The 72,089-nt window shown below is 37.0% G+C and overlaps 1 protein-coding gene across 1 annotated transcript; it reads left to right on the top strand.

Moving 5' to 3' along the window:
- The first annotated feature begins 46,653 nt into the window (after positions 1-46,653).
- Positions 46,654-53,783, top strand: LOC114291671 (delta-latroinsectotoxin-Lt1a protein). The gene is made up of 3 exons (XM_028235537.2): positions 46,654-47,368; positions 52,653-52,838; positions 53,255-53,783. The coding sequence occupies exons 1-3, from the start codon at positions 46,784-46,786 to the stop codon at positions 53,543-53,545; spliced, it is 1,062 nt and encodes a 353-aa protein (XP_028091338.2). The 5' UTR covers positions 46,654-46,783; the 3' UTR covers positions 53,546-53,783.
- Positions 53,784-72,089: the final 18,306 nt, after the last annotated feature.

Raw genomic sequence — 72,089 nt, 5'->3', positions numbered from 1 at the left:
GATAAAGCAAAATACAGAATAAAGCAGAAATGGCAGAGCCGTGTGTTGTGCAGTGTATTGTACAGAGTATACAGTGTGCGCAGTATACAGTCAAAGTAAAGCAGAGTATATGTGTGCCGCGTGTGCAGTATATAGTCAGTGAGAGGCGGACTGTGGTGTATGTAGTGTACAGAATACAAAAAACGTGAAGCAGAAATGTAAAAGGGAAAGAAGATGTACCTCCCAAGCTTGCCAGTAGCCGCCGAGAAGCTGTCCGCTGAGGCGGGAAGAAGAGCTCATATAACCATACAATGTGGCCAAGCCTGCGCCACCCCAGTCATAACAGCGGATCCGCCTAACATCCACCAGTGCGCTCAACAGACACAGAGGCACGGTGTTCACCTGGTCGGCGAAAAAGGGTGGTCTCGAGCAGGAACATGATGAAGCCCCGCGCATACCGATCCACCTCCTCTGGGGTCATCTGCGCCTCCTCCGCCAAGGCTGGCTGAATCCGAAAATGGCTCTCGAACCAAGAGTACCTGACAAACCTTGCTCGAGCGAGAGGAGGCTGAGTGCCAAGCAGGTACAGCTGGGCGGCGTCCCACTCACCCATATCGGTGTCGAAGGGGATCGGATCACTCCCTACCCCGATGCCGGTGAGCATCGAGAAATCGTAAGGGGTCATCGTCATGTCCCCCGCAGCGGAGAAGTGGAAGGAGTTGGTGGTATCCCACTACCTCTCTACTAAAGCGGCAAGCAAGGGCCTGCAGGTCGTAAGCCGGGAGAGCCCCCTGCAGAAGATGTCGAAACCGGCCTCGTCGACGATATGACGAACCGCGTCTGGCAGCTCTATATACCAGTCCCGAGCAACGACGTTCCCATACCCACGGATGGTATGGGAATCCCCCTGTAATGAAAAACAACAATTGCGAGGCAATATTCAAAACGCAGTTTTAAGAAGCATACAGGTATACAGCATGTGTGCATGTTTTCAAATTCGAACAGACATCGGTTGCCGGTGTACTTACAGTAAACTACGACGTGTGATGTGTCAGCGTGTTGAGCGGTTCAGGGCAAATATAGCATGTGTGCATGTTTTCAGACTCAAGCAGATACCGGGTACCAGTGTGTATGCAGTGAAATACAGTGTGACCGGGTGTTTGGGTGATTCAGGGTTAGTGCAGTGTGTGTGCACGTGTATGTTTCAAACAGATATCGGTTCTAAGTTTGTTTGCAATCAACTACAGTGTACAGTGTATCGGTGCATCCGGGCTAAGCAGTTAGAGAACAGGATCAACTAATGGCAGTTATGTTCTACATTGCGGGAAATAATAAAACAGAAGAAAGAATGTTACCTCGGAAGCGCCGAAGGACAGATGGGAGGTAGGCTCACGTAGGAGAAGCTCGGGTGCCACGCTCCTCTCGAAGCTCCGGAACTGGCGTAGTCTATCGGGGAGCATCACATGAACCGCAGGCCTGTAGGTCTCCGGATCGAACGGCCGGATATGAAGTGGCAAGGGGTCGGCCTCGGGGTCCATCTCGAGCTCTGGAAGGGTCCCGCCCTGTGGAAGATCGTCCGCCATCTCAAAGAGAATGTGAAAATGACCGGAAGACGAAAAAACCGGGCGAGAATGTGAAGAGTCAACAAAAAGTCAACCTCGAGGAGGGCCGGAAAAGGTCGAAAAAGCCGAGGTGCGAAAAAGGCACAGATATCGAGAAAAACTCGAGGGAAACAAGCCCCGAGTGGCAAAAATCGAAAAAACAACACCGAAATAAAATTTCAATCGGTCCAAAACGTTCGAAACGCAAGGGTGAATGCGAATCGAACGACGAAACGGAGCCAAAAACCAAGGAAAACGAGGAAATAAGGCTCGGAAAATATCTTAGAGAGAGAGAGGAGGAGATTTCGAGCAAGGGGAAGTGAAGAAAATAGGGCTAGAAGCCCTATTTTAAAAGACCCGTAGCGAAATGACTGAACTGCCCCAATACAGGGACTTTTTGCCGGTCGGCCACACTCTTTGTCGGTCGGCAAAACATTGTGCCGATGGAAATTGTATGATGGCCGATGGATGGCCGGTGATGCATTTTGATGGCCGGTGGACATTCGGTAATCTCCTACAGTAGTTTTGGAGCCTCCTACACCTTTGTTTGAGTTATGTGTGGGGTCCAGGGCCTTTAGTGTTTGAAACAGTGCAAAACAGTGCATTTTCGACGCTCAACCGGCCTCCGTTTTGACCTCGGATCGGGTCTTCTGTGCGTGGCACTCGAATTCATGCAAGGTGTATCCTTTCCGTATCCTTTTGGTTTTTACAAAACTCAAAAGTTGCCCCATGTGCATCACATGTCAATAGCACTGTCTTGTGCACTCGCGTTGTCGTACGCATCGCGCTATTTTGCGCATCTTATTGCATTTTGCATGCATTCAATCACACTACTTGCGTAGACCGCATGTTTTGCTTGCGTAGATCGCATATTCATAATCAATTTCATTACTTGCGTAGACCGCATGTTTTACTTGCGTAGACCGCATATTCATAATCAATTTCATTACTTGCGTAGACCGCATGTTTTTCTTGCGTAGACCGCATGTTTGTAATCAATTTCATTACTTGCGTAGACCGCATGTTTTGCTTGCGTAGACCGCATGTTTATAATTAATTACGTTACTTGCATAGACCGCATGTTTGTAATCAATTTCATTATCTTGCGTAGACCGCATGTTTTGTTTGCGTAGACCGCATGTTTTACTTGCGTAGACCGCATGTTTTGCTTACGTAGACCACATGTTCTGCTTGCGTGGACCGCATTCTTATGTTCAAATTCATTACTTGCGTAGACCGCATGTTCTACTTGCGTAGACCGCATGTTTGAAACCAATCTCATTGCTTGCGTAGACCGCATGCTTATGATCAATTTCGTTTCCTGCGTAGACCGCGTGCTCCACTTACGTGTCTGTACCTTCATAGCATTGTTATGCTTCCCACTTGCTTTGCGTTGTCACGCATTTCTAAGTACATTAATATGCATGTTGTTAATACCATCGTACTTGTTAAGTTGTTTTCTTTGCAGGCACGATATTGTATGTACGGTTCATTTAAGGCTAGTGCAACCTGACGAACCGGACAGGTATGGTATACTCCGAATGAGGCATATCGAGAATTTTTACAGTCTAGGAGACCCAAAATCCTCTGAAGGTGCAAGTCTTTCGTTGTTTGTCGTGCCCGAATGACTTTTCATAAGTTGCATTATATATGTATTTCAAGCGACTCACGTCATCGCATATTCAAGTTCACGTGCATCTTAAAAGCCGCGCGTTGTTGCGCACTTCGAAATCATGCATCATGCATTTGCATTTCAAAAACAAAAACAAAACAAAAAATATAGTTGCATTGTCATGCATCATTGTAATATAGTGTAGCTTGCATGCATTCATTGCATCACCTCCATCTAGGGCTTGCGCCTTTCCATGATTGAGCTTGGTCTGGAATGTGCCCATACTTTTCACGTCAAAACATAGTTCAGTAGACCGTTCTATGTTAGACACGGCTTGTATGTGTACATGCCTTTCCTAGGCAAAATTTGGTTTGGCCCGCATGCCTTATCCATTGCCATTTTCCCCAGCATTTTCATTGTATATATTACATTATAGTGTAATTGTTGCATCCAGCATTAGGATCGTAGTCCTTTCCCCAGCGGGTCGTTTCCCCATGCAAACTCTCTTGTATGCCTTAAGCTTTGGCCCTTCTAGCATGCCATCCTTGCTTTGTTTCAGTGGTTTGAAACCACTTGACATGTTATTTCAGACCTCATGATGTGCCCATGTGCTTGCATTTGATCCCCCTTCAATCCGTTTAAAGGTTGTTGCCTTATGCCCCTTGTTTAAGCCTTGGAGTATGCTTGCTTTATTCACCCAAAAAAAAAAAAAAAAGAGTATGCTTGCATTTTTAGACCACTTAGATGCCATCTAAGTACATCATTGGCTTTGTTTAGGTCTGCATTATACCTACTTTAAGTCCCTTTGGCCTTGTGAGGCTTGGTTGACCTAGCCTTGGTTTACCTCCCCTTTGGCTTGCCTTAAGTCTTGGACCATTGTTGCATGTTTTGATTGCTTTGTTTAGTTGGTTTGGCACCATCTTTAACATGATTTTCAGAGCTTGGTATGTATGCCATATGTCCATGTTTATCTTCTTTTAAGTGTGCTTAAAAGTTGTCTCTTCGATGCTTAAGTGTTGGTCCATTTGCATGCATGTTTGTATGTGTATTTGCCCCTCATTCTATAGCATTTTGGCCACTGTTTTAGGTTAGTTTGAGGGCTGCCTAAATTAGTCTAAGTCCATTCTTGCATGTTGTGACATGCTTACCTTGTGTGTTGATTGCATGCTTGGCCTATCACGCGTTGTGGCATGTCTAAGTGACTTTGCATTTGGCATGCATTTCTCTTAGTTGGAATTACCTAACATGTTGCATGCTTTGCATACTTGCATGCTTGAGTAACTAGCATAGTTGTCACATGCCTTGTATGCTTGTTTGCATTACCATGTTGCATGCCTAGTTAACATGCTTAGGTTGCATTGCATGCATGCTTTGCCTCTTGATTATCCATGATTGAGGTTGAGCTCCTCACTTGTTTGTTGGTTTGCATTGCATTTGAAATCAACAAGCATAAATTGGTCTCTTGGGCCATCACGCATTGAAATGCGCGATTGATGGTCCGAGAACCAAGGACCATGCCCCTTTTAGTCATAAACATGATAAGGGACATGGTTGGTGCATACATTGCTTGAATTGCATTGCCATGCAAAGCCCTGTCCTCTGCTGCTGTCAAACAGATTCTGCAGGAACTTTTTGCCGATCGACTGCACAGAGTGCCGACCAGTAATCCATCTGTGGCCGATGGATTCATTTTTGGCCGATCGACACCAAATCACAGCCGATGATGATTCCCTCCAGCCGGTGGTGTCTCCCAATGTCCAGGGAAGCAATTCTGAGAATTTGGCAGTCTTCAGAGAAGCAGAGCAGGGAAAACAGAGGCAGCTTGCGCATGGCAGTGGACTTCCGAGCAAGACCCGAGCATGCGTGCATTGAGCCCTCTTCCCGAGGCCCTTCTTCTTGCTTTCTTAAATTAATTAATTTGTTTAATTAATTTAGTTGGCCTGTAATAATTAATTAGCTAGGATAGTTAATTCATTATTCGAATTGTATTATTCTTTTGGTCCCTCCGAGCAAGGGCGAATTTGTAATAAGTGTGGGTGAGTGTGTGCATGTCTTCCAACCCCCACTTCTTTCTCCCTTTTACTTACCTGCTTTGATGGTTAGTAATAGGTCATGTTTAATTTAGCATACCTTATGCTATGCATGCGTGCATCATTCATCAGTATTGCACGCACCAGGCTCGGCGCATTATACTAACTGCATTAGTATTTCAAATCTAACTTGAATACATGCTACTTGTGCATTTTCACATGTCATTCATAGAATAGCCGAGCCTACTCTAGTGACACTTCGTATGCGTTGCATTAGACATTTAAACATGGACTTGGATCATTCATTGATTGCTAACGAGTTCTTTGTTTTGGCACGGAGTATGATGTAAGTATTTATGCTTTAGCATCCTTGCATGCGTGTGAGTGTTGCCATGATAGCATGATTACCATGAGGCTAGCTGCTTATGTGACATAACTGCTTGAATGCCTGTGGGCGAAGGTTGGATTGTCTGAGTTGGAATAGCTCATTGAAATCCGTGTTTTAGCCTACTTGCGAGTAGCAAATTCCAAAACATTTTTTTTAAAACAAGCGGATATGCAATGCTTATTCCCAAATTAGGCAATCTAGTCTATACTTTTGTGCTGTGCGCATAACATAGTAATTCTAGGCTAATAATCGGGGTAAGAACACATAACGTTTTCAAAAACGGATATCACGGTTAGTATAGGCCGATCTTCGGATCGGGCGAGAGGGGGTGCTCATAGCTGACCTTCCCCAATCGTACCCTAGCTCCCGAGCTGAGGCAACTTTGGTGATGACGGACACGTGGCCTTTGGCACCGAGTCAGGGTTTCCTAAATTCCCCCTTAAAAAATATTTAGGTGGCAACTCTGTATCTGGCAAAGCAGTCCATGTTTGGCACTTCTTTTCAAAAATCTGTTTCTCAAAACGATTTGCCGGATTTGGACTCTTTGGTTCAGATTAAGAACCGTGACACAAATCGAGTCCGAACTATAGCGGGGTCCCTCGCGGACGTGCTACAGCTACTTACACTGGTCGGCCGACTAGTGCAACTGGTCGGCCAGGGAGGCAAGTGGTCGACCATGGTGGAAAGGTGGTCTGCACACTGAAAGAAAGCCAATGGTGTGGTGGCCGACCACTATTGGTGGTCCAAAGACCAAGAAAACCAGTTGGCTAACCAGAAAACTGGCTGGCAGGCAGGAAAAGTGGTCTCCAAGGGGAAGAATTGGTCTCTCACCCTTATTCCACCCTCCAAGCAAGGAAAACAAGGTTTGTACCAAAAACAAACCAAAAAGGATGCAAGACGAAAGTCCGGGAGGCAAGGCGCGCAGCTGGGAGTCCCGAAAACCAGTCTATGAGCACCAAAAACGGTCTACAAGGGAAAAGTGGTCTATGACCAAAAGTGGTCTCCCAGACCACAGTGTCCCTCTAGGCAAGGTCAACAAGGCATGGTTCAAAAACCAAGCCAAACGGAGAACGTTAACCGGTCCCGAGACAAAGCGCGCGGCCGAAGGCTCTGAAAATCGGAAACTAGTCTCCAAGGAGGAAAAGTGGTCTACAAGACCTCTCCCTCCCTCCAGTGAAGGGAAACAAGGCTTGGTCCACAAACCAAGCCAAAGCACAAAGAGTTCAGGGGCCCGAAGGCAACGCACTCAGCTGATAACTCCGAAAACTCGAAACGAGCACAACATGCACAATCACCGAGCGCTCAATCGATGACGTCAGAGTCTTAAGGTCGGTCAAAAATGGGGTGTCTACAATGTCCTTATCATCATTATCTGCAAAATTGAAGTAATTGCAGTGTGCCCTATTGTTATTACTCTACAATTCATGAAAATCAGTTAGTCATAGCAAGCAAACCAATTTCCAAATAGTAAAGGATTAATTACATACTGACACAAAATAAAGCTCGGTACTTACATATTTTGATGGACACACAAAGAACAAACGCCCTTGATTTTCATTCTTATTAGTTCGTACGATATACATGGCAGCTGTTCTTCCACAATCACACATTCTTGGTTTTAATCTAATGTTGCTATTGTTAGTAGAAGAAGAAGTCATTTCTTTATCTGCATAACCAATACGTTTCAATTTCCTAAGATGAAAAAAAATTGGTCTTCAGTGTAAACATTTTCTGTATAACCAATACCTAACCAATACCTAAGCCTTAAATAAAAAACAAAGATCACCTAAGATGATAAACATTTTCTATTTTACAACAATTCATAAATATGATCTTTGCACGTTGTTATCAATCATTTGTGATGCTAGAACATTTCTTTAGACAAATCATGCAATTTCATTTTCTTCCTTGGACTTTCATATACATCCCACAAATTTGTCAAACTTCACAATCATATGCAGAAGAATTTTTTTAAAAATAACAAATTTTTTTCTTTATTTATACAAATTTTTTGCTTTATTTAAATAAATTTTTAGTGTAGTTATTTAAAAATAACAATGTCATTTTTTTTTTTTGAATTGAGTCCCATATGTGTAGTTATTTATATTTATTGAGACAATATATAATCAAAGAGAATATGAAAGGGGTTATTTTTTGCTTGTTTAATCTAAAATTACCAAAATAAAGATTAGTTGTTGCTTAATTCAATTCAAATTTACTAAAATAAAGTTTGATTATTCTTTGAGACTCTAGCTTCGTGATATGCGCGCGCAAGGTGCGAATGAATTCTTTGAGACTCTTGCCAACTTTCAACTTAAAGTTGAAAGTACAATAAACACTAACTTTCAACTCTTAAATCTAAATAACAATCCTAAATTTATATAAGCCCCAAACAAAATTTCCAACAATGTAGATTGAAGTTAAAAAATAAAACATTTCCATATCCTATATTCATAGAATTCAAATTCATATCATCCAACTATAAAATCCTATATTCATAGAACAAAACAAATGAAATGAAATAGATACGGAACAAATAAAACCAAAAAAATTCTATATTCATAGAATCCTAAATTTACAAGCCCCAAATCAAATGAAAATAACAATCCTAAATTCTAAATTCAATCCTAAATTCATAATCCCCCCTCCCCCCCCCCCCCTCCCCCCCCAAAAAAAAAACCCCAACTTCAAACCAAAATAAAAGCAATTTAAGGCACTAACATTCACAATCCCAAAAATAACAACAATGTAGATTCATAAACATTAACATTCACAATCCTAAATTCAGAATCCAACTCTCAAATGCAAATAACAATCCTAAATTCATAATCCCCAAAAAAAAAAAAAAAAAATTCATACACTACTGTTATAGAATCCTAACTTCAATATATATATATATATATATAACAATCCTAAATTCATAATTCCCCAAAAACATTCATACACTACAGTTTACAATTCTAATTTCAAAAAAAAAAAAAAACATAACAATCCTAAATTCATAATCCCCCCAAAAAAATTCATACACTACAGTTATACAATCCTTACTTCAAAAATAAATAAATAAATAAATAAAAATAACAATCCTAAATTCATAATCCCCCTCAAAAAAATTCTTACACTACAGTTATACAATCCTAACTTCAAAAAAATTAAAAATAAAAATAAAAATTTAACAATCCTAAAATTGGGATTCTATTGCAGGTAAGGCACAAATCATGACACAAATGATGGGAAAATCATAACTCTAACAGCAATTGAAGGCACAATACAGTAATTTAAGCCACAGTAAAACCCTAGTTTTGCGATGTCGGGTTTCTATGAGAGCAGTCAACTCCGATTTGTCTACCCAACACAGAGATGAGAGGGATGAGAGAGGGATCAGTGACCTGAGTCAGTTTTTTTACCCAACACAGAGACAAGAGGGCTGAGAAAGGGAGCACTGACCTGAGTTTACAAGAGTTCAATCGCAGTAAGAGAGTGAGAAAGTTTTGAATCCTTGAATCGCAGCTCCGAATGAGAGATGGGTTTCATAAACGAGTTGAATCGCGATCCGACTGTTGAATCGCTTCTCCGAATGATATGGGTTTGCAAACAGTTGAATCGCGGCTATGGAGGATTTGAAGAGTTGAGAGAGGAGAAAGAGTGTTGGGAATGAGATGAGATGGAAAATGATTTTTTTTTTTGGAAATAAAGAAAAGATAGAGACAGGGCGTGTACCATTTTCGGGCTGTTCGGGGGGGACAAAATTCGAGCCGAAAATCATTTTCGTAAAATAAAAAGGAAAAAAGTGTTATCAAGATGCAAAGTGGATATTCTTGAATTTTTAAAGGGACAAATTGAAATAACTTCACAATAATAAATAATAGGTAAAAGTTGACATTTGAAAGTTTTGAGAGGAGCACGTGGCCCTTAGTCCTTATCGGCTCCGCCGTCCTCACATCATGTGATGCCGAGCCCACTGACATTAGATTGGGAGAAGTTATTGGTAGATTTGAGGACAAACCTCATGACGTTTTATATACATTGTCATTGATAGAAGGATAGAATTTATGATTTTGTATTGAGTAATTAGAAAATATGAGGGACATAAGGATTTGTAATTAGTTTGGGAAATAATTACGTGGTGTCGCAGAACCAATCAATAATTCCTTTTATACATGGTGTAATTTATACAAATATTCAATAGAAAAATTATTGGTTTAATTGGTGAAAAGTTTAAACTTACAGAGCTATATACTATTTCGTCTAAAGCCATCTCCAATGGTTCACCAGATTCATCACTAGATTTGAATTTGGTGAAAAATGACACCTTTTTTTTTTTGTCTCCAACAGTTTTATCAAAATCATATCAAATTGAGAACGGCCCAAAATTTTTACCAAACTGAGGAGCTGGGGAAGATTTTATCATTTTACTGTGCGTGGACGTTGGTTGTGGGGCTCGCCAGACGTCCGGCTAGTTGTCTCCACAACCGTTCAGATTACAACGAAAATGAAGAGCAGCAGCAATGGTTTGGACTGCGAACTGGCTTGCAAAGGTGGTTGCTTTTTGTGGTACCAACATGAAATACCTTACCAACATGGATAGCAGAGGCAAATGCATTGCATGTAGATTTAAATTTGTATGAAAATTAGCCGTTCATTTAACAGGTGCAACTCCAATAAGGTTACTGTTGGTTTTGCAGAGGATTTGACAAAGTTACCATTGTTGTGGTCTATAAAATAAGACTACCAGTCTTTTAATTTCACAATATCATTACAATTTCTATTTTCTTTGTGCTCTGGTTAACTTCAATCTTCACTTGTTTCATTTGTCTTCTCATTATGTGAGCTTCAGTGTATATTATTTCTTCAAATTTTCACATTTTTGTCCACCTCTTTTTTTGTTTCTTTTACAATATATTTCAGTGTGTGTGTTGGATATTGATTTTTATTCAAACTATGGAAGATTTTGAAATGTTTGAGGAATCACAAATTTCAGAGCAAAACACTAATATTAATTTTATCTCGAAAACTTCTCGTGTTTCTAGTGGTAAAGCGTTCACCATTATAGAAGATGAAACTTTATGTAGATCTTGGTTGACCATCTCTCAAGATCCCATTACTGGTAATAGTTAGACCATGGCAATATTCTGGGAACGAGTAGTCATTTATTTTAATTCACAATTGAGTAGTGAATCAAATCGAAATCGTATTTTTTTGTCTAACCGTTGGTCTGTCATGCAAAAGGCAATTAATAAATTCTGTGGTTTTCTTGAGCAAATCCAATTGAGGCAACAAAGTGGAACAACTGACGCAGATGTGGTAGTTTTCAATTTTGTTATTAAATATCATTTTTTTAGTGCTCAGTCTACTTGTTATCGATATGTTTATAATTTTCATTTTTAGGTCGCATGTATCATGCAATATAGAAAAAACACTTCACATTTGATACAAGTTACGATATTTTGTGCCGAAGTTGTAAGTGAGATGAAATTAGAACACAACACAAAAAAGCCACGCAACAAGCGTATCCATTTTCAAATCCAACAATCGAAGGTGAGCCTTTTAGTCAATAGAGCTCCAAAAACTAGTGACCGGCCAGTGATATGACCAATATTTCCAACCATTATTTCTTTCATTAGTACGTAGCATAAATCAAATTTGTGGCCAACTTTAAAACAATATAGCAAATAAGCATTAAAATTTGTAACAACATCAAAATGTCCTTTTTTGGGAGTGACATTTTCTACTATAAAATGATGGAGAATACTAAGGTGGGGTTTCAAATGTCTTGCTTGTAAACTCCTCTCGGTAAATCTTCCCTCACAAATAGTAGTATATACTTCACTTATGTTGCTAACAATATCAAGTAGGTCAGACTCACTGTGAAAGTAGATATGCATATGCCATTGCTCAACTCTAATAATTTGTGACAAAGTGGTGATATCAAACTCAATAGCCTTACCTTTCACATAAGTTACAAAACTAAAGTCTATCTTTTTCATCAGTAGATTTCAAGTGAACATAAAATAAAGACACAAGACGAGGATATACCTTTTGTTGTAAATTAATTAAATTTAGCCACCTCATAGCCTCAAGTTTGCTAACCAACAGAGGATCACATTAAGCAAGAAGATTAACTCTTCTCCCAGTAACAATAGGTCAGCTGGAGAATCTTTGAAAGGCTTGTTCATGATTGTAAGTGAGAAAATTAGTAGTAGAATAAGCTAAACTTTGGGGCTGTTGTTGGCGTGGTAGAAGGTTGGAGGCTTCACCATGTTCTGGTCTTGCTCTTTTGATTCTAGACATGATGTGAATATATATTTTTTTGATCGGCAAAAAAACCTTTATTGATGAACAAAGAACTTATTACATCAAGAAATGAAGGAAAAAGAGGATGAGTGCAAAGAACATCATAGTGAGACATATCAATCCCAACTAGGTTGGCACCAATATGACCACCCAATCACTTACTAGCACACCATCAAGAGTTGGTGAGAAACCAACCAAAGCTAAGAGAAAACAGCAAAAGGCAAAACAAAACACCACCAAAACAAACATAGCAGCAGCCCACCAAGCTAACATCTGATATCAAAACCAAGACACAAACACCAAGAAGCAGAACAAAACAACGCCAAAGATAGCACTGTAGTAGCAATCATTATCAGCAGCAACTAACATCATCCCAATACCAAAAATAGCAGCCAAAACAGAAAATAGCACTGTAGCATCCCAGCCAAAACAGCCAAAGTAGCACTGCAACATCCCAGCCAAAGAGCATTACATAACCATTGACAACAAAACAACAGGACTCTGCTACTGAAACAATCTCCCCTATGACACAGTAGAAGACAGCAGAACAAAACAAGTTACCAGATTTCGACTTCACCATGTTCTCCAAAACCACCATAATCAACCATAAGTCCAACACCCACTAACCCAAGCACCTACAAATTTGCTGCAAATTAGACTCCAATTGATGCACTGAGTGTAACAATCTATAACCTCAATTTTACCCCAGCCTGCAATTCTTAGCATCGCAAAAGACTGATACCAAACCAAAACCAGCACACCACACTAAAATAAAACTAGCAGCAGCAGCAGCAAGAACCCCAAGATAGCTGCAGCAGAATAGCACACAGTAGCAAAACACCACTACCTTATAGTTAGACCAAGACATCTGCCATACTCACAATTACACCAAGACAAAACCAGCAGCAATAACAATACCAATACATCTGTAGCAAGGTAACACATACCAACAACACATCACTACTATAGCACAACATATCTCCAAACACAGACCACCCAAAAAATCAGCACACCACACACTACTACATGTACACTAATAAAAACAAACCAAATCCAACAGCATAGGGAACAACTACCAGCAATAGGGAACAACTATCAGCATTAACCAGCACCACAATCTCAGAAGCAACTACGGATCAGACCCAAATTAGAGATGAAATCATGAAATGAATACATGCTGCCAATATGATGGTTCTTTACCCAGAAAACCATTCTGACTTTGATTAATTCAGATAAAGCCTCCAAATTTGGTTGAGCTCCCCTAAATAAACACTCATTCTTAAGCCTCCATAAAGACCACACCACTGCAATAGGAATGGCATTCCAGATCCTGAGTTCCTTCTTCCTGAACTTGAAGCCAAACCACCAATGAAGTAACTCATTTATAGAGCCAGGGGAAACCTATTGAGTTCCCCACCAAGCAACAACATCAGACCATATCTTCCAAGCAAAAGGGTAGAGCAACAAAATATAGTTAAGATTTTCAAGGGCAGAATTATAGAACTGACACAAGGAAGCAGAATTACCTCTTAGCACCCCAATCCTTTGAAGGAAATCAGTAGTCTTAAGTCTACCTCTCCACACCAGCCAAAATAGAAATTTGGCTTTCGGAGGAGCTATATTGTTCCAAATAAATTTTGATAGTGCCACAACATGACCTTCTTCAGTTTGAAGCCACCCGTACAATAATCTGACTTGAAAAATTCCAGAAGGAGAAGCCAACCATCTAATCTGATCCACACTGTTTGCCCTTGGTTCTGGGCCCTCACCTAGAATTTGTGTCAGTCTAAGCAATTCCTCCTCTTCCCAAGCACGAAGGGGTCTTCTAAAATTCAAAATCCACCTACCATTGGCAACCTTTTCATCAACATTCCATTTTAAAGATCCACGGGGCTCAGTAGATAAACCAAACAGTCTAGGAAATTGATTCTCCAAGCTTGATTGACCAATCCACTTATCACACCAAAATAAAATCCTGCTATCAACTCCAATAACAAGATTAATATTACCTAAAAAATATGTAATCACACTTGGCATTAGAGCAGCCGCAGACATTACATCTTTTCAAATCCTAGACTCAAAGTTCGAACCATCAGAAAAAGGTAAAAACGATCCATTCACATGACTATAATTATTATTAATCAATTGTCTCCACAAAGCCATCTTTTCAAACCCAAACCTCCACCACCACTTAACTAACAGGCAGATATTCATTTTTCTATTATTTTTGATCCCTAATCCTCCATGGTATAAAGCCTTTGTCACATTTCCCCAACGTACCAGGTGAACCTTCCTATGATTATTTGACCCACCCCGTAGAAAAGAGGCTTGCAATCTGTCCACCATCTTAGCCACACACTCAGACATCTTAAACAAAGATAGGAAGTAAACTGGAAGACTTGACAGGACTGACTTGATCATCGTAACTCTACCAACATAAGACATCAATTTCCTCTTCCAACCTGCGAGTCTTGCTTTGATCTTATCCAAAATAGGCTTCTATGTTGATTTTCTTCAAGGATTTGCACCCAAAGGTAAACCAAGGTAAATCAAGGGAAGGGTTTGATGAGAACAATTCAGTCTCTCAGCAAAATCCTTTACTTGCTGAGCAGTGATTCCACCTCCACAAACAGCACTTTTTTGAAAATTAATCTTCAACCCTGAAATGATTTCAAAGCATCTGAGGATTCTCTTAATAATAATAAGTTCACTCCAATAAGCTTCACAGAACAAGATTGTATCATCTGCAAATTGCAGATGGGAAACAACCAAACCACTGGGACCAATGATAGCACCTCTAATTAGGCCCAGCTCCTTAGCTCTAGAAAGCAAAACATTCAAACCCTCTGCTACAACATTAAACAAAAAAGGTGAAAGTGGATCACCTTGTCTTAACCCTTTCTGAGGATGAAACTCAACTGTAGGAGAGCCATTTACCAACACCGAGATGCTATGAGAGGTTACACAGGCTTTAATCCACCCAATCCATCTAGAACCAAATCCAAATCTTTGAAGCATATCAAGCAAATATTCCCAATTCACAGTGTCATATGCCCTCTCAAAGTCCAACTTGAGAATGACACCCTTGGTTTTTGTCTTCTTCCACCAATCCACAATCTCATTTGCAATGAGGACACTATCCATTATATTTCTACCCCCTAAAAATGTAGATTAATTCTCACTAATCACCTCAGGTAACACCTTCTTCATTCTAAATGTTAATACCTTAGACAAAATTTTGTAGACTACACCAATAAGACAGATAGGACGATAATTCGAAAGACTTGATGGGTTGAGCTTCTTTGGAACAAGAGTAAAGAAAGATCATTTTAAGCCTCGAACCAACCTACCATTCTCATGAAAGTCCTTCATGAAATTCACAAAATCATGCTTCATTACACTCCAACATTTTTGTATGCAAGTTAATTTAAACCCATCGGGACCTGGGGCTTTATTCCTATCACAACTTTTAACAGCAGCCCGCACTTCAAATTCAGTGAATTCCACCTCCAAATCAGCAGCTGAATCAGTGTTAAGAAATTTTAATATGCCAACCAGCTTGGGCCTATGCACCCAACTCTTAGTAAACAAACACTTAAAATGCCTTACTACCTCTTGTTTACCTCATTGGGCTGCATAATATCTCTTCCGTTAACCTGAATACAATCCAACATGTTCTTACATTGTCTAGTTTTCGCCATTACATGAAAAAACCTAGTGTTCTTATCACCCTTAAGTGCCCAGTTCAATCTAGATTTTTGAAGCCATACCCACTCCCCTATTTTTCTCAATCTCCATACTTCTCCTAGTAGATTTCTTCTTTTACTAACTTCCTGATCATTCAGATCCCTACCCTCAGCCTCGAAATCTAGAGAATGAAGCTCTACTTCAGTAACTTTTAATTTTGACTCAATATTACCAAAAACCTCAATATTCCACTTCTTCAGCTTTGATTTGATTTGGTCTTAACAACAAAACCTGCCCACCCAAAAACATGTGCCTCCACCCAAGTTTTGTTAACCAAAGGTAAAAAACCAGGATGTAAAGACCAACAATTGAAGAATTTAAAGGGCTTTGGACCCCAATCTCTTTGGTCCTCCGTAAGTAACAATGGACAATGATTAGATAAGATTCTAGGCAGGCCCTAAACTTTAAAATCAAATAGCTCAAGCCATTCAGGATCGAGAAGAAATCTATCAATCCTACTCCACCTATCTCCATCAATGGAATTACTCCATGTATATTTTCTTCCAAACATCGGAATATCAATAACTTCCATTTTTTCAATAAACTCCCCAAAATCTCTCATCCCCTTATCTCTCTGTATACACCTTTTTCTCTCACCAATGGATCTGATCTCATTGAAGTCTTCTCCCAAGCACCATGGATAATGGAAAAAATCCCTAAGGTTACGCAGCACATCCTACAAAAACCTTCTCTTTGCAACATCATTCAACCCATATACATTAACAACCACACAATTAAAAGAGCTACAGAAAATACTTGATAATAGAATGAAACTTCTGTTGTAGCAACAATCAACCATGGCAAACACCTCAGGTTTCCAAATGCAAATAAGACCCCTAGCACTTCCTTCTACATCCACATACAAGAATTTAAACTGATCCCATGGCCACATTTATTTAACAAAATGTTTTGACATCTTTGTTCTCTTTGTTTCTTGTAACAGTACCATATTTACACCCCTTTCTCTAACTAAGTCTTTTATCTTCTTTCTCTTACAAGACCTACCCAAACCCCTAACATTCCAAGTTAAAATCTTCATTACAAAACCAAAACAATACACCAAAATCCCCTACTCACACTTCTTAGGGCTGCTTTGCCTCCCCCTTCATAGCCTCTGCTCTCTCCAAATCCTGCTTTTCAAGTTCCATTAATTTGTCAATAACCTCATTTTCCTTTTCTTTGAAGTCAATTCCCAATAATTTCCCCATTTACATGGTTACCTGGGCTTCATTCAGGAGATACCCAGCCCTACTTGCGCTACTCACTTGCAATTTAGAGTAGGAGACAGCGATAATCGCTGCTTAAATTATTGCACCTTTATCAATCTTACATCCAGAAACTTCACATTTTCTACCGAGTTTCTTTGTGATCTTAGCTTTACACTGTGCTGTATGCTGAGCCACCACTTCTTTCCTTTTCCCTTTGCTCTGAACTCCATTTCTTTGTGAAGAATTCACCCCCATCTTTGACCCTTCCAACTATGATTTACCTGATTAAATAAACAATTGACCTGCTCTATTATCCTTTGAAATCATATCATCCACCTCCAGGCCCAACCCAATGGATTTTGGATCACTACCTTGATCACCATACACTGTATTTAAGACCCCATTATCATGGGCTAGCCCAATGACAACTTCAAGATTAATATTGGGCCACTCCAACTCTGACCCACATAAACTTCTCAAACTGCCCACGTTATTAACATGACCAACAACTTGTCGATTTCCTTCATTATCAAATTGAATTTGAATATCAGACAAACGCCTCTCTGTCTCCATGCATGCGCCACCCGCACCTCCAATCCCCATACCACTATCTGTTTCATTAACTCTGGAGACCGTTATGTCATCAATATTCTTTGCCTTCCTCTCTACCTCATTAATGTTACACCCCTTTTCAACCGGTGACAACACAGCTTCATTGTCCACCTCACCTGCCAGCTCAACCTCCACCTCATTATCCTCCTCCTTGCCATCCTCGGAGTTTCTACAGTACTCATCATTTTCTTCACAAGAGGTTTTCACTCCGTTGCAATACGATGACCGTTCTCCCATTTGTGGATCCTCTCAACTATCAGAATTAACTATGATTACTTATTCCTCACAGATTCTAATAGGACATAACTTATCCTTACATGCCAGCATAATCATCGTGTTAATAGACTCTATCATCTTTGTGGCTATTCTTACTTTACCACACTGTAACGATGTCATTTGCAGAGTATCATTGTCAATACCTATCACCTGACCCCATAAATTTTCAATGTTTCTGAAAGTAATTGAACTCTACAAATTAAACGGAACATCATAGCAACTTAACCACACTGCTATTTCCTGTTGAATAACCATATCCTTCTTCCACTTCGATACAAAATCACACCATAGATAAAGCCACTCCTTCATTCTACTAACTTCAGACTTCATCTCCTCTTTTGAGTTGAATATAATTACCACCAATTTCCCTCAACCTTCATGGAATATAGGATCTTTCACTCATCTTTTCTCACATTCCTATTTGAATTCTGGCAATATGCAATATGGTTTCAACTTAACAATCAAACTCTCGTGCTACCAACCATTGCTAGCCTCCCCTGTTCTTATAATAAGATTCTTACCTCTCCAACCTTCATTCCCTTTAACAATGTCAGCATAAGATCATGACTCCATCCTCGCCTTACTGTTGATTCCAACATTATTCACTACCCTCTCTCCCCGCCCTTGAAATGCTGGTTGACCCCCTCTTAGTTGATCCACTTTACCAAACTTTGCCATTTCACTTTCAGGTCCCTATTATTAACCCATAACCCATTTGCTTCCTGGATCGCCATACTAGCTGCCATCGAGCAATTGTATCTCACAAAACTGAACCTAGAGCGCATTGCTTGTCTTCTCTTGTTTGGAATAAAGGCATCTTTGACCACCCCAAATTTGGAGAACAAGACAAACAAACCTTTTGGGTCCATAGATTCTGGTATATTATCCACAAACACTGTTAGAATTCCTTGAGCTTCCCCATTCCTTCATGGCCTTTGCTGAAGAATTGAAATCCATCCACCCTGCTTTTTCTCGCTCTATTTTCCACTCTTGGTATCTCTATAAGTACAGGGGTTAAATTGATTATCGAGGTATAGTTTAGGAGGCAAAATAAATTTTTTTATATATTTTATTTTAATAAATATTTCAAATTCATCAAAAAAAATGTGATGTGAATATATGTTGAATTTGATTGGGAATGTATTAAATGGGAATGGTGAATTTTAGAGGTGATGAAATTAAGTGTGAGGTGACCAAATGGTGTGAAAAGGCAGTGCAACACAAAAAAGGAAGTGCAACAGAAAAGGAAGTGCACACAGAAAAATGAAGTTCAAAAACAGGGCCAGTTGACTGGCCGGTCAACCCATCGATTGACCCCCCGATTGACAGATTTTGGTGCAGATTTTGCTTTCGATTTTTGCTGCTTTGAGTTGCTGCTTCTTTGAATGATGTACACTTCCTTCACCAAATACTGACATACATTTCTGCATGGCATTATGTCTATATAGAGTGCATTGTTAATAGCATTAAATGTGGTAGGTGGTTGAGGGAAGTAATGAGGTGGGTCAATTTCTTTAATGAAGTAGTTGAATGGTTGTGTGTGTTTCACGAGGCATTCACCAAACCGAGCAAACAAGTCTACATTCTAATATGATGGTGAAGTAGTTGGATTGTACAGAGGTATTGAATTTTCAAATGTTGTGTATATATCAAATTTACTGGTAATTCATTTGTAATATATAATTCATTTGTCTATCATTTTTGTAATTCATTTGTGAAGTTTGAGACATTCATTTGTAATTTAATAAATAGTGGATATATATAGCAATCATGAGTCATTTGTAATTTAACAAATGTAGATAAAAAATTTTGAAAAGTAGTTATAGGCATCCATATCAGTATTCCAAAGCCATATCAGAACACAACATCAGTAAATTATGACATTAGTACATTGTTAACAAATTCACACTATTTTTGATAATGACAAAGTTAACGAACGAATAATACTAAAAAAAATGGCTATGTGCAGTGTGAAGAGCACCAACAACAAACACTGACAATAGTTGAGTAACAAAAAAATTGATATGTGTAAATGAAGTTTAAGAGCAGCAACAAACACTGACATAAATCCTTGCGTAATCACTTTCCAATCGAAAAAGCCAACCAAAAGTTCATATTCTCGTTCACGTGGGGAAGTTAGCTTTCACCATGAAGATGTCGCATATGTTCTATTAAATCATTGCGGAGGGCATGATATGCATTCTTGTCTCTAATACCTAAATGACGGGACATAAATGATTGGAAGTCATTGTTACTGCTACACGAAAATAGTACTAGTGAGTTGGTTGATGAAATTTCATAACTAAAATCAAGAGGCTCATTTCTCCCATCTTCGACGATCATATTGTGCAATATAACGTAACTCTTCATTATGTTACCAAGCATTTTGGGATCCCAAAAATGAACGGCCCGACATACAATTGCAAATCAAGATTGGAACACTCTGAATGCTCGCTTTACATCCTTCCTTGTTGACTCTTGCGTCATTGCAAATTGTTGCTTCTTTGCTCCTTGGAGAGAAGAGATTGTCTGAACCAATGTTTCCTATTAAGGATATATACCATTAGTAAAGTAATAGCCCATATTATAAGTGTGTCCATTAATAGTGTAATGGACAAGCGAAGCTTTACCTTGGGCAAAATCAGAAAATAACGGTGATCGACCCAACACATTCAAGTCATTGTGTGATCCCGGCATTCAAAAAAATGCATGCCAAATCCACAAGTCATAAGAAGCTATTGCTTTAAGAATGATGGTTGGCTTTTTCTGATGGCCTACGTATTGACCTTGCCATGCCATTAGACAATTTTTTCACTCCCAATACATGCAATCTAAACTTCCCAACATACCCGGAAATGCACGAACCTCCCCAATAGCAAGTAATCTAGCAATATCAGTTGTTGTTGAAGATCTAAGGTATTTGGGTCCAAAGATTTCAATTATTGAATTGTAAAAGTATTGCAAACTTTCAATTGTCGTGCTTTCCCCAATACGTATATAATCATCAACTGCATCTATTGCCACTCCATATGACAGTATTCTCATTGCTGAAGTCATCTTTTGTAGTGGAGGCAATTCGAGGATATGAGCTGCATCCTTCTTTTTTTTTTGAACAAAATATGGATCATGTGCTTCAATGGCATTCAAAATTCGCAGATACAAAGGACGACACATTCTAAAACATCTCCGAAATGTTGTAAGTGAATAAACTAGATTTGTCGCAAAATAATCTGCAAACAATCGTTCATGACCCTTCCATCTATCACGACATATGTAATTATGTCCTACAACAGAACCATCTATTTTCTTTGATTGATCACTTTCTATCAGAATTTGTATCATATTAGCATTATTTATCTCATAAACATCCAAAAGTTTGACAATTTTTTCATCATCAGACATATCATTAGAGGATGAGGAAGAAGAAGAGGATGAAAATAAAGTGAACACGTAAGAACTTTAGCTAGTCATTATGCTTTGGTTTCAATTATGGATGGTTCCAGATATAATGTACCTCTTTTCTGGTTTATGTAGTACATGGGTTTATCTGTTTATATTAGTTTTTGGAAGGAAATAATTATTGGAGGCAAAAAAAAATGGAAAAGATTTAATGAAGGGAAAAAGAAATGGGAATCGAATTGAGGAAACAGAAACGAAGGGAAAAAAAATTCATTTTCCCTATCCGGTTGACCGGCCAGTCGTCCCCTCGGATGTCCACTGTGTTTTGATGAAAGCTATAGTACACCGTTGGAGTGGCTGATATCAGATTGAGGAACTCATCTTTTTTTTCCTCAGATTTGATGAAAAAAATGATAAACCGTTGGAGATGCCCTAAGGCTTATTTATTTTATTTTTTTGGTGATAAAGATGTTTGTTGAAAAGTTGTCGAAAAAGTTATCGGCGTTGAAATGTTAGATGATAAGTCTCCAGCAGTGGCCGACAGTGTCAGCTAGGGGCAATGAGGTGGATTGATAAATGACAATGGATAAATAGATGAATAGATAGGTGACACGTGCACACATAGGTGACATTTGGACATATAAGTGACATGTGTATGAATAAGTGACATTTGGACATATGTACGTCTTGGACAGATAATATTATTTTGGTCCAAAAAGATTTAAGCTTGAGTTTATTAGCCCAGAAGTTTCAAAAATTAACGTCTAGAATGAGTGTCTGAAATCATTTAGTGATTTTGAATATATATGTATGGTGTTCTAACTTATATTTTTTTAGTTAAAATAATAGGGTTTATTGATTTTATGCGAGTTTGTGAAAGATAAGAAAACTGATAGTATTGTATTTTGAATGGAATGAAACATAATTTAAGATTACCAAATGTTTTAGAGATGAAAATTAGGGATAAAGTCACTTTTTAAAAAATGAAATATCTTAATTGTCAAAATTTTTATTATTGTATTTTTAACAATCAAATTGGACATTTAGTGATAAATTTTTATTGGGAAAATTACACTGGTGGTCCTTATATTTTACCCCTTGTGTCATTTTGATTCTTACACTTTCAATTGACTCAATTTTGACCCATAATTTTAGATTTTGTTTCAATTTCATCCGATTAATAAATATTGTTAGTTTTTTTTAAAAAAATTATCACTAAATTAGTTAAAATTAACTAATTGAGTTGAGTAAGGTTGATATGGCAACCCTAAAAAGCGAGTTCGGCAAGAGGATGACAATAGGTTGAGAAGAGAGTGTACACGAGAAGGTTTCCATTGATGGTCTGTCCATAGAGACATCGGTTGCGTTGGAAGCGCTAGCATGCAACTGTGCCATCACAGAGAATCTTATCTCGAAAGTGAAAGCGGCTCCATACCCTGTACAACCCTGCCATGATAGAAAGTGTTTGCTTAACACTTTTTTCTATCATTGCAGGTATAGGAGAGGTGAGCAAAACAGAGAGGAAGCCCTCGCTACGTTATCTTATTTCATAAGTTAGTTACTAAAAAGAAGTTCAATAGTTTGTAAGGCCTTTTATCATGAGTTTATTAACAATTGGCTATAACTCTAATGCCTCGTATTATAGCGCTTAAAAGATGCTATTCGGATGTACTCAACTTGGTCATAGAATTAGGTTAGCTCATAGTACAAATAAGACTATTTCCTTCTTTTACAAGGAGAAGGAAGAGATATGAAGTTTATAATTTTTCATTTAAAAATATGACACATGACATTTATGTGCATATTTTCTATAAAAAAAAATGCTAAGAGTTATAATTAATTGGATCAAATTTAGACAAAATCATAAATTTAGGATCAAAATCGAGCCAATTAAAAGTACAAGGACTACAATGATACAAGGAGTGAAGTGCAGAGACTACCGTCATAATTTGTCCATTTTTATTTTTTAGGATCAAAATTTTCACTTAAAAAAGAAAAAATTTTGACAAGAAATTATTTTGTTCCTATATGTAAAGCCTCAAAAATATTGACATCTTATAATTCCAATTTAACTTATAAAGTGATCTAGTTCCCATTTATTCCATCATTAATATGTAGAACAATAGATAATTCATTCATCAATGTAAGTACTAAATCTCCCTATTTTTTGTTCATGATTTCCCAATGAGATTTACAAAAATAATTACATGCATTTATATATTCCCCATTTCTAGAATATGAATCTATGGTATGTGATAATAAAAATTTAAAATAAGTCAAATACAAAAGGATGCCCTATTGGTTACAAATTCTAAGGCCTTGCCTGGTTACACAAACTGGTGTTCACACCCATACATCAATAACCCTTGGCTTACAAGTAAGTGGTGGTAGTGGTAACATTTATTGTTACCCTCCTCCCTTTTGGGGGCAAGCTATAGATTTGTGACCCAACTGACCACACTTGAAACAAGTGACTCCACCATGAATGCTCTTTCCGGCACCAATACTGGACATTGGAAAGGTAGGCCTAGTCTACTGTGACTGAGGTTGAGATAAAGCGGAACCCCTCTGCCTCTTGCTATTTCTGAAGTCCCCTTGAGGCTCCTACTCTGTTTTTTTCAAACCCTGAAGTCTCTCATCCTCCGCCAGTATGGTGAGCTCAATATGTGCTGTCACCTCAACAAGGCGGTCATAGTTCCAGATCATGTTCCCGACAACCTTGAACTTGATCTTTGTCCTTAACCTCTTCTCAAACTTGATGCAATGGTGTTCTTCCATTGCCACCAACTCCGGTGCAAACTGGGACAAACTAGTGAAAGTATGTGAAGGGGTTCAAGGTTAGAGAAGTGATTAGAGAGGCAAAACTATGCCGATGGTCCAATAATGGGGGAAGTGACTTGAGAATAAACATCATCAACTATCTGGGAATTGGAGAGTGTGTAGCTGGGTGGGGGTGAAGTAAGTGGCTCAAGAAGAAGTGTACGGCAATGCCAAATTGGGCAGTATCTCCCCCGAATCCCCAAAATTCCTCTTCTTAAACCTTGGGAAATGGATCCTATTTATAGGCTTTTCCTTGGTGCCAAGAAGACACCAAGTGGCCAAATAGAGAGAAGACATGTGTCCTAGGGGATCACATGGAATATTCTTCCTTAAGCCACCAGGCTGAAGGTGCCACGTGTCCCTTTGCATGTACTGTGTACTATCCGTTTGCCACCGCAACTACCTTTTTTGAGCCTCAGCAAGTGTAGTTGCGATGGGAGTGTTTGGCGCTGCAACTCCCTTTTGAGCCTCAGCAAGTGCAGTTACGGCGGGAGTGTTTGCCTCTGCACTCGCCTTCTCAGCTTAAACCTCAGCAAGGGCACTTGTAACGGTGAACCTCGCCACTACACTTGCCTTCTCAGTTCTGTTTTTCCAGTACATGCATTCTCAGGACTCCATTAGTCTGCTATCGATTACATTCGTATTCACCTCAGCAAAGCCTCCACCCTTAGCCACCTAACCATAAACTCCCCAACTTCCCAAGGTGAACGCCACAGCCAAGCCTGCTATCAGCCATGCTGTGCCTTAGTACCAAGCCCAAGGGAGCTTCCTTAGTCCTGCCTGTGCAACTAAGGTAGGTCCATGACCTGGGTAATGGAAAGGGAGTCCCTTATGTTCGGGTTACCCTGTTCCCATCTTCGTGGGGTTACCGTGGTAAACTGATATTTCTGGGCCTGCTATCAACTCCAACCAGTAAGTATTGGGGCCTGCTATCAGCGCCAAGTTAATAAACTGTGGAGCCTGCTATCAGCCCTAGGCTAGAAATGCCTTGGGGCCTGCTATCAGCGCCAAGCATTAGCCTCTACTTGTAGAAGGAAGCCTTCCTCAAAGGCTACTATCACCTTGGCAGGGTATTCCCTCTGCAACTTAGTTGCTACGGTAGTCTTTTCCCGCAGCAAGTTTAAATGGCCTGACCGAGGATATTAGAGATGACAGTGCCGACATAATGCCTCTGCAGCTTGGGCACTGCAAGTATTGCCTCAGCAACTTGGTGGCCTCGGTTACCCCTTTCCCTCGGCAACTCCAAGCGATCGTGACATCGACATTACTTGGAATGGTGGCGGCACCAAAGATACTTAGAATGGCGGTGCTGAGACAAACACTACAACAAGTTGGGCCTTTAATGACGAAATTTTTTTGTCTCCAAAGAGCTAATTTCGTCACTATAGATATTTGTGAGGAAATATTTTCGTCACCGGTTTCGTCATTGAATGTTTGTCACTAAAAACCACCGTGACGAAAAATAATTTCGTCACCAATGAGATTACTTCAGTGACGAAATTTTTTGTCACCAATAAAACAACATTTTGTCGCCAAAAATTCTCATTTTCGTCACCAAATAGTTATTCAGTACCATATTTATAACTTTAGTTGACGAATAAATTTGTCACACATGTTGATCATTGATGAGGAAATAATTTCGTCACAGTATGATGTAAAGGTGACGAAATTTTTTGTCTCCAAAAGTCATTCATGGGTGATGAAATATATTTCGTCACAAATATATATATACGTGACGAAATTTTTAGTCACCAAACAACAAAATGAACCAAATATTTCATATATAATCTATAATAAATTTTGTCACAAAAAATATTTATTAGCGACAAATAATCACTTTGTCATACTAACAAGTATAAATGACAAAAAAAAATTCGTCACTAAACTTGTTCCATATTTTATATTCCAATTTAAATTATTATTTCACAAATATCCCTGCTCATATCTCAATAGTCTTTTCAATGTATTAATAAATCCACTAGCTATTATACACCATTCCACAAAAAAATTCACTAAACAATTTATATTATAAATGAAAATATATCCATCAAACAAATGAATTTAATAATCCATTAAGTATAATAAACAAAAACCATCATAGCAAATTCCAAAATGAACTAATGTTGAGTCCAAAAATAAAAATAACACTCGATCTTGATTTACAACTAGAACTAAGTATCAGTTTAAGAAAAAAAAATTCAACAGTTGATCTTCATTTGCAAGTATGCTTCCAAACGTCATCAAAAACCAATCTGCAAAGAAAATAAATAAGGAAAACGTTAATATATTATCAATTACATCTAAACTCATATATAAATAATTTTATTTTATAAACCAATTTAGTAGAAATGCATATAACAATTCAAAACTTCAAAGAGTTAAGGTGATCTTTGATGATAAAGCAACACGGATAACATAAGATGCCAAAAAATTGTAAGAATACCATATATCACTATCACTAATGGCAGAATATATATAATAGCTCCAAAATATAATGTAACATTGAGGTACATTTGCTTCACGACAATGGACTGATGACTTCTTCAATGAGGTAAATTTGATAAGTGAAATTCAACACAAGAAGGAAGGCTCTATTTACACACCACTTTTCCTCTCAAGACAAATCATTAGTTAGTTTATTTTTTATTACAATTTTAACCTTAGGTAAAATGACTACAAAGATAAGTTATGGTGCACACCATTTATATAATTAGCATAAAGGACAATAATAAATATAATACTCATCAACAAGCAAGTCCAGACCTTTCTCTCGCTCTCTCTCTCTCTCTCTAGATTCAGGAAGCGAGGGAAATCAAAGGACAGACGCAACTTCGTAGAAGCAATCTCAGAGAATTGTTAAAATCGAGATTTATGTTGAATCCTATCCTTACAGGTACTCGAGAAATGTTGTTAGACTCTGGTTTTCTACTTTAAATGTCATTGTATCTATCTATGCATATTGCATATGTATGTATTTCTATTATAAAAATGAGTGCAAAATCTTTACCATCATATGGGTTTCATATCTGTATGTTGATTTCACAGTTTTTGGTGGGTAAACTTTATTCTTTAATGTTCTGTCAAGTCCTAAAAAAATGTGTATGAATTTCCATTTCGAGTTGGGGAAACAACTTGTAATCTATTTGGATTGTGGGTGATAAAAAGAAAAGAAATCGTTGCAAGTGATTGTGTTTTTCACCATATGTTTGGATGGGTAAGCAAGCAAAACATGTGGGAAAGGGTTATGGGTGACATTTTTTTTGTTTGAATTTTGGGGGCAATTACTTTTGGTGAGAAATGAAATAACCAAAATAAGAGAGTTGTTTTTCTTTGTTTTTGGTCCTCACAATTTCTCATGATTTCTGACCAAATCATCCTATCCAAACAGAGTGTTATGTCTAATATCTGGTGGTTGTGTTTGATTTTTTATTTTTATTTTTTGAAATTATAGGTAATTGGAGATGTTTCATTTTGATTATTGTGTAGGTGTTGATTATTTTGGCACTGGTTAATAATCTGAATATTTAGGGGACTGAGCTGGTTCTTGGTCCCTGGAAAATGAGTTCTGAATTGGGTTAGTGTATGAATAGAGATAATGAGCACCAAATTACATAGCCCATTTCTGCGGTTTCCTCTTCAACACTCTGTAAATAGAAGAAACAATGGCAATTTAGTTTATCTAGACAAAGTAAAACTACCCAAGAGGGCTTTCAGCAAGTGTAAATGTGCAAAGCAAAATCATTGGGTTTTTCAGGGGATTAGGTTTTCTCATTTTTGTGGAAGAAATGTGGAGCTGCAATGGAAGAACCCAGGGTTGAGAGGTGGGTTGATTGTGAAACATGTAACAAAGCCCTTTCATGCGGACAAAGCTCTGGTTAGGTCTTTGGTTCGGTTGTGGGAAGAAGGGTTACTTTTAATTAGGTGCTCTATTTTTTTTGCCGTGATATCTTGGGTGTGCTTATTGGTTTGGTATGGGAAGGAAAAAGCCAAGACTTTTTTTGAAGTGAAGCTTTTACCTTTTGTTTGTTCAGTTCTGGGCGAGTATATTCAGCGCGAGCTTGATTTTGGTAAGGTTCGGCGAATTTCACCCTTGAGCAAATGAATAAAGCATTCACAATCTAAAAAAATATTCATCAACAACATCAAGTTTCAAAGCTTGAATACGAATTGGCTAGAACATCTGAAGAATGAGAAACAGATAACACTATAGTATCTAAAGTAAGTTACAAAAGAAGTGGCAATTCCTATCATTGGTAGAGATACAGACTGGAATAGCATACCTAGAATTTCCAGAGCTACTGCTTCAACTGATTATTCAGCTCTCCCTCCTGAGCCACACATGCTCCAAAGTCATAGAAACACCAAATATTAAGTGCATGTTTGTGTATCCAAGCCAAATTGCCATGTAACAGATAGCAGTGCACGACCCAACAAGCTGCAGAAGTTGGTTGCAAAAACCAGAACACGTGACTAACACAAATTACTGAAATCACTAGTCCCCATTCACACACACAAACAATAAATAAATAAATACAATCTAACAGAAAATCTGTACTTTACAAGTTATAATGGTTGGTTTCATCTCAACTTAAACCCTTTGTTTTAACTAGATTCATGGCTTTTATTCCTTTCTTCAAGTTGTATTTCTCAAGTCTACATTGAAGGACAAAACCACCACCACTGACTCCTACATCGAACCTCTCGGTTGGTTCAGTAAATCAAATGGCAACAATCATGGGCAATTGAGATTAGAATTGGTAGCACATCATGAGCCATGAACCAAAGAAAGATTTTTAACTCAAAAGGGAGTTTCCTTTTTAAAATCAAAGAAAATTTTTGATGCTTTCATAATACAAGCCAAAACAGAGCTGATAAACAAATGGAATGGTAAATGAAGATGATGAAGTAGCAAATTATGTTAGATAGCCTAAGTGACTATTAGTTAGTTCAGGTGTCAAATTATGTTAGTAGGTTGCAGAGGGATAGAAGTAGCTTGAAAAAATGGACTAGGCTGTGGCAAAAGGGAACTACGCTGTGTAATGGCAGCACTGGACTGTGGACCTGCAGAATTGAGCTGTAGAGTTGAAGGCTGCACGGCAGCATACCTGGGCAGCAGGACAACAGAACTGGGCTGCTGGACGGAAAAACTAGGCTGCAGAGCAGCAAAACCTGGGTGAGCAGTAAAACTGAGCTGTATAGAACCGGGCTGTTTAGAAGTATGTCTAAGCATTAAGGATCAAGATTTGCATATTTATTTTAATAGTAAGTTGGTTCTATTTTTTTTAAATCTATTGTGATGTATCTATTTATTCTTGCAGTTCATAGGATTCCTTGAGCCATACATAGAGGATGGTCACTCAAAAGGATGGAAGCACTAGCTTTACTGAAGGAGATATACTCTTGGCTTCCTCAATATGTAAGAGCATGCCTTCTAATTCAATGCTAAGTGAGTGATGTTCTAGTTTTTTTTTTTTTTTTTTCTGGTTTTAATATATTATTAGTATATTATATATGAATGAAGAATCTAATTCAACAATACTATTGCTGATGATGGAGCCATATATGGTGTTGGGTCGATACTTTAGAGAATAATTTTGAGGGAGCTAAAATGATGAATTTGATGATGACGTATTGATGAAGATGAGAGTGATTGGGAATTCTGCTCCAAAGAATGATGCTTTGGAAAGTATATCTTTGCAGGCCATTCTATTTTATGGGTTCCTATCGGACAAAGATTGCATAAAAGTACTCATTAAATTTAAAAAGAATCAAATGTAGATAAAAGAGTCAACAAGAAAGTTGCTCCAATTTGCATTTGAACAAGCAAGAAGAACCTTATCAATTAAGCATTATAGTCCCACCATGATTCATGAGATTTGATCATATCTGGTAATTTAAACAGTAAATACGAATGTGAAACATCTCATCAAGGTTTGTTAGTCTCACTGTTTCTAAGAAACAACAAAGTCACCAGCAGCAGGTTGTGGAGTTTGCACATATTCTATTCTCTCATTATAATTAATTATGGTGATTTATATGATAACTGTCTTAAGCGGGAAGAAATTGCAATTAAAGAAACTTGTTTCCTTATTAGCTGCACCAAAAACCATTGGCCGAGCCTCCTCATGTACTTAGGACAAACAAATACAATCAACACTCTTTAATTAAGCAAAGCATTGTGAAAATTTAGATAATAGCATGCAAATAATCAAATATCCACTTAAACAAGAAAACAATCAAAATAAGGAAGTTGAAAGAAAGATCAGCAGATGGATCTACACAATCACAATTCACATAATACCAGCCAATGGATTTTGAATGCACTAGTTAAGAACAAAGCCACTGTTTTAGCAAATGTAATTCAAATGTTGAACTTATGATCATAAAATTGCTACTGTCTTGCCAGCAAGACCAACAGGAAGATAAGCAATACACTCCTGAATAACTGTAATTTACTCAGATGAAAACAAATTTGAGTAATAGTACTTGTCTACTAATCTAAAAAAGATATTTGTCAATGTCCTTATCATCACTAAATTAAATCACTATTCCTGTTAGAACTTACAAGTTCCATGAAGGACCCTCCAACAAACTACATTGGTTTAGTTCCAATAAAATGTGAAAAGCTTGTATGTATGAGATAAAAATCACAATCATTGGGTGTACTTGCTTGCAAATGAGATGGCCAATCCACATGTTTGACAAACCAATTGAAAACTCAGTGTATACTCCATTTATGAATCTATCAAACATCCTACTATCCCCTAAATTCTGCTTAAATACATATATGCATTAATCACCTATGGAATTAATTGATTTGGTTTCACCCTCACAACATAGATTTAAGCAAAAGTCTCAATTAAACAACAGTAAAGGAATTGAAGAATTCAGATAAGAGCTCACTGTAAATGCCATAATAGCACTAGAAAGCACGAGAAACCCATACTTAGCCACGCCTTTAGATAACCTAATAAACATATTGGCCACCCCTTATGGACGTACATAAAATTCATTTATCTAGAATTTATATGTGCCCTTGATCTTTGTTTTTTAGTAAATTTGCTACATTTAATGTTTCCTGTTAATTGCATATAAAGCAAATAACATGAACGAGTCATTAACTTAACAAGTCTATATTCAAGCATGCATTTCTTCATAACCAATCCAAAGAAATAATATATGAGACACTGTGTGTCTCAGTAGTTTTCAAAATTAGGGAAAACAACGAAATTAGTTTCGAAAATTAGGGAAAACAAAGATAGAAAAACAGAGAATGAGTAGTAGGTTACACTGGAAAAGAATGTGATGAGTACTGGTGGTGCTATCTATGGTTGATATGGTTTTTCCAATCCCAAGTGAGACCAATGTTAGTCAAACATATACAAGAGTGATATGTATGGGCAACCTCAACCATAAAGTAAATGGTGGCTTTTGGGTATAGCATATTTATATATGGATTAACTACTTTCAAAAGCTAAGTGAATCAGAAAAGAATCCAAATGTGGCAGTTTTCTGTTATATCTCTATTAATTTGACTACAAATCATTAAAAGGTTGAAGATTTTGTTTTATTTTTGATAGGAATATTGTATCATCAGAATTTGGCAATTAATTGAATGAATCTAGATTGATTAACTGAACTCTCTCAGCTAGCTTTTTGCAAATTACAACATATAAATATGTAATATCATTTGTTTTTTAGAGAAAGAGCTGTATAAATCATCCTTGACAAATAAATAAACAAATAAAAAAACTAACAACCAGAAAGATTTTTGCAAGGTCAAAACCATCAGTGTTCAAATGGTTACTATTGCAACCACCACAGGAGAAAACTGTTGTTAACTTTATTGTAAAATAACTAAAAGATTAGTTTATTATTTACTTATTTATTATTAAGAGGAGTTACTAGTCTTCATGATATCTCTCATTCAAAATGGTTGAAAAAAGCGAATTGTGGTGGCTTGTCTTTTTAAAATTTTATCAGTACTTTTTTTTATTTTTTTATTTTGGTGCTATGCACATGACTATACAGCACATTTCCACATTGTTTCCTCATCACTTTGTAATTGCTCATTTATTTATATTTTGATTTCTCAGCAGTTATTTGAAATATAAGAGTTTTTTTTAAGAGTTAGTTAAAAAGTTAATTTATTAGCTAAATTTATAATCCTACAATTTTCTCAACAATTATAGATCTAAATAATCACAGTAAACAAACAAAGAAACATCTAATCTTGTTGAATCCACAAGCTCAGATGCAATGCATACATATAATAGCTTTGAAAACTCCTTTGCAAAGGCTTAGCCGATGGTGACGTCAACAAATCCCAGAGGCGATTCCTAGTCAATTTTGTCAGGTGGTGTGGTGAGGGGCTTAATGTATTTTTTCGCACAAAAAATTCTAATCAATTCACTGGGAGAATCTTATCTGTTCCTAAGCTTGTTTAAGTCTATAAATGTTTCATTTCACAAAAACCAATTATCTTAACCAATTTTGTCCTAAATTTGTTTGTATTTTTACTAGTTTGCTGATATTGTAAAGATTGTTGGCAAGACTGGATATCATCATTTAATATGGTTTCCAAAACCTAGATAGAATATTTTGAAAGCAAATCACAAATAACTTTAATCTGACAACATTTTCTTTATGCAAATATCGAGCCACTTTAAGCATCTATAGTTTCCTTGTCCATAGAATATTTTGAAAGCAAATCACAAATGCTTCCAATATATACTCTCAACACACAAATTCACATTTATTTCTTACACGGTTCCATTTATTTGGTTTTGCTATTATAAGTGTGTGTATATAACACATGTAGCTACAAAACTAAACAAAGGCAAATTAGGTGGAGAAACACCTTTTTTTTCCATAACATTCGAGATTGAATGAAAGATTTCTGCATACTTGAATTTGAAATTAACGAAATCCCTAGCATCAAAATTCAAAAGACTTGCAATCATTTTCTCATACTTTCTCAGCAATCAAACAGTTGTAAAAACAAAAATTGGGTTTCCAGAAAGAGATATACACCTTCCAACACAGTCCCTGAGAATCTGCTCGGTTTTCTCACACTTTCTGATGAATTTGCCAGGCTCGACTTCTTCGGTTGTGCAGTGCGATTTGACGATCTTTGTGGTGGAGCATCGATCGTCAGATCTAGGGTTTGAATTATCCTCCTCGGCTTCGTCCTTCTTCCACACCCAACCCATTCCAGATTCAAGATTGCAAATCGCAGTTGCACTTGCAGTATTGAATTCAAATGTTGGCATCTATGGAGGAGGTAATTAAATATCGGTCAATTAGGGAAAACAAAGACAGAAAAACAGAGAAATTGAGTGTGAAAGAGAGGACCCATACCTGAAAAGAGAAAAAATAGATAAATAATTGAATAAGCGACGCCGGCGGCGCTGACGATTGCTCAGAGGAGAACGCGGTGATATCGGTGGCGGCACTAAAGGAGGAGAATGGGTGATGTCAATGGTGGCGCTGAAGGAAGAGAACAAGGTGAAGGAGGAGAAGGGGGGGGCTGAAGGCAATGTTTTGCAAGAGAGAAATGAAAGGAAAACTGAAGCACCCAAAAACAAAAAAAGGGGGATAATTAGTGGGTTCTTTTTTTCATTCCGTCAATAGCTCTAAGTTTTGCTCCAAAATTAATTTTTTTACCAAAAATTTTAAAATATTAAATTTATTGACAACGAAAATATATTTCTCAATAAATAGTTTCAAAATATTTAAAATTAATTTTTTTTTTAAATATTTAAAATTATTTGTGACGAAAATATATTTTTCACTAATAATTTTAGGATAAATTAAAAACACAACCCTTGAGGTTTGTTTGAAATATAAATTGTCCCCTGTGATTCTAAAAATTACATCCCGCCCCCTAAGGTTTTTAATTTCATAATGAATAACCACTTTTATTAACAAAACATCAAATTAATTAATAGTTTTTAATGATGTTAAAATTTTATTTTAATTAATAATTCAGATAATTTTATTATTATATAGGGTAGTGGTTAAGAATTTTATTTTTTCAGTTAATTCTAATAAATAAAAAAATTTGACAAGGGGGTATTTGTAATTTTTCAAACCATAGGAGACCATCCGTATTTTAAGTAAATTTCAGGGAGTGTATTTGTAATTTACTCATAATTTTATAATTTGTGACAAATTTTTTTCTCACCAAAAATCACAAAATTTTGGCGCCACCCAAAAAAATTAGAGGAAAACCTTTAGTGACGAAATTTGATTTTTCCTCATCTAAAAAGAAGTATTTATTGACGAAAATAAATTTTGACACCTAATATTTTTACTTTTTTATTATATGTGACAAAATTTTATAATTCGTCACGGATCATTCTTATTTAGTGATGAAATTTATTTTCTTCACTACTTTTCATCACCATAGGTTACTTAAAGAGCTAATTAACTTGTGCTTTGTTCAAAGAGAGAGAGTGAGAGAGAGAGAGAGAGAGTGGAGAACTAATAAAAAAAAAAAAGGAAAAAAGGTTAGTAGTCTATTTTTTTTCATTACCGCCCAATATGTCAAAATTTTCCCTCCAAAATTAGTGACAAAATAATTTCCTCACTTAAAAGTCTCAAAATATTAAAAATTATTAGTGACAAAAATATATTTCTCACCAAATGATCTTAAAATATTTAAAATCAAGTTTCTCAAAAAATATATATATAAAATTATTAGTGACGAAAATATATTCCTCACTAATAATTTTATAATTGGTGACAAATTTTTTTCTCACCAAAAGTCTCAAAATTTTGGGGCCAGCCAAAAAAAATTAGTGGGAAAACTTTCGGTGACAAAACTTAATTTTTCCTCACCTAAAAAAAGTATTTGTTGACGAAAATAAATTTCGTCACCTATTATTTTTATTTTTTTATTATATGTGACAATATTTTATAATTCGTCACGAATTATTCTTATTTAGTGATGAAATTTATTTTCTTCACTACTTTTCGTCACCATAGGTTACTTTTGTTGTAGTGAAAGTGCCTCAGCAACTCTGCTGTTGCACATATCCCCTCGACAACTTCTAATGGTGGCAGAGCCGAAGTTAATAGGAATGGCGGCGATGAGACAAAGTGCCTTAGCAACTCTGCCGTTACACATATCCCCTCAGCGACTTCATCGTTACAGGTGTGGCCTCTGCAACTTGACTTGGGCATTTTTTCTCGCTGAGTCCATCTGGAGCCTTGGTGGGTCGGACCTGCCTGGGGCCATTTGTTGGCCCACTTCCCTTGGGCTTTGGCCCACGTTCCTCTCTTATCCCTGGTCACCTTCTCAGGGCGATCTTAGTGCTTGGGTCCATACTTAGTTTAGGGTTTAATTTCTGACCCTCTACAAAGTCGATTCTAACTTCACCACAGATCTGCTTAATTAATTGAGTTTCTTAAATTGTTGCTTCAACTTCTTCCTAGTAGAAGGAAGTAGGTATTTGTGTTGGAAAGCGGTAGTGAATGCTTCCTACGTCACCCCAATTTGACTGCTAGTGTACTTCCACCATTTGCCCACATCACTCTTGAGTTGTAGGATTCCAAATTCACTCTAAGCTCATCGTCATTGATGGGAAGCATCTCAAAAGTCTTCATGATTTACTCAAGCCACTTATCTGCCTTCACCAGATTCGGCCTGCTATAAAACTCCTCAAGTTTCGACCGAAAAAACGCTCGAGTGAGAAAAGATTTCCTCATTTCAGCAATGTTCTCTCGGGCTTGATTCTCTACCCCAAGACATTCATGAACTCTCTCAAAGCCCTCACCAATTCTCGGGCTAGAGCACCCATAACACCTTGCTCCGCTTGTCCAGGCACTTTCGCTAGATCCACTTGCTCAGCCACATTAACTTCGCCAAAACCCTCTTCTTGCACCAGAAATTCTTCTTAAACCGTTACCTCGTGTATACCTCGATGAGGCCTACCACGCCTTCCTCAACCACGTCCTCTCCTCAACATCCTAGTTAAAGATAAGCGCAATCACACTTAGCATACAAGTGCATATGTGCTCACAACCGAGTCTCATTCATTCTATTACAATAATTAACAAGAAACTTCACTCCACATAGTCACATAATTACATATGGACTACACCCATAAGATATTATTCGTTCCACAAAACTCTAAGAATTCTTATTAGAATGAGCATTGATTAGGTTCTCTTCTAACAAGACTTTTGTGAATTCAATGGATGTAAATAACATCTTAAAGGTCCAATCCCATACTCACTTAGTCACATAAACATATCACATAACACATGAAACATACAACATTTTTAACTAGCGCATGAACCCATTGTGGTAAAAACCACTTCCCACGAGTCCTTAGTATTCAAACTCAGTAGCTCTGATACTAAGTTGTAACGTTCCAAAAGTATAGACATCCGATAATTCAAGATTAACTCATAACATGATCTAGTTCACATTTATTCCATCATTACACATAGAACAATATATAATCCATTTATCAATATAAGTACTAATTCTACCTCTTTTCTATTCATGCTTTCCCAATGAGATATAGAACAGTAATGACATGAATTCATACGTTCACCATTTTTAAAATATGAATCAATAGCATGTGATAATAGAAATTTAAAACAAGTTAAATACAAAAGGATGCCCTATTGGTTACAAGTTCTAGAGCCTTGCCTAGTTGCACAAAATGGTGTTCACACCTACACATCAATAGCCCTTGGCCTACAAAAAAAAAGAAAAGTAAAAGTGAGCCTCGTACTCCAAAGGATCCTCCTTGCCTTCACGTCGGTGAAGGCACACCGTAATCACTTGAAAATGGTTTCCACTAAGGGATGAGCTTAAAGCCCAACAGAGGTAATTTAAACAAAGTGCATGCAATTTAACAATATCATGAGGTGCAATGCAAATGATATGCTAATGCCCAAAGTAAACCTTTTCGCATTTCAAAATTCTATGCCATGCACTTGTTTCCAAAAGACAACATCAATTCAATATCCATTTGATAAACAAGGGACGCTAAATATAACAAAGGTAATCCTTAGGCTAGTGTGTGCAAGTAGGCTCTCAAGGTACTACCAAAACTACTTTACCAGCTCTTAACTTGAAGGAATTTGGTACCTACTCCTTACGTGTTTTTAGACTTTCACCATGGACCTCAAGCCAACTGCATCCACAATCTACACCCATAACCGGACTTACCAAAGTAACTACCCCATTTTTCAACACACACTACAAGAAAAAACACTTTTGGCGACCACCTTTTTTTTTTTGTCGCAAATAGTCCACTTTCTGCGACCAAAATTTAACTTTTGGCGACCACAATTTTTTGGTCGCGGAAAATCACCTTTTGGCGACTAAAAAAAAAGTTGGTAACGAAAAGTATACCTATTGGCGACCAAAGGCTTTTTTGGTCGCGGAAGATCACCTTTTGGCGACCAAAAAAAAAAGTTGGTCACAGAAAGTATACCCTTTGGCGACCAAAAAAAAGAGTTGGTCGCGGAAAGTATACTATTGGCGACCAAAGGCTTTTTTGGTCGCGGAAGATTACCCTTTGGCGATCAAAAAAAAAAAGTTGGTTGCGGAAAGTATACTATTGGCGACCAAAGGCTTTTTTGGTCGCAGAAGATCACCTTTTGGCGACAAAAAAAAAAAAGTTGGTCGCAGAAAGTTATGCGGGATAAATTTTTTAAAAAAATGATATTGCTGTAATTACATGCTATTTTTCTGTTTAGGCATTAAAAGGTTTATAAAATAATATACAACCCAATTTTTATGGGTTATATATATTTTTTGCCAAATATGAACAAGAAGCATGGTATTGGCAGAGTGGATTGGGTGCATGGTGACTCCTTGGTCAGGAGTTCAAGTCCCAGGTAGCACAAAAGAATTATATTTTTGGGGTCAAGGCGCTGACTTTTGGCGACCAACTTATCTTTGGTCGCTAAAAGTTTACTTTTGGCTAATATGAATTGGACTTTCCGCGACCAAAAAAGTTGGTCGCGAATGGTCACTTTTAGCGACTAAAGGCTTTTTTGGTCGCAGAAAACTATTTGTGATGAGGCTTTAGCGACCAACTCGCGACCAACATATTTTGGTCGCAAAATGATTTTAGCAACCAAATATGGTACTTTTCGCGACCAAAATGTTGGTCACGGAAAGTGTTTTTTCTTGAAGTGACAACAATTCAAATATTCTCAATAAATCAATTTGAAAATCAATTTCTCAATGCCAATGTAAGTATTTAATTATGAGATCATGCCATGTTTAATGCTATGCATGAGTTTGTACGTAATTCAATTCTCTTAATTCACATGCAATTTGTACAACCATTATCAATTGGGAAAAACAATTATCTTTATTCAATAAATATTCCAAAATGAACCATATATAGTAAGAGCATAAACAACAACATTAACATCATAGTTATTTTTCATCTTTTCGCAAGAGTTCAATATTTTCAAATGTTCGCAATTTTGAAAAAGAAATTTCCAATAATCCCAACAACAACATTTTCATAAATCTCATATTCTTTGAAGACAACTTTTAAAGTCACATTTTCTCAATAACATACATGTTCCCACACTCATAAGTTTTCTTATAAACTCAATCAAAGTTACAATTCAAAGATTTCAAACCCAGGGTTTTACCCAAAATTTGAGTTCTCATCTTTGAAAGAAAATTTTCATCATAGTCCATATATTACACAAAAATGAAGTTTCAATAACAAGACCCTTCTAGAAATTTTGAGAATCTACCCTTTCTATTGTAACGCCCGATAATTTAGAAGATTCAAATTATCTATAATCTAACATTCATCCATTCAACAAGTGGAAATAAACCATGTGCACACATATATACGAGTTCTCCAACATTTTTCCATCCTTTAATACCCCAAACCAATTCACATGCATAATACATTCATCGATTTTACATCTTGAATCTAAAACTTGTAATGGTTAAGCATGAATATCTAAACTATTACAACAATGTGCTTTAATGGCTACACGTTTCCAAGATGACACTTGGGTACAACAAAAGTGGGATAGAAACCCAATACATATATGCCTTAGGCTTGTGCAAAATGTTCACAAAAACAATGACAAAAACATGAGCCTTCGACTCCACAATCCTTCTAAGCTAATTTCTTGGCAGGGGCATATTATCAGTACCTGAAAGTTGGTTTCCACAAAAGGTGAGCTAAAACCCAATAGAGATTAATTTAATAAACTACATGAAGCTTAACAAGGTCATATGGTGAATGTATATGAATGTCCTTTTCAAAATGATGCATATTTTTATCTTTCATTTAATGCAATGCCAAGTTTATAGTTAATTTCATAACTTTTTATTTCTAAAACAAAAAACAGGGTAATGGATACACATACGGAGAATTTCTAGGTACGTGTCTGCTAGTAGGTTACACAAGCACTACTAAAGCCATTTTACCGGTACTAACCAGAAGGATCGACACTTCATCACGCGAGTTTCTGGACTTTCAACATGGACACACATGCGAATAATTATAATAATAATAACCACACTCCTAACCAGATTCACCACGGTATTCACCAATTTTTTTAAAAAAACAATATTCAAATGAGAGATGCAAAAGTGAAAGGTGTTAATTCCTCTAGTCCTCATGCAACTTCTACAACAAATAAGACTATCCTCCACCGATAACCCAACTACATATATCTCTATGCAAGAAATAAATTCAAGAGATATATTTAATATAGAATTTCAATACTAAGAATAGCGATACATATTCCACTCACCCATCTAACCAAACAAAGGTTGTCATAATAACATTTCAATCTCAACTTTGCCATTATCTTTTATTCACATTAAGTACACTTCAAAATTTTCAAATACTGCCAAACCAATATCCTTTCAATATTTTTACACATTCAAAGTAATTTCCCAAATTTCTTAATACCAAAATCATTATTGTGCCATTTTCATGAAAAACCCTCTTTTCAAAATCAAATCCAAGTACAATAATCCAAAAGTTAACCCAAACCCAACCAACACACTATTCTATTCGAGAGCACACAACGAGGCTATGAAAAATACATAAATGTCAAAGAAATCCCTACCTTAAAACCCGAGAAGAGGAAGAACACCCAAAAACTAACGATGCCGAAAACTTAAAATTTTTCGATCAAAACGTAGCTCACAACTTGCTCTATCTTCAAGCCTCAAGCACTAGGGGTAGGAGATGAGTGTAGCCAGATGAACACTAAGAGTTTAGAGCTTGGAGGTTGAAAATGGTAGTCTGGAGAGAGAAAAGAGGAAGATGATCTAAACAAGTAGATATTTGTAACTTTTGGTCGTATGTCTAGATGGATTGGTTGTGGTCGCGAACAATAGACCATGAGCGCGAAAGACACAGTCGCGGCTGCAGACAAGAATACCGTGGGCGTGAACCCTTAAGTTATGGCCTAACCTCGCGGCCCCTCGTGGGCCATGCACTTTTCTCCCACACAAGGAACTGAATGGTGCATTTGGATATGGGTGCGACATAAAAGACCGCAGGTGCAAGCGCGGACAAGGAAGTCACAAGTGTGACACCTTCTTCACAGGAATAGAGAGGACGACTTGCAAAAGTACTGGGATATGTTTTTCATCGTGGCCTGGTCGCGGCCCCTCGCGGGAATGACCTAACAACACCATGGCCACGAACAACGAGGTCGTGGGCATAACCTTATGAAATAGGGAAAGATTTAACCAACTTGTCAAGTATAAAATAAGGTTCTTGGAGACAACTAAAACCAAGGATGAGCCAAACCAAACTCCAAAGTAATCATAACACCCCAACAAAAGTACAAAATTAACGGGTGTAAACACGAGCCGTACATTACATATATCTTGTATGAAAACCCCAACCTTTTCGAAATGTTATATTATCAAAATAACACATAATTAATAAAGCTAAATCACATACACTAAGCTCAGAAAATCCCTACATCAAGTTCAAAAAGTGAAGAGAGAGAAAAATCCCAAATTCCCATGAAGCCGAAAATCGGTATCCACTATACAAAACGCTCCTCTCGGGGATGCACTCCAAAAATGTCTCAAGAACAAGGGTCAAGATATTTATGGATCTTGGTGGATGGGAAGATTAATGAGGATAGGTGAGGATTTTTTTAAAGAGAGATGAGAGAAGAAAAGTAAAGTGTAGAGAGAGAGAGAGATGGGAGGATGAGAGAAGCGAATAAGAATGAGTATTCCCTCAGATTTTAAGTGATTGGGCACGATTTTCACATCTAAATTCGAACAGATTGCTCGAGCAGTGAAACATGTGCTCAAGCGATAAACGAAGGCTTGCGGAATCTCTCTCTTCTGCAGAACAGACCACCCGAGCGGTGAATCCTACACTCGAGCGGTGAAACCACACTCTCAGTATCTTAGACTGTAGAACACAGAGTTGGATGGACGCAATGACCACTCGAGCGACTAAGAACTGCTCAAGTAGACTTTAATTTCAACTCAGGCCAAAACCAAACTTAGAGTATTCTCATCTTTTCCCTAGTTCACTTTAACACTCAAAGACTCAAATTGATATCTCAGAAAACGATTTAGGACAAAAATGAGTTGAAAAAAAAAAAAAAAAAAAGGAGGAGCAGCAGATGACAACATGCGATTTGTAAAGTCTAAAAAGTAATAATGGCTCCAACATGGAATAGTAAGTCCTAATTAATATTATTAAGTTGGTTTTTAAAAGATGCAGGACATCACACTAAAAATGCATATATTAGGAGCATTTAAAAAAAAAAATTCGATAAAAGTTACTTTTTACTTTTTGGGACGGACTTTTATTGACAATAGAAACTAGTCTCATAATATTTTTAATAACAAATTTTTTTATTGACTCAAAAAATTAGAATTATTTACATGGAGATTCCCTAAACTATTGAAAAGTATCATTTTAACCCATTAAACTATAAAAATGTACAAATGAACCTCATAAATTATAGAGTAGTATCGCTTTGGCCCATAAACTATAAAAGCATACAAATTGATGACCTAAACTATTAATGTGTTTTACTTCGATCTCTTCTATTGGGGGGGGTCTAATTGATCCGTTTGTATAATTTAGGGAGCCTATTTGTACGCTTTTATAGTTTAGGGGATAGAGTGATACTTCTCAATAGTTTAAGGGGTCGATTTATATATTTTTATAATTTAGAGGGTCAAAATGATACTTGTCAATAATTTAAGGGGCCTTCATGTAAATAATCTAAAAATTTAATTCGTGAAACACATGTATAGACAAGTCAAATAGTTGGACGAGTTTAAGCCACTAGAAAGGCTTCTAGGTTAATTCATGTGAAAAACTAGAATGAATTGATGGACAGTTGATTATTACGAATGTTCAGATTTTTTGCTGCCAAATTTTTTTATTAAGCACATATATGCATATATGAATATATATATATATATATATATATAAGAGTTTTTAGGGATAAAATAATTTCTTGAAAAATATTTATGATTAAAAAAATCAATTAACTTTGTTTTTCATGCCTAGTATCTGACCACAAAAATAATAAAGATCCTAAATATTTTATCAAAAAATTTACTAAACATTCATTTGGTCATGCATTACTCAATGAAGACCCCAAATCTCTTCTTTTTTTTGGGTAAAATCATTAGTATCCCTAGCATTACCCATCTGGCCATACATGTCTGCATCATTAACTCTATTTATGATTATAATTCAACTAGGGTTTTGGTGACTTTCGTCTTGTTAGTCTTGGAGAAAAATATTTGTCATGTTATATACATATCATAGCTAATTATTGAAAATAAACCCTTTGAATTGTACTGTTTAAAATTCTTCTCATAATTAATAAAATTGTCTATTTTTTTTAAATGATGTAAGTTTTTAGATAAGTTGGTACTTAATGATTCGACTATTCTATAACCCAATGAAAGGAAACACTCAATTGGATTGTCATTGAAGAAAACTTGCACATACACTTGAACAAAATCCAAAATTATCTAAATTCTATAAAAACGTGTGCATGCATCGCATGTTTATGCCATGGCCTTGAAGACCCCATGTTCAGCATTTGAATGGGAAAATACAAGATACCCCTCAAAAAAGAAAACCTTAATTTTCATAATGATGGGCAATGAGAGGTGGAATTCATTATGTCTTGGTACAAAAGGGAAAGCAACTTGTCTTAGATTATTTCCTAACGTTCCGACTATCATCTTCAATCATGACCACAGATTGCGACCCTTCCATGCCAATTCACCATCACTTCACAAGCAAGCATAATTCAAGTAGAATTTCATATAATTGATTGCTCTCTCTCTCTCTCGTCACACGATAGGATATTAGTATATTTTTTTTTTTTCTCTTTTTTCGTATAATAGGATGTTAGCAAGGACCACAACTATTTTATCGACTTAAATCTTCAACATCTTATATTTACTCTCTCAAAGAAAAACTATATAAACTACTGAACTGATGATTTGGTGTTGCAAGGTGATCACGTTACATTGAATAGCTAAAGCATCATAATGGAATTGAGATGATCAAAATTACGCAAGGGTGACAAAATTAAGTATTGAATATATGGTGGCCTAGGGAATAGTGTGTACATTAAGCACACTAGTGTCTGTTTCAATATAATAGACACATTTTCTAAGAGACTAATTCATTATTACATAGATTAAAAGAATAGGAGGAGAATTAAAAGGGAGGGGAAAAGGGAACTGGGTAAAGCGTGCTTACTTTGCTATGATTCCATTAGAGGCCATCCATGAAAAGCAGAGATAATTACAATTCGGTGTAAAGCAAAACATAAACATATAGTATCTAGGCACCGCACCACCCCATAGTCTCTCCCGTAATTCTCGGACGGCTTCTTTCTTATACTCGGCTTCCGTTTTACTTGTCATGGCTCTTTTTTCCTATAAAAGTATCATAAATTATCTAGTAAATTAGGAACATTACGTGTTCATGCACTCGATCAATGAAATGTTATTCTTTATCTACTGTCTGCTTATTATTAGGATCGTGTATTCATTTAGTCCCTTATTATTGGTTAGACACATAGCCAACGTGAAATTTCTAAAACATCTGATAATTACGCAAAAAATACATTTCCACCCCTATCCTATTTGGAAGATAGAGAATCTGTTTGATTGAGTTTTGAGAATTTATTTTTGAAATTTTTCAAACAATTACTAGTTAGTTTTCACAAAAACAAACACTAAAAACTTTCAACAAAGATGTTTTTGAATTTTCTTAAATTATCTTTGTCCCAAAAAAAATCGTATGAAAATAATAATTCTTTTTCTTTTCCTTTTTTCATCCTATGTAGTTTTTGAAATTTATTCAAAAAAACTAAATCAAACGCAACCAAAAACTTTCAACAAAGATGTTTTTAGTTAAGGGTTTGAATTTTTTCTCATGTTTGATGATCAACTTGACCAACTTGAGAGAGAATTTGGACTTGATTGGCTCATTTTGGGGCCATCCGAACCATTCAATTCTTAAGAGTTGTTAAGTAGAATATTTACATAAAAATTAAGATGGTCAAATATCAATAGTTATATTTTTAAATTACATTTGTTTTGAAAAGAAAATTGACAAGAATATAATTTTAAGAATAACTATTTGTTTTTTGTAATATAAATGTGATTGAAATATATAACTATTGATGTCCGATCATCTTATTATTTTCATGAATATTCTATTCAATAAATTTTAAAAAAATGAACGATTTAAATCACCAAATTCGACTACAAAATGGGATAAAATTGAGATCACCAACTTAAAAGAGTTCAAACTGGCAACAGGATGTTCTTAGATTACGTGAGTATTGAAATGATGTTTTTATTTTCTGGAAGATGGGATATGTTATGTTTATGAATGAGCACAATCCTGATATAGAGAAAACTTTTCATGCAATTTATTAATAAAAATAATCAACAATAACTTGATATAGAGAAAATATTTTATGCAATTTATTAATAATTCACCTAAAAATGTTTTGTTATAAGGTTTATATAAATATTTATATTGCTTATAAAAAATATCTAAAAATGAAAAGATTAATTCTTTTAGAATAAGTAGGGCACAAACAAGTCGATTTGAGTTTTTTGATATTTGAGCACAATTGCTAAGAATTAGTTGAACTTGAATTGAGCTTAAAAATTTGAAATTGAACTTGTCTTATCAAGTATGGGAGATACTTAAATTGAACAAAAGTCAATTCGATTACAGAAACAAATTAAACTTGTACTTATGACTCAATTACTAAACTAGACTAAAAAATGGCGTGTGTGTGATTTATGGATAAAAGCTCTCCAATTCAGACAACTATCCTAATTATACTTTACATTTTTTATGGTCTAACATTTACTATCGAATTTCACTTTAATTAGTTTTTCACCCTCTAGTTATAGTAATAAAATAAATAAAATTCAAGTGAAAACTAGAATGTGAAAAGTGTAATTTATACATGTTTGTGTGTATATATGTATATTTATTCGAAAATGATCCGTAACTCGAATGCGTAGAGCTCGAATGGCTCGAATGGTACGGAAAATATTATCTTACCGGTAAGAGAATAAAAAAAAAAATTCTACAACGATGTCGTTTTGAGATTTCGAGTCATTCGAGCCTTTGATATTTCGAGTTACGTAACGGAGTTGATATTTATTGGGTGGCTGGCTCCAATTGGCTTATAACCAAGGCTCCATTCCAGAAACAAAAGTAGCATCTCTTTGACACTCCGAATATAATAAGTTTGATATTTTTAATGTAATTATATTATTTTTTAAAATATTTTAATTCATAAAATGATTAAATATTTTTCATTAACAATTCATTAATCGTACAAATGTAAAAAAATATCATAATTTTTTTTTATCTTTTTTATTAATATTTATATTGGCCTAATTTGGGAACTTGATTAAAGCCAAATTAGTTTTTAACCTATTTTGGGTCACATTATCTCTCTGGTTTATTACACATTTTTTTTTAAAAAAAGTATAAAAAAACTAGAAGTCAACTTTTAACCAACTTCTCAAAATAACCCATTTATTTTAATGTCTAGTCGCTATCTGTTCTACTTTCGTCAAAAATGGTAGATGGATTGTATTTTTTTTAGTTTTTATTTTTATTTTTTATTGAGCTTATCTTATATTGAGATTTTAACATAATAGAACTTAGGGGATCCGTAAGATCCAACACGAGTCTCATTTTGATGATTTGAACAGTTCATTTTCTAAGATCTACAATGTATATTATACATGAAAAAAATTAGTCGATCAAACAATCATAATTTATTCATTTTATTGTATTTGTTTTTGAAAAAATAAAAGACAAATATATATTTAAAATAGATCATCTATTTTTTAGAGGCAAATGTAATACAATAAAAAAAGATAAGATTATCAAATCGCTCTGAATTTTTTCATAAATAATATATATTATAAATTTTATAAAATAAATAATTCAGACCATTAAAAGGAATTCGTTTTTTTTTTTTTTTTTTTTTTTTTTTTTTTTTTTTTTTTTTTTTTTTGGGGGATGGATAACGAAATTCGCGTTAAGCTTTAAGAACTCTTCAAATTCTGTCATATTGACATCGCACCATGAGAGTGAAATCCGACCTTTTTATTTATTTATTTTTAAATATGAAAGCATTGAGTGTGACCTACCCTCTGTTTCTCCAGTTTAAAAACCCTCCAAAGGAACCCTTTCCCCATATGTCAGAACATATCATTCCCACTCACTCACTCACACACACACTCACACTCACACTCACTCTCTCTCTCTCTCTCTCTCTCTCTCTCTCTAAAAATGACTAATAACCATCGTATGGACGCAGAAGAGGAAGCATTGTTTCGCACTTACCCATACGCACTCTATTTCGTACAGAGCCCATCAACGGTCTCTCATTCAAACAGTGCCGATCTCCGAACCTCCAACGAATCCGCGTTTCACTCTCCTCTTCGATCCGAATCCAACACCAACCCTGCCACCACTCACCCAACCCAAGACCTCTCTCGATTCGCGCTCTCTCGCTACTCCTCCTCTCGCGGATCCAACAATTCCTTCTTGCATGAGAAAAAGATCGCCTACGATCTTCAGAGTCATGGGACTGCTGGGACTGAGAATGGTGAGAACCGTCTGATTAGTGTTCATCATGGGGTTGATTGTGATCATGATGGTGATGATGATGATGATGAAGAGGAGGAGGATGATGAGGACTATTTTGGGAAAAAAGGGTGTTGGTGGTGGTGGAGGTACTTGTCTTTTCGTACATCTTCTTCATTGGTTTGGATTACTTTACAGATTGTTTGGAGGTTTTTGGTGAGTTTGGCGATTGCTTTGGTTGTTTTCTACATTGTTACAAAGCCTCCACCACCCAATATGTCTATTAAGGTACGTTAAACACTCCCTGTTTGCCTTTACAATTGGCATAGAATTTTTTATTTTATTTTATTTATTTATTTTTATCTGAGTGGAATCTATGGTGCTTTTTACAGCTTATTCTAAGTTAAAGGATTGTTTGAAAAATGTTAAAAGATGATATTTTTTGATTTTTTATGAAAAGATGTGTAGAAAAATAGAGAGATAATATGACCTAAAAAGATAAAGAAATCTTTTGAAAAGTTAGTAAAAAGTTGACTTTTTATCTTTTTTTAGTCTATTTTGTGTTTTTATGAGTAAAAAATGTGAGATGCGATGTGATTTAAAATGAGTAAAAAACTAAAAGCCGCCTTTTTATTTTCTTCCTAAAAGACCCCAAAAAGTATTCTAATATAGCACTTCCCAAATAATTCTTAACAGTTGATAATCCAAAAATAGAAACCAAAAGTACCTCGCAACCCTTTTGAAAATTAGTTTTTTTTTGTCCAATTTATTTCAATTATTTCTGTCTAATAAGTAAAAACTATACTAAGACCATCTCCAACGGTTCACCAAACCTGGTATCAAATTTGAAATTTGGTGAAAAATGCACTTTTTGAAGCTTCAACAGTTTCACCAAACTGGTATCAAATTGAGAATTGAACAAAAAAATCATCAAACTAAGAACAAGATACAGATTTCAGCAAATTACTATTTGTGACCGTTAGAGGAGAGGAACCGGTCAACCAACCGGTTGCCCGGCTGGTTGACCAACCGGTCGACCACTAAAAGGTTCAAATAGTTCAAATGGGTAGGTTCAAACAATTTTAAAAAAATAAATAAATTTTTTGCCTTACCGGTCGACCAACCGGTCGACTACTAAAAGGTTCAAACAGTTCAAATAGATAAGTTCAAAAAATTCAAAAAAAAAGAAAAAAAAGAAAAAAAATTTACCTTACCGGTCGACCAACCGGTTGTCCCTGAAGCAGATTTGATGAAAATCAACCATTGGAGCATTCTGTATCAAATTAAAAAAATGGTCATTTTTTACTTAAATTTAGTAAAAAATTAGGTGAACCGTTGGAGATATTCTAAACAGTTTGACAGATACATCAAAAATAAAAATAAAAAAAGCTATACGCACCTCAGACAAGTTGTACCAAATAATCTTTTTATTTTGAAGTGCTAGGCCACAATCTATAATCTAGATCCTCTAGAGTGATTATATTTGAATTGCACAAATTTTAATTCTACAAAAATTTAAAGTATAATAATCATTTCACGTTTCACCTTTCAACTCTCCAACCTTAACCTTACCGGAAAAAAAAAAAAAAAAACAAAACAAAACAAAAATACAAAAGGAAAAAACAAGTTGACTCCACCATGATTTTATGCAAAATCACTCTAGTGGATCACAGACTGCAGAATCTCTAACCTATAATTTGGAATTGGGGTGGCTGCTGTGCGGGATGCACAGCAGCCCTGCTGTGCAGTCAATTGGGCCCTTTTCAGGGCCTATTTTGATAATCCGAACCGTTCACATTTTAGAATACATCAAGTAGAACATACCTGTAAAACATCAAGTTAATCGGATATCGTTTACCCATTCATCCACTCACATTTGTATTCATTTTAATACTTTAAATTATAATTATTATTTATTTTTGTAAATACAAATGTCAGTGGATGAATGGGTAAACGATATTTGATTAACTTGATTTTTTACAAGTATGTTTTACTTGATGTATTCTAAAATGTGAACGGTTCAGATTATCAAAATGTATCCCGAAAAGAGTCCAATTGACTGCACAGCCGTGGCTGCTGTGCACCCCCGCACAGCAACCACCCGAATTCCTATAATTTTGTACAAGTTTTGTGTATTTATTTTATTTTTGTTTGTAGAGTTGGTATTAGTTATTACTATATTGAAATAGTTAGGGCAAATAAGAATGATTCACCACTTCAACGCTCATGCATGGGTACTGCCTATTTGTTATTACATGGGATTTTTATTATGTTTAGGTTGAATATTGACTTTGAAATGACAACATATAGATTTGAGTTTTTTTTTAATTTTTTTTATTTTTATTAATTGCAAGAGATAGGATGTACCAAAAAAATTTATTGCCCTATTGCAGCATTTGTGGAACTCACGTAAAACCTCTGCTTCTTGTTATTAAGGAGTAGTGATATAAAAAAAAAGTATATAGAAATAGAAACTTTAAAAAAGAAAAAAAAAAGAAGTAAATAGAGAATGTTGTTAAAAAAAAAAAAAAACCACTAAGATGGCTTCTAATTAAAAATGCTACCAGCACATAGTTTCAAAGGAGAATTTGGTACAAAAATTTGGGCATATTATACTTATAGTTCTTGTAATTTGTCTTTTATGTCGAAAGCACCTCTCAGCTTAAATTTATTCAAAAATAAAGTGTGTGTAGATTAAATTTATTCTAATTTTGGCACAAAATATATTAATTTTAAATTTACATTATATATTTTAATTTTGAAATACTTTTTAAAATATTTTTTTTTGAAGAATAACTATGCTTGATAGTCAAGCCGAGCTAGGGCCAAGGTAAGCTAAGCCCAAGCTGAAAATGACTCCAATATGACCTTCCTATTTCAACTTTCATATATATGAAGGATTGGATTTGGAGCCTGTATCATTTTGTAATTGAGCCTAAAGTACCCTGAATTTAACTTTGGGCCTGACTATGGAAAATTTCAGGCCCTGTATTTGGGCTCTTGGGCCTAGTAATTTACACAAAAATAAAACCTTTTCTTTTCCAATTAATGCCATTTTCCAATCACTCTCTTCCACCTTGGCTTAAGAAGTGTTGAAGTCCCCACCTGTGAAGTATTGGAAAAGGTGTTAGTAGCATACAAACATGATGTACATGTGGAAAAATCAGTTGTGTTTGAGAAAAAATAAATTAATTAATTTATGAGATGTTCTAAAATTTTAAGGATTAAAATTCTCCGTAATAATTTTTAGTGGTGTTTGGTAGAGGGAAGGGAGGATTAAGGAGCGTTGGGAAAAAAAGGGAGAGAAGATGATGGTCATGGTGGGAATGAAGAGAAATTGAGGTTTATATTTGTATAACAAATGAGAGAGCAAAGAATTCATGTTTTAATCAAATCTCGAGGGAAGTGTTGGTAATTTGTTCCGGTGGAAATAAAGGGTAGGAGGGTTTTATAATGGTGAGTTGGAGATGGAAGAGGAAGAGGAAGAGGAAGAGGAAGAGAATGGAAGAAAGATGGGCTTTTTTGTCAAAACCAATTGTAAACAATGTAAATGGATCTAGTGGTCACCAAGTATTGATTGTTCTAAACCGTTAAATTTGATCATTTGGAGCCCGATATATCATATTTTCCTTTTCTTTGATTTAAAATTATTTTCATTTATTCCACGTATATTGCAATTTTGAAAATTTTGAATTAATTTGATTCTTTTTTCAAACAACCCTCATTTGTAATTTGTCCAAAATTCTATACTTCATGGTGTGATTTACATAGTAATAGTAAGTAAGAATAAAATTAATTCACCACGCACTAAAACAATTCCACAAGTTAGGTGTCATTAAGGAGAAAAATTATTTGTTGATTTGTAATACATAAAATCGGAAATAAATAAATGGTGATTTTTTTCAAAAGGTGAAGTGGTTATTTTTATTAAAAGAAAAAAAAAGAAAGAAAAAAACTATGTGGGTAAATATGTTCGTATAGTTGTTCTTTTTCCTTTCTCTTTGTTAAAATTTACTAATTCACAAATTTAATTCCAATTACTTATCCTCATGATTGCTTATCATTTGTTAATTCATTCTAAGGGTCAGTATGGTTCAATTTGATTCGGATTGGAATAAAATCATAATTTTTTTTTATCAGTAAAAAAAATACTTATCATTTGTTAAAATCGAGCTTGGTTTCAATCCGATACTGTGAAGTTAAATCCTAAACCAATCCACGAAAATTGATTCTCAAATTTTTTAAACTGAGACCAAACTATGGATTAAAAAAAATCAAACCAAACCTATTAAATTAGACTGAACTAATTGATTTGAATTTTTTTTTTTTTTTTTGATTTCCTTCCGTAGCCCCAATTCATTCGTTAGCCATCACCACATCAACCATGTGTTTTTAACGTACTCTTTATTTGTTCATTGTCCATATAATACTCTCGGATTAAATTATTCCTTATCATTACAATGTCGGTGACGTTTTGCGCATCATCATAACTTCTTTGAATTTTTAATTAAATTACTTTAAAAGTCGGCTATTTATCACATATTAACAAACAAGTTTAAAAAAAAATATTCAAATTTAGTAAGTAAAAAAATTCTAAAAAAAAAAAAAATAGTTTATGTTACCCAAAACAACTTACCAAGAAATCAAAAAACTAACAAATTTATCAAACAACATGATTTATAATTATTGTGAAAATAGATGTACTAAACAAAATGATTTTTTTTTGAACTTAAAAAAAAAAAGATTTATTTTAAAGGTTTATTACACTTTATATCCTTAAATTATTGACAAATTGTTTACTTAGTCTTTGAATTATAAATCAAAGTCTATTTAAATACAAAATAGAAAACAAATTGAACTTTTTATGAAATAAAATCTTAATAGGTAGGGTCTTTTACTAATTTATAATATTTATGAACATATATTTTATTTTTATAATCTATTCAGGAACTAAATATATTTGAATTAAATATTTTAGGAACTTAATAGATTCAATTAATAGTTTAGAAACTAAATAGATTTTGATTTATATACTTTAAGGACCTAATATACTCCGTCAATAGTTCAAGTACTAAGTCGATAAATTGACGATGATTTAAAAATAAAAAGTGTAATAAACCTTTATTTTAATTATAACTTGACATATAAACTAGAACAAAAATACCAAAATTCTGTTATTATTTAGTCTTAGCTAGTAGAGAGCTGTCCTATTTTTTGACCAATTGTATATTGATTGCGTCAAAATAGGGCAGTGGTGGCATTTTACGGAAAACAACCGATTGTGACAGACCCAAGTTGATGAAAATAACCCATTATTATAATATAAAAATTAATGTGACTGGCCAAGGTTGATGACAAAGTTGTGATTTTCTTATGATTCTAAATGTTTTTTAATAATCATACCCATTGATGATTTAAATTTATTTTTTTAAATTTAATGGTTGGAAATTAGATTGTATGGCATACATAATTTTGAGGATATATAGTATTTGCATGTATGTAGTACCATATTTATTAATAAAATTTTATTTTTGCTAATAAAAATTAATATCGAGTTTAAAAATTGTTGCAGATATTGGGAATTCGAGAATTCGGACTAGGAGAGGGAGTGGATGGAACTGGTGTTACAACTAAAATATTGACATGCAATTGTTCAATGGATCTAGTGGTAGAGAACAAGTCCAAGCTCTTCAACCTTCATGTCCACCCTCCAATCATGGAATTGACATTTGCTTCTCTTCCTTTAGCCATTTCATATGTAAGCTTACTAATTTTGTGCCTCAATATTTCATTGTCATTATCTGTTGTGACACCATCAACTCCATGTACAAATTTAGAAGCAAAAACAAAAAAAAAAAAAAAATGAAAGAAAGAAAGTAGAGAAATGTAGCAAGAATGTAATGCGAAAAGCATTGCGTTAATTCTAGTAGACTATATGAGCTTCATCTAGAATGAATACCATGCTATGAGCATAATATTCTAAACATTTTTGTTTAAAAAAAATAAAATTCTAGGTTACTATTGTTTCTCTTTCTTTTATGCATTCAAGTGCATTTAAGTTTATAGGTTTTCATTTATTTATATTTTTTGGTCATGTGTACCTATGTTCAAATCTATTGACTTGTTATGTTACTCAAAATAAAATGTTTTAATTGTTTTACCGCGATGTTGTAGGGTCCGAAATTATATGCAGGGAGTGACGGAACAACATCTTTTGAATTAAATGTAGCAACAAAGAACAAGCCAATGTATGGTGCTGGGAGAGCTATGCAAGACATGCTTGACATGAGAAAAGGATTGCCGCTAGCGATCAATGTGAGATTGAGATCAAGTTTTTGGGTAGTTTGGGGACTCATAAAACCTAAATTTCATCATGAAGCGAAGTGTTTATTAGTCATCCAAAGAGCATACGATAAAAAGCATCGAACCCAAGCATATAATAGTAGCTGCATCATAACAACTTAAATGTCCAATGAGTGATTGCAGGTATTCATAATTTCTTATGTGAAGTGGATGTAAAATGTCCTACCTACATTGTAGGGTAGAAGGATTAAAATTCTTCCTTGTTTGCTGGTGCTTATATATTAAAAGAAAGTTGATCAAGTGGGTTCGGTTAGCTATACAAGGATGTGAAAAAAAAAAAAAAAAAAAAAAAAAGTGATGAATTTGAAGTTTGTGAAGAAATGGAAATCTTTATATTACAGCTCAAGTCAGCTCTATGGATGATAGCTTTGTGATGTAACAACAAAGTTCAGTTTTTGGATGATATTCTTGACATAATCTAGACATAGTTATGGGCTATTTTGGGAAGTTGGCTTTTAATCATTTTTTTGGTTTGTAGCAAAAGTTAAAAATTGACTTTTTTGCATTTTTTTTTTTTTCATTTGGGAAGCTGGTTTTTAGCTACTAGTGAAATTACAATTCTACCGCTCATGAGTCAAAATGTACTACATGAGTGAAGTTGTAAATATCTTAAATTAATTAGGGCAGTTTGGTTATTTTATTGTGATCTGACATCATAAATAAATATTAATCAAAAAAGCCAAAAGCAACTTTTACCAACTTCCCTAATCATTTGTCTAAAAAAGTCAAAAGCTTGGTTAAAAGCTAAAAATTTACTTTTTACCATCTTCCCAAAGTAGGCCATAGGTAAATTATGCTGAGCTCCCTTGAGGTTTAAAGAAAATATAGTAAGTCTCATAATTTTAACATAATTATATTGATTTATTCTGAGATTTTAATTCATATAATACTTGTCTAATTTTTATTAATAATTTATTAGGTATATGAATGAAAATACAATGTTGTCATATCTTTTACAAGAAAATACAATTTTTATTAATAATTGTTTGTTTTTAATTTTGTATTTGTTTATTTTTTAAATAAAAACATAAAACATATTTTGTGCACATATATTTTAAATACATATTTGGCGAATTGCGAAATGATTGTACGAGGTGGGGTGATTGGTGGTGGTGGCTAATGGTAATGAGTGACCGAGGTGGGGTAGCTAACCATGGGGACTGGTGTTAAGGTGACAGGTAGTAGGTGCAATTGGAAGTGGATTACTCCAGCCTGAGGTGGTGGTAGAAGATTGTAGGGGAGACAAAATGGAACGGAAATGAGCCGTAGCTCGACACCAAGGGCTCGAATTCGCTTGAAAGAGGGAGAGTAGAAAGAGAAGGGAGGAAGAGGAAGAAGGGAGGGAGGAGATTGTCGCGCAGCACCACCACCGTCGCCTCGCCGCCGATCGTTGCAGCTTCAGACCGTCGCCTCGCCGATCGTCGCACCACCGCCACTGCCTCATCGATTGTCGCAGTCGTAGTCACAGCCCCGCCTCCTCCTCCAGCCGATTTTTATGGCCCCCTCCCCTCCCTTCCTTCCTCCTCCTCCTCCTCCTCTACCTCCCTTCTCTTCTTCTCCCTTCTTCTTCTTCTTCTTCTTCTTCGTTCTGCAACAAAAACACGGAAAAAAGAAAAAAAAAATCGACACCAAAACGACGTCGTTTTGGTGTCAAGCCAAACTCGAGCCACGGGTTTCGAGCTACGTAGCACTACCGAAAATGGAATTAATGTAAGATTATGTAAGATTTATAGGATTTATATATATCAAGAATTAAAATATCATAATAATCTGATTAAATTAAATAATTAAAATAGATTTAAATATATACTGTTTAATTTTACAATTGTTGATATTTTTTCATAATAATATTAGAAAAATATTTTTAAAAAATTAAATAGAAATGAAAAAATAATTTATTTTTTATTTTTTTATTAAATAATGAAATATAGAATAAATTAAAAAACTAAAAATACAAGAATGATCGCCGAATATTACAATTTGATGAACAAAAACATAAAACAAACATATACTCGAATAAAATGATAAATTGAAATAAAATAAGATATGTAGACCGAAACTTGTGTAATCATAATTTCCTTAAAACAAATTCGCCGCTTCCCTGATGAGTGCTGGAGGTACATTGGCATCTGTCTATTAAGATATGACGATTGAAACCAACTAATGTAGAAACACCTTCTGAATGGTTTCGGCGAATTTGATAATGACAATAGTCTTTTTCTAACAAGAACCAAAGAAGGGGTTAGCAAAAAAGATAAGGAAATTTTTCTTTGGTATAAAAATCATCTCAAACTTTATTATCTCAAAATACTATCTCATTTCTCATTAAAAATCTCTCCAAAAATTATTTTACCGTGTTGGAGAGGAAATGTTTCTATTTATACAAGTAGGGGAATTCCTAACCATGAAGGCTATAGCATCAATTTCCATGAACTAAGGCCATCAAATGTCATCAACTTCAGCCTTTAGGGCTAGAGTTAAAAAGGTTAAAAAATCCAAAAATATTATATAAATCATAATGTGTATATAATGCATAAGTTTTGAGAATTAAACTAGATAGGTCAAAAAATGAATGCAGGTATGGGTTGCAACCCGATCCAAACCCAATTTCAAACACATATACAAGTTAAACCCAACACAACACTGCCTAACCCAAGCTCAAGATTAAGTCAAAGTCTAAGTCTAAGACCAAATCATGCACAAACACAAGCACAAGCCTAGGCTCAGTCAAAATTAAAAATCCAAATCTAAGCCTAACTTTTATTGATACCCACTTTATGAGGCAATTCTTATTCACAACTCAATGGTTTCAACTTATTATTTTTATATTGTAATCTTCTCACTTAAGAAAATATAACCCCACTTAGACCCACTTCAATCAGCAGTTGGGTTCCACTTTAATTTTGAATTAAAGTTATCGAACCATTATTCTCCAATAATTCCCCACATGAATAAAATTGGCCGAATAAAGAAAAATGGATACCGCTTAATAACAAAGACTCTGAGAGAAAACACACAAACTAACCCTACATCAGAAAAGGTAGTTGTTGGCCTTAAACCTTTCGTAGTAAAAGCCTATTAGATTTACTAGTTGAATAGTGAACGTGATGTGTTCAATTGTTCTTCCGTTTGTGTAAACTAAGACAATAGGCCTCACACAGGAGTTACTCCAACCATTATTCTTGTTCTTACTGGTGTGTCCGATTTGGTCCTAGAACACTTGCCTAGTTCAATGAGTGTTTTTAAAGAATTCGCCGTTGTCAATTCTTAAAGAAACGACCCTACTTCACACTCACATAGATGACCTACATAAGGTATCTCGCTATAGTATGGTTGGATATTCACAGCACTTAGGTCATTAAAAGCATCAACTCAACCTTCTACCCCACAGGGTATCACTTACCTCCACAATGACTCACTCGTTACACACAATTATGTTGTCCTTTTGAACCTAAACTTTGGGATCTCCAGTCAATTAGGTTGGGTTTTCTGTTCCGGTGACATTCGCTAAAGACTCTAACCCCATTTCTCTTAACGACTTCTCACTAACTCTTGATTTAACATTTAGGTTAACAGATCCGTAATATTGTCCTTAGACTGTATATAGTCTATAGTGACAACACAAGAGAGTAGTCGTTGTATAGAACTATGTCTTCGACAAAAATGTCTAGACCTTCTATTTGTGCCTTACCAATACTTGATTAGTTGTCACAAAATATACAAAATTGCTAGCATAAGTTTCTATCAACATGGAATATCCTCAAGAAAATGGCAAAGCCATTCAGCTACTTTAGTAGCTTTATCAGAATCACTAAGTTCTGATTACATCATTGATCTCATGATATACATCTGCTTGGAAGATTTCCAAGACACAGCTGCACCTCCAATAGTGAAAACAAATCAACTAATGGATTTGTACTCTTTATATCAGATATCCAAGTGACGTCATTGTACCCTTTTGGTACAACTGGATATCTAGCGTAATGCAACCTATAATCCCAGTTTCATTGTACGTACCTTACTACCCGCACAAATGCCTTCTAAAGATAGGCATTGAGATTACTCGTGTATCTACTTAGCCTGCTAACTAAGTAGGCTATATCTGGCCTCGTACAACTCATCAAATACATCAAACTTCCAATGACCAGAGAATATTCCATTATTCTTGGTCAAACAGAGACTCAAGTCTACCGGTGTCCTTGACACACTTGTATTTGACTCATACTTCTCAAGGCTTTTATCAAAATTATGAGATCGAGAAAGTACACTACCAACAGATATTCAGGAAATCTTAATTCTCAGATATACATCTGTAAGGCCCATGTCAAACTTAGAGTTCAACATCCACTTGGTAGTATTGAACATCTTCTCATAACTATCAATAATGAGCAAATCACCAACATACAGACACAAAATGACATATACTATTTTCAATGTCTTTGACATAAACACCTTTGTCAATACCCCGTTGATTATACCCACTTGGCAACATAGTGTAGTCAAATTTCCCATGCCATTGTTTTAGTGCTTATTTTCAAATCATAAAATGATTCTCAAGCTTACAATCTTTCTTCGTCCTGGAACCGACAAACCCTTCAGGTTGTTCCATAAAGATTTACTCAACTAAATCTTCATATAGGAAAGCTATATGAACATCCATCTTGATGTATTTCCAAACTTCGCATAATTGCGATCACACTCACCATAACTAGTGATCAAGTATCAAAGTAATCTAGACCTTCTCTTTGTCGGTATCCTTTCATTCACTTGTAGCCTAAGGATTACTACCTATGCGAGATCAAGTTAATTTACTAACTTCTTTATAAAGAAATCACAACTTCAAAGAAGCTTTTATCCTCACTAGTTACCATATAGGTTTAAGAAGATTAGGCAGAAGTACTTTAAAGTCCTAGTCTTTTAACATCTTCCAAGCCCATCTTCTAATCCTGCACTATTGTATTGTGCATAGCCGTTGAACACAAAGTCAATGGAATTTTAGGCCTATCCTAACCCTCTTGGGTTTAAGTACCACCACCTTTTGTGTGACACCTCCACATTTGTAGAATTTATATGAAGGTTTTCAACCTTTCCAAGAATTCATACAGGGTCTTTAAACAATACCTTGGGTCGCAATGATTATAAGACTCTCAAAATCATACCACTGAAAACACATTCCAATACCTTGTGCCACAATGATTGTTTTTATTTCTTAGGGAACCGAATTGATAGAACCTTGTTATCAGTGTATGATTTGTGTGGTCAGGGTGAGCTTAGTCTCATTCTTGCTACATTCTTGGGTGTTGAGAGTGATGTGGTCTAAGTAGACTTGCTAAGGATAGTTCGTGAATACCCGGACGCCTTTCTGGAGGATCTTATTAGTTTGCCACCTCACTGTGAGATTGAGTTCTCTATTGATTTAGTGCCTAGCACGACACCAATTTCCATGGCACCGTATAAATTTGCACCCGTCGAGTTGAGTGAGTTGAAGGTTCAACTCTAAGAATTATTAGATAAGGGTTTTATCTATCCTAGTACTTCACTTTGGGGAGCACCGAGTCTCTTTGCCAAGAAGAAGGATGACACATTGCGACTTTGTATTGATTACCGAAAGTTAAACCGGGTAACTGTTAAGAATAAGTATCCATTACCCCGTATAGATGAGTTGTTTAACTAGTTGAAGGGGTCTTGTTGCTTTTCTAAGATAGACTTGAGATCGAGTTATCACTAGTTAAGAGTGAAGGAGGAGGATATCCAGAAGATGGCATTCCGTATACGGTATGGCCATTATGGGTTCCTAGTGATGCCTTTTAGGCTAACTAATGCACCAGGTTTGTTTATGGATTTGATGAACCGAATCTGCCGTGAGTTCTTAAACCGTTTTGTGGTTGTCTTTGTTAACGACATCTTGATTTACTTACCCTCTGATGATGAACACGATGAACACTTGCGGATTCTACTTGAGTTATTTAGAGCCTACAAATTGTGTACTAAGTTCTAGAAGTGTGAGTTCTGGTTGAAGAATGTAAAATTCTTAGGCCATATGATATCCAAGGAAGGGGTGACTATAGACTCTTCTAAAATAGAGGTAGTGCAGGATTGGGAACAACCTAAGAATGCCTTTGAGATCCGAAGTTTCTTGGGGTTTGTGAAAGATTTCTCTAGGTTGGCCTCACCTTTGACTAGACTAACAAGAAAGGGAATCAAGTTTGTGTGGAGTGAAACATATGAGAAGTCATTTCAAGAGCTTAAAGTTAGACTTACCTGTGATACCCCTGTTCTGTAGTATGCTAATTGGTCCTTAATTTGAGTATGATTATGTGTTTAGCATGATTTTATGTGCCATTATATGAACACATGTGATTTTGAAGTTTTATATGTTCACCGTAGGAATATCTGTTTGAATAATCTGCTTTGGAAATTAAATTAAGGGCCTTATCGGCCACAGAACCCGAAATTGATTACGCCATTGTAATTAGCGTAATTTTTAGAGCCTACGGTGAAATTTAATTGAAAATTTATTCAGGTCAGATTAAATTGATTAAATTGATGAATTGAGTGCCCAATTATTTTATATTAAAATAATATGTCAATGGGGCTTGTTGTATGTTAGCACTACACTCTCCTTTAACTCTATTGAACTCAAAATCTGAGTTATACAATTGAGATTGAGAGAGAGACGGCTGTTAGAGAGAGAGAGAGAGAGGAGAGAATTGTGCATTTGTGGTTCAAGATTTGGACCTTTTGGAGATTAAGCTCAAGTATTGCTAAATTGGGGAGATTAAAGCTCCTTGGTGAGTGATTCATGCATTTCTAATCATCATCTTGTGAATTCAAGTTTAATAGATGGTCAAGAGCATGAATTAGTTTGAATGTAATGGAATTGAGTTGTATATGTTGGATTTCAAGTGAATAGGAGCATGCATGTAAAGAATTGCTATAGATTTCCATGTTTGAGCTTAATTTGTGTAATCTATGTTGAAGTTGAATGAAATCCATGTGTATGACCATTTCTTCACCAAATAAGTTGTGAATAATGTGTATTCTTACATGCAAGAGTAGATCATGAAAGAGTAAGCTTTGCATGTTGGAATTTGATATGTTGGTGATGAATTTGGATTAATTTGAGACATGCATGTAAATGATATAAGAAATTGAGCTTCCTAATGTTGTAATCTTGTATTGGTATCATGTTAATATGTGTATATTTGAGAATTGAGCCATAACATGCATGATTTATTGGCTGGAAAATCGAATTAGAGCTCAAGAACTTAATCTGGAAAACCCAGATTTTTTATGTCCGCTCGAGCGGGGTTACTGCCGCTCGAGCGGGAAAATCGTGCTCCCAGCACTTTTTGTAGAGTTGGCTGTCCGCTCGAGCGGGATATTTCACGCTCGAGCGGGGAGCTTTTGTAGACAGGCTTTCCGCTCGAGCGCCTTAACTCATGCTCGAGCACCTTAACTCATGCTCGAGCGTAATTTTGAGGTAACCAGTACTTTTGCAGGCCTCTTGGGTCCGCTCGAGCGGGGACCCTGTTTTTTGAAATTCTGAAAATGCATTCTGTATTCTGTTTCTCCGTTCTCTTTCACTTGTAAGCACTCTTAGGCATATGTTAAGCGCTGTAAATGAGTAAATGAGATAAGAATAAAGCCTAAAGAGGAATATGTGAATTAAGGAATGGATTGAATTGTTAGTGACCCTTTTGTGTTCATGAAATGTGTAGGGTCAAACTCCAGGGCAAATCCACAAGCCGATCACTGTGAGTAATATCGATATTTGAAAGCTTATCAATGTCCAATTGTGTATTCCCTTATAAGCTTTATGAGTTGCTAATTGGGATTGTGGGCAAAAGTCTGACATGAATGAATGATTGGACCAAATGTCGTTTTGATAATAATAAATGGACCGAAGGTCGTTTTGATAGAAATAAATGGACCAAAGGTCGTTTTGATAGAAATGAATGGACCGAAGGTCGCTTGGATAGAAATGAACGGACCGAAGGTCGTTTTGACATATATGAATGGACCGAAGGTCGTTTCGACATGAATGAGTGGGCTGAAGGCCGTTTTGACATGAACAAGTGGGCTGAAGGCCGTTTTGACATTAATAAATGGGCCGAAGGCCATTTTGACAGAAATGAATGGGCCGAAGGCCGTTTCGACACAAGTGAATGGGCCGAAGGCCGTTTTGCCATGAATGGAAACCTGAATGGGCCAAAGGCCAGAATGTTCGGAACTACAATTACTTGATTGAATTTCGTATAGTTATATATATATCTGTTAAATAAAAGTATGAATTGGGCCCAAGGCCGTTTAGAGCATGTTGTTCTACATATTATTATGTAACCTATGTATTTATATTATTCACTAGGCTATCGCTCACGCTCATTCATGTGTTGTAGGTGAGCTAAGAGAAGTCCAAACCCAGCCCCAGTGAAGTCTGCCAGGAATAACATGAGTTTTGGAGAGTCAGCCTTATGTCTCACGCACGAAACCCATCCTTGCCATTTTGTTATGTATTCACCTTTTGTCTTGTTGGCAAGGACTTCATGTAGATTAGTATATATTCTGTTATGGGTTGACTCAGTTTGAATGATCTTGTCTGTAAAGAATTCTATGGTGTTGTACTTTTGACGTGGGTTATTAACGTACATGTAAGTGGTTTGTTTTGATGTGCATATAAGCACGGCTCTGTGGACAAAGTTTTAAATTTGTGCTTCCGTTTGGCCCCTTTACTCTGTTGAGTTACGTTTGTTTTAGTTTGAGGCCGTAGGTAATCTTAGGATTACTGGCCGGTTATGTCCTTAACCCATGGGGGTGGGTTCGGGTCATGACATTACCACTACTCTAGTGTTGATTATTCTAGAGAGGGGTTTAGACTACTCAGTGTATTGTGATGCGTCTCGGAAAGGTTTGGGTTGTGTCTTGATACAAGAAGGGAAGATAGTGGCATATGGCTCACGTCAGTTGAAAGCACACGAGAAAAACTATCATACTCACGACTTAGAACTAGCAACAACGATTTTTGGTTTGAAAATTTGGAGACATTATCTTTATGGTGAGAGATTTGAGGTCTTTTTTTATTACAAAAGCTTGAAATATTTTTTTTCACAGAAAGATTTGAATTTGAGGCAGAGAAGGTGGATGGAATTTATAAAGGATTACGACTTTAAGTTGTACTATCATCTGAGGAAGGCCAATGTAGTGGTCAATGCCTTGAGTAGGAAGCCCATTAGCAGTGTAGCTAGTATTGCAATGGGAGATGTTGGGTGCTATTGGTGAGTCTGACTTGCATCTTGGCGAGTCCGTTAAGTCGACAGCCTTTTTTTACTACGATTGCACAATCTATGCTTGTGAGCCGAGTTATAGAAGCACAATGGGGTGATCACGTGGTAGAGTCTATCCGGGGGATGATATCTAGTGGGAAGGTAGAGAAAGGCTTGAACTTGTATTCTGACTCGAGTATTAGATATCATGACCTTAGCTGCCAGTTTTGGTGGAGGGGAATGAACAGAGACGTAGCCTTATTTTTTTCAAGGTGCCTTACTTGTCAACAAATGGAGGCCGAACATTAGAGGCCAACAGGGTTGTTACAACCCTTACCTATAGTCGAGTGGAAGTGGGAGCATGTCATGATGGATTTTATTGTAGGTCTTTCGAGGACTCAATGGGGTAACGATGTCGTGTGGGTGATAGTTGATCAGTTAACTAAGTCAGCACACTTTGTACCTATATGTACGAGTGACTTGATAGATTACCTTGCCAACATTTATGTTAGGAATATAGTCTGACTTCACAGGGTCCCTATGACTATCGTTCTGGATAGAGATTTGCGTTTTACGGCTCGATTGTGGCAGAGCCTATAGAATTCCTTAGGCACTAGATTGATATATAGCACCGTCTACCATCCTCAGACTGACGGGCAGTCAAAGCATACCATTCAAATCCTAGAGGATATACTTCGAGGTTATGTTCTTAACTTTAACAGGTCGTGGGAGAGGCACTTACCCTTAGTGGAGTTTCCCTACAACAATAGCTTTTAGGCGAGTATTGGCATGGCACCTTTTGAGGCCTTGTATGGTCGACCATGTAGATCTCTAGTGTATTGGGCCGAAGTAGGTGATGCACCTATGTTAGGTCCTAAGTTAGTCTGGGAAACGACGAAGAAGGTTGGACTTATCCGTAAGATGTTGGTTTCGGCTCAGAGTCATCAGAAGAGTTATGCCGACCGTAGGAGAAGACTGTTGTCCTTTGAGGTAGGAGATCACGTCTTTTTGAAAATATCGCCTAGACAGGGTTTGATGAAGTTTGGGAAGAGCGGGAAATTGTATCCTAGATTTATTATTGGCTTTGCCATCATAACTTTCCAGGGTTCATGACGTGTTTTATATCAGTATGCTCCAGAAATATGAACCAAATTTGTCATATGTGTTGGATTGGACCAAGTTAAAGATAGATGAGGATACCTCATATGAGAAGAGACCGGTTAGAGTCTTAGATACACGGGACCAAGTCTTGTGTGGCAAGACAATTCCATTGGTAAAGGTATTGTGGCGACACCGCGGGGTTGATGAGATGACTCGGGAATGCAAGGTGGAAGTCCGTAAGAAGTATCTGGACCTTTTTGTTGATGTTTGAAAACTTGTAATGGTAATCTTGTTATGTTGATTAAGTGTAAAACATTGCATATGTTTTAAAAAAAGTGAATTGTATATTCAATATTGAAAACTTTGTCTATCGTTGTTATGAGAATGAATGACGAATGGATTGGTCATGGTTAAAAAGATGTGTAACGCCCCGAAAAATAATAGAATAATTCAACAGTAAAGGCTAATACAAAATGACATAAACAAAATATTACACTTTCATTAATCAGAGTCAGTTTACAAAAGGGGCACATGCATTACACATTCATAAATTCTACACTGAATCTATAGCATGTGACATCAAACTAAATGATCAATGAAATAAATGCCCTACGGGCTTACAATTTTCCAAGATGATACTTGTTACAACAAAACGAGTCAAAAGCTCAATACAAATAAAGCGCTAAGCTTGTACAAAAGTAAATACAAAATAAACAAAAGTGAGCTCTCAACTCCACAATCCTCCCAAGCTAAGTCTTTGGTAGAGGCATATCATCGGCACCTGAAAATGGTTTTCCCAAATAGGGTGAGCCAAAGTCCAGCAGAAACAATCTAGTACAATAAATGAACTTTAACAAGGTTATAAACATGATGCATATAACCAATGCTCGAGAGTAAAATCATTCACAACTCTTTTCCCAAAACCATATTATGTTAAGTGTTACATCCCAATCCATTTTATATCAATTCGTTTCGTGTCATTTCATATCTCCTCACTTCATGAGTCATATCCAATGTTATCCAGAAGACCCAATTGAGATTACAACTTAGTGGTTTGCTCACCACACAACCATTACACATAAACACTTCACTTTGCCATTTTACGAAAATTTCATCCGCGAGATTAGCATCCATATATACGTGCGATTTTCAGGACTTACACACAGGACACACAGGACAACTTAATTTAATGGAGTCTATCCCCTTTCTCCTCCCAAACATGGAGTACATCTCCTTTCTCCTCCCAAACATCATGCATATACAATGTATTAAAACATAGTCACATTCAATGACAACCAATAAGGAATTAGTTTCAATTTACCTATTCCTCATGTAATTTCTACAATAATCATAGCTATCATCCACCGATAGTCCAAAATAGATATTTCTAAACATATATACAATCTTCTTAACAGATAAATTATTCAAATTTCCTTAGGTGTGAGATAACATGTATCTAGCTACACCATTTATATAAATGTCTATGCCATTTCACATTTCTTGTACAATTTTCATTATTTATACAAAATAATTATTCAAGACATTTTAGGGCAAAACTCTCCTTTATTCTAATCTCATTCCAATCACCAAAAATCAATCATTTTAACATTACCCAAGGTCACATTCATCCCCATAACCATTTCTAAGACATCCATTTGAAAACCCCTTTTTGGAATTTAAACTTCAAACCCTCGGTTTGTTAAAACTACCTCAACACCCAATGTTTCTTACACATCAAGAAATAAACAAGTTAAAACTCATATAGAGTGTATAAAGTCCCTACCTTAAGCTTAGATGACCAAGGCAACAATTGAGGACTTCAAAGATGCTGAAACCAACTTCTACTCGAATCAAAACAGAGCTCTAAAGATGCTCTACCTTTTTAACAAAGGCACAATGGTGGAGAAATCACTAGATCTAGATGAAAAAGTAGAGAGAGTGTGAGTTTTAGACAAAGGAGCTCTAGTTCTATGGATTTGAGAGAGAAAGTGATGAAAAAGTGATGTTATGAGAGCCGAATACATGGAAAAATCAGAAGGTGCATACCATTGGAAGACTGATATTAATCGGCTGTATCCTACGAGAGTGGAGAGCCGAATATAATATATGCTCAGAATAAATGTAAGTCCTTAGGGCCGAATAAAAGAAAGGACAATGATTAAAAAGTAGGTCCTGGCCCCAAGAATCAAAAAGAACAGGTATAAATACAGGAACAACGGTTATAGAAAGGTATGTAAGAATCACTTCACTAAATTTGGTAAACAAGCTATCCTGAGTGTCTGAACTAACTTGTCCGTCGGAATGCTAATTCCAGCACCCCCGACTGGAGTGTTTGTATCTTTTCAGGTAACTAGCTGAGGATCACTAGCGTCTCCCAAGATTTGAAGAGTATTTCCAAACCACTTCTCCACAATTGGCGCCGTCTGTGGGAATACTCAAATACATCCATGGCACGCGTGACTGAAGATCCTCCGGTAGCCATTGACGAGACCACACAGGGAGATGACCTCACTCCAGCAAATATGCTCGGAAAAGAAACCATCGCTGCAAGACGCGCCTTGAACTTTGACTCACCAACGACCTCAGCGCAAGAAACAATGCAGGCAGTCATGGAACAAGCAAAGCAGAACGAACAAAGGCTGGAGAACATGATCGCTGAAAATGAACGTCTCCGTCAAGATTTGGCCCTCGAAGTCGCAAAATCGAGAGAAGCCATGCGCCAAGAGACCGAACGACCTCCGAGGGCCGGCGGACAACAACCCCGAGCTCAACCAAAGGATACCGATACCGATAGCGACTCCAACTCATTACCCACGGAGCTCAACAAGAAGGGACGATCCAAAACTTTCAGCTCCTCTGAAAAGAGTCTACATACTAGGAACAAGTGCAGAAGGAGCAGTTCAGACGAAGAGGACCAGCACGATCCTTTTGTCCGACGGATTGCAAGGGCGACCCTGCCCAAGAAGTTCAAAGCTCCGTCATTCACTCTTTACGATGGAAAATCAAACCCCACTGATCATATCCATCACTACAAGCAGGCCATGACATTGCACGTAGACAACGAAGCCCTCATGTGCCGAATATTCCCCAGCAGCCTGGGGCCATTAGCTGTCAGGTGGTATTACAAGCTGGAGCCGGCCTCGATCAAAAGCTTCCATCAATTATAGAAATCCTTCAGGGCCAGGTTCATCACCAACAAGGTACAGCTGAAACAGGCCGACTCTCTGTGGGCTATGCGGATTCAGTCAGGAGAAACGCTCAGAGCGTATTCGGCGCGCTATTGGGAGTGCTTCAACCTCGTCGACGACGCTTGCAACGACTCCATGGCCATCACCGCCTTCAAAATGGGACTACATCCTGACAGTCCTCTTCGCAGTTCCCTAACCAGAAGATCCCCCAAAACAGTCTGGGCATTGATGAAGAAAGTTGAAGAGTATTGCAAAGTGGAAGATGATGCCTTGAGAATAAAAGCCGGCCAAATGTCCAACAGAACGGCCCCCCCTGAAATTTCTCAACCAATAAGTTTCGTGCCACCTCCTAGCCCAGAGCCTCGGTAACGTGCTAAACAAGACAAAAGGCGGGATACTCGCCAATCAAGCGATCAATGCTCCCACCGGACGAATGAACAACTGCAAGTCGATAGCAGACGTTCGAGGCGTGCCGACAAGAAGTACACAGAGTTGTCAGAACCAATCGCTGCAATAATGACCAAAGTCCAACACCTTCCATTCTTCAAATGGCCGTCAAAGATGGTGGGGCCGCCCGACATGCAAAGAAGGGATAGGCGGTGCGAATATCACAAAGATCACGGCCACGAAACGGAGAGCTGTTACGCATTAAAAGATCACCTGGAAGAACTGGTGCAAGACGGCCGACTGTAACAGTATGTGAGAAAGGGAAAGCCAATCAAGGCACTAGCCTTGAGGCAGGACTCACTTCCACTTGGCGTAATCCATATGATCTACAGCCCTGTATCCCTAACCGTGCACACAATTCAATCGCATCCAATCCCCCAAAAGTGACGTATTCCGACTGAATGGCCCAAAGAAGCTCCGACAATTACTTTCAATGACTCCGATCTTAGCAGCAGAATAGCTTCCCATATCGATCCGTTAGTCATTAAATTACGCATAAATTGGTTCACCATTGAACGCATTCTTATAGACCCGGGGAGTACTTCAGAGGTTATGTATTACCAAACTTTCATCAAACTCGGCCACAGCGAGTTAGATTTGTCTCCGGCGCCTCATCCATTGTTCGGCTTTAATATGAATCATGAATACCCGTTAGGGAAGATCATACTACCTGTTCGAGCGGGCTCCAGAACGGTCGAAGTAGAATTCCTGGTCGTAAAGCTCCCTTCGCCGTATAATGTCATCATGGGGCGAACCTGGATACATATTATGAAGGCCGTTTCAAGCACTTATCATCAGCTTGTGCGCTACCCGACAGCCTATGGCATTCAAGAGATCCGTGGCTACCCCCAATCGGCACAAGCAGAGATTTTATGAAAACCCTATCACTGACCCGACCTGTGGGCTTTGATACTTGTATATATATCACTTCTGCAATGCAAACCATTTTTCTTCGTAGCTCAATTCATTTCACAAACCCCATTGTAACACTCGTCATGACGACGATTCGGAGCTCCCTTTGGTGCAGGTCACCTTAGGGCCGATTAAGTCTCCGGATTCGAGGCCCCCTTTGGTGCACGTCACCTTAAGGTCGATTAAGTCTCCGGATTCGGAGCCCCCTTTGGTGCACATCACCTTAGGGCCGATTAAGTCTCTAGATTCAGAGCCCCCTTTGGTGCATGTCACCTTAGGTCCGATTAAGCCTCTGGATTCGGAGCGCCCTTCGTGGATATCACGATTAGCCACACTAAGTCTTCGGATTCGGAGCCCCCTTTGGTACACGTCGCCTTATGGCTGATTAAGTTTCTGGATTCGGAGCCCCTTTTGGTGCACGTCACCTTAAGTCCGATAAAGTCTCCGAATTCGAAGCCCCCATTGGTGCACGTCACCTTAAGGCTGATTAAGTCTCCGGATTCGGAGCCCCCTTTGGTGCATGTCACCTTAGGGCCGATTAAGCCTCCAGATTCAGAGCGCCCTTCGTGGATATCACGATTGGCCACACTAAGTCTCCGGATTCGGAGCCCCCTTTGGTGCACGTCACCTTAGGGCCGATTAAGTCTCCGGATTCGGAGCGCCTTTCGTGGACATCACGATTGGCCACACTAAGTCTCCGGATTCGGAGCCCCTTTTGGTGCATGTCACCTTAGGGCCAATTAAGCCTCCGGATTCGGAGCACCCATCGTGGATATCACGATTGACTACACTAAGTCTCCAGATTCGGAGCCCCCTTTGGTGCACGTCGCCTTAAGGCCGATTAAGTCTCCGAATTCGGAGCCCCCTTTGGTGCATGTCACCTTAGGGCCGATTAAGCCTCCGGATTCGGAGCGCCTTTCGTGGATATCACGATTGGCCACACTAAGTCTCCGAATTCGGAGCCTCCTTTGGTGTATGTCACCTTAGGGCCGATTAAGCCTCCGGATTCGGAGCACCCTTCGTGGATGTCACGATTGGCCACACTAAGTCTCCGGATTCAGAGCCCCTTTTGGTGCACGTCGCCTTAGGGCCGATTAAGTCTCTGGATTCGGAGCCCCCTTTGATGCACGTCACCTTAGGGCCGATTAAGTCTCCGGATTCGGAGCCCCCTTTGGTGTACGTCACCTTAGGGCCAATTAAGTCTCTGGATTCGGAGCCCCCTTTGGTGCATGTCACCTTAGGGCCGATTAAGCCTCCAGATTCGGAGCGCCCTTCGTGGATATCATGATTGGCCACACTAAGTCTCCGGATTCGGAGCCCCCTTTGGTGCATGTGACCTTAGGGCCGATTAAGCCTCTGGATTCGGAGCGCCCTTCGTGGATATCACGATTGGCCACACTAAGTCTCCGAATTCGGAGCCCCCTTTGGTGCATGTCACCTTAGGGCCGATTAAGCCTCCGTATTCGGAGCGCCCTTCGTGGATATCACGATTGGCCACATTAAGTCTCCGGATTCAGAGCCCCCTTTTGGTGCATAACACCTTAGTGCCGATTTAGCCTCCGAATACGGAGTACCCTTTGGCACAAACAAAACAAAACTCGCCAACATCATAAATAAGTTGCTTAACTGAGCATATAAAAAATTCAGAATAAGACGCAAATGTTTGAAATAAAGCTTTTTATTCGATCAAACAGTTGTTACATAAACGTAACCCGCATTTGAGCATTACAATTTTTATTTAATCAAACAGTTGTTACATAAACGCAACCTGCATTTGAGCATTACAATACCCATTTCCAAACTCAAAAGCTAAAAAGTGGAGAAGAGGCATTGGTAAAGCAGCAGTGCCGAATCAACTTCCGTCACCTGGAAGTCCTCCGCGGGTTGCAATGCCTTGAGCCGACTGTGCCCAAGTCCTCCCCTGATACCATTGACAATGTCAAGGCAAAGATCCAGGACAAGGAAAGATAAACCCAACGGTCGTTGCCTTTCCTTTCGGGGTGATCTGCTTCGACGACTTAAAGATTCATGCCAACTTTTGGACGCCCTACTTCTCATACGGATGGGTCCTCTGCCGCGCTCCATGGCAACATCAAGTTCGGCTGAACTCCAGTCTCTCTAACTTACATCCCCACTTATCCCACCTCACATAAGTGATTGTTTATCTGCGCAAAGCACCCACTCTTTTTATTTTCAATACTGGCAGCGATCTCGAGGCCCCAATCCCAAGGCGATTTCACTAACACTAAACTCCATGAGAAAAATGTCGGTTGACATTCGCCACGGCGTAGTCATCCAAACGACTTTTTGAAGCACGTGCACTGGCCAAAAATCTAGGTCCCGAGCCGAGTTGAATTTGCCGCAGCCACTCTACCCACTGGCTTTCGGCTTCCTCAAGTTACAATAGCCTCATTCAGGAATAAACGGCTATCACGTATGGGCCGACCCTGCCGATCAACGTCTATACATTCATTCAAACATATACAGTAAAACGAAACGCATACATACTAAATACGAACTACAACAAAATATTTATCATAGAACGTTTTTTATTCAATAAAGCAAGCAATATATTACATAGTTTCGAACGCGATCTGTGTTTCAACCTTACAATAAGTATACTTATACGGCATCACCCTCATCCTCACTCTTCTCGACTTCAAAAACAGAAAATGAAAAATGTTTATTGTGGTAGAGTGGCGATGCCAAATCAATGCCTGACGCTCGAAGAGCTTCTGCGGCTTGAGATGCTTTGATCCAACCGTGCCTAAATCCACGATTTTCACATCGGCAAACTTCTTCGGCAAGTTTTTCCTTGGTCTTTTCAATTCCAACTTTTCGGCCTTCATGGAAACCTTTCTCATAGGCCCTCCCTTTCACGTTCTCCATTGCGAACATAGTCGCCGTCTCACGATCGGCAAGCGCGGAACTGATGAGCCGATTAGTAACCCTTTCTTCCACGATTGGGTTTCCATACCCGGCGGGTTGTGCCTGGGCCGCCTTGGTCTTCCTTAACTCGCGCTCAGCCGCCTCCACGCAAGCCTCCAAACTTCGAATACGTTCCTCTTTCTTCTCTATTTCTCGGCAACAGCGTGCAACCGCATGCCGATTTCATAAGCAGTGTAAAGCCCCTTCACCACCCCGTGAATGCCTTCGTGAAATACTTTGTAGTCCTGACGACCTACCATCGATTGCTGAACCTCGGGAGGAAAAATTTGTCGAGCAAACTCGACCGCTACATTTGGGTCCCGAACGATTGAGTCTGCCTCTGTCATGGGTCTATTCTCCACAAATACCGCAAAGCTTAATGGGCACGGATTCGAGTCAGATCCCCTCTCGACTCGAGGTTGAGAAGATCTGCCCTGCAACTGCTTGTCCCGCCTAGGCGACCTGCTTCGACGTCGAGGAGACTGACGCCTCTCTCGATCCCTGGAACTCCTACCCCCTGTGCGCGAAGGGTCACCACCTCGATGCATGTTTCTGCCCAGCTCAGCTAGCGTCCTCGCTTCCCCTCTGCTGTTAAAGAAAAGTTTATTCGACATTCACACGATACTTTCAAAAGTTGGAGTCAGTTGTTTACTGTATTCATAAAAGTTGTACCCTTAATCATTTATCCTTTATAGAGGCAGCACCCTCGAGGCAATTTCATTAATTGTGAAAACCTCAATTGCCCGGCGCCGACTGGATAGACTTGCCGGCGCCCAAATGATCATGCAATGCCTGGGGCAAGGGCAG

The sequence above is a fragment of the Camellia sinensis genome, chromosome 2 (genome assembly GCF_055761805.1).
Source record: "Camellia sinensis isolate YWXY chromosome 2, ASM5576180v1, whole genome shotgun sequence".
NCBI classification, from domain to species: domain Eukaryota; kingdom Viridiplantae; phylum Streptophyta; class Magnoliopsida; order Ericales; family Theaceae; genus Camellia; species Camellia sinensis.
Note: the sequence above shows the minus strand (reverse complement) of the source record. Positions and strands in the feature narration are given on the sequence as shown.

Excerpts from the sequence above, each read along its gene's own strand:
- LOC114291671 (XM_028235537.2), top strand. The coding sequence starts at position 46,784 with ATGACTAATAACCATCGTATGGACGCAGAAGAGGAAGCATTGTTTCGC. Across the intron at positions 47,369-52,652 it reads CACCCAATATGTCTATTAAG|ATATTGGGAATTCGAGAATT; the intron begins GTACGTTAAACA and ends AAATTGTTGCAG. Across the intron at positions 52,839-53,254 it reads TTCCTTTAGCCATTTCATAT|GGTCCGAAATTATATGCAGG; the intron begins GTAAGCTTACTA and ends GCGATGTTGTAG.